Here is a 72089-nt window from a genome sequence, read left to right on the forward strand (position 1 = left end):
AAGTTCTACAATTCAGCGCTTGTTGATAACCCTTTTTAAGGCATAAAACAGGTTACCTTAGATTTTTGAGATTCAGTGCATGCCTTCCACTCTGATTGCCACTTAGAAACAAATGCAAACTCCCTGTAACTCAATTACCAACTCTCAGGATCTGGAGTCAGAATATCCAAGAATTCATGGATGTTGGATGTTTCTAGAAAATTAAAAGACTTTCTGTGTTTTAAAAAATGTAGATTAATTGCAGAATTTTATTAGGAAGATGAATAAAATGTGTAGCTATGTGAACTTTTCAGATAGGTTTATAAATTTCAAGTTTGTTTACAGATCTCTCTATTAAAGTTTCTTTTTACAATCACTCAGCCAGAGCCCAAGTATGAAAATCTAACCACGTCATCATGACATATGGACGAAATTCACCAGTATTGACTCTCTTATTCACAAAATCAGGTATGTATTCACCTGTAACCTAATAAATCTGTCCTGAGAAATGCAATACACTTCAGTATTGTTCTAATTAGCTATGCAGTCTCTTGTATCATTTTTAAGTCTCATTCTCATTTATATTAGACAGAATGTAATTGTGCTGGAGACGATGTTCCTTATTAAGATTAAAATTGAAATAATTTATATTTTCACATCTATGATCCCAGTATTGCAATTATCTGCTTAAAGTCACATTAAATATTAATTTCAAATTACCGTTTAAAAGAAATTCTATAAAAATTCAATGATAAGATGAAAGTTTGAACACAAAGGTAAAGATAATTATGTTTTTCAAAAGCAGTATTAAGTTAGAAGTGCGTATATTTGAGCAAATATTAATCCCAGGTATTATTTGGGTTGTAGCCAGTTCCTAACATTTTGCCTCTGCTGCTCCTTCCTCCTCACACTCTTCCACCATGTGACCTCTCCTAAATGAAACAGTCCTCCATGAACTTCTCCAACATGGATCTGTTCAGCATGAGTCTTTTCTATGCAGTGCAATTTTTCAGGAACAAACTGCTCCAGCATGAATCCCCAATGGGCCATATTTCCTGCCAGAAATCCTGCTCCTCCATGTGCTCCTGCCTACTAGGTGCAACTCCTGCCAGAAGCCTGTAGTCTCTATAGGCCCCAGCTTCATTCAGGGCACATTCACCAGCTATGGTGTAATGCCCTGGATGGGCTGCAGAGTGAAAATCTGCTCCAACATGGTCCTCCATGGGCTGCAGGAAGACAATCTTCTTCACTGTGGTCTTCTCCATGGGCTGCAGGGGATCTGCACGGGGAACATCGTCCCCTTCCTTCTTCTTTGATCTTGGTGTGTGCAGGGCTGTTTCACATTTTCTCACAACAACTACAGATATATCTAGATACATGATAACTCTAAAGAAAACACAGACATTCCTGTAATTTAACTTAGAAAAGTGGTCTGCAACTCACACCATATTTTATGGTATTAAATTTTATTCCAGTCATATATCTTTTACTGTCTAAATCAAGACTGAAAATAAACATATGTGGAAGTTCAATAAAGACTATATTCAAGAAACAGAAAAGAGTTTTGTATATGCATGTAAAAAAATCTTTATTTTAGCAAATACCCTAAGACAGAGAGGAATGCAGTACTGATGGTTAATGACAGACACAAGTAGAAGTCAGTCACAAAAACCAAGAATATCAGTTAGAAAAATGTGAGTTAATTAAAACAATGAATATCAAGAACTAAAATTATTTTGAGGCGGTCATATTCTGAATGGTTCAACTTCGAGTGGATGCTTCAAAGCTTTTTTTAAAAATATGATTCTTAAAAAAATAGTATTTTTAATTGAAGCTTGGAATGAGTCAGCAGGATTTATAAATTAAAAGTCTGTAGAAAAGCAAAAATTTCTACAAAATTTTGAAACTATAAAAATACATGAAAGTGTCTGTTCATTTTGCCATTCAGTATTTTATTTATTTCAACATTTTTTAATCTTTGAATTGCCTTCTAAATAGGTGGCATATGGTCTTAATTTGACAAAACCCATTCTCAAACCTAGCAGTCAAGTATTTCTTGCATTCAAAGTTTCCTAGGGTTAAACAGACAGTTCTCAGGTAACTGATTTCACAACAGACACTGAGGCTGTGACTCTTCTGACATGGATGAGCAGGGACCCTCTAGAAAGTAGACAGGCGCAAAGGAAATAAAATAGTGGCAAAAAGCTGGAACACCTCCAATTGTTTTCAAGAGCATAAAGATGTTTTATTCAAATGCGTTTCTTCTAACATAACAGGAAAATGTCTAAATAAACTTCATAAATTTTCACTGACTTTCTGTCTCTTCCTGTACCTGTATATCTGGGAACTGTTCCTTTCCTAGCTGAATTATAAAACTGTAATCTAGCATTCTCTGAGGCCAGGGCATTAACATATATTCAAATCATGTACAACTGAGCAGTGGTAATGAAGAAAGAAAAGAAAATTAAAGCCTTAAAGCCTCTCCATATGTATGCATTTGATCTCCTGAGATAGTTTCTTAGCTGGAATATCGGAGCCCTGAACAGATTTCCCCACACTCTCCTCTCCCGCACTTATTTTTCTTTTTCTTTTTTTTTCCTCATGTTGGTTTAATATACTGTAACAATGCTAGGGAAGAATACATGTTTAGATGCACAAATAAAGTGTGCTAAAGTCAGCATAGGCATACATTTCATTCACAGCAAAAAATGAATTAATATAAGTTCCAGGAAATCTATGCAGGAAATTTTATTCAAATATTAGATATCTTTACTGTTAGGAACAAAGCTGATGTTCTAGATACATATTCTAGATACATAAACTGAGTGGTTTAGCCCCACTCAGCCAAACTTGGCAGCTAAAGCCCCGTAGTTGAGCCTCCAAAATCCCTTTCCCCCATGCCCTGCAGGGAAAGAGGAGAGGGAAATGAGAGGAAAAAGACTTACAGGTGGGAAACTAGAACTACAGCTTTGAAACTAGAACTACAGCTTTAATGAAATGAGAATGATGTGAATGATAACAATGGAAACTATTGGAAAGTAATAAAATAGAAACAAGTATATGAGATTGCACCCCCAGCCCACCCCTTGATGACTGTACATTACCACAAATACTGCAGAGCAGACACAAGGGAATAGGTCCATGGCTAGGAGGGAGCTAGATTCAGGAATGCATGGTTCCAGGATCAAGAGTAACCAGACAGACGAGGTCTTCACTGGGCATCGGCCATCACAGAAGAGAGAGAGAGAACATTGTGATCTCTCAAACTTATAGTAAGTATGACATATATAGGAATGGAATAATGTGTTGGTCAGTTTAGTGTCACCTACTTTATTCACCCCTTCTCCCAGGTCCGGCTTCTTTTCTAGCAGCTTCAGGATGGCTGTGGTTAAGTATAAACATTGGTCTTTTTGCATACCAATGCCCTGTTCTATCACTTTAGAGAAGAATAGCATCTCAAAAACATGCAGTTAGCTTTCAGAAAACGAAGTTACTTAGAGCTGCTGAGTTAAGAGTCAGAAGCTGATCCTACTTTAAATCAAACCACAACACGTTCTTAAGAAAATATATACATATTGCTAGAAGAGTGGCAGCCTAATCATAAGAGCTATAAATATACCAGAATTAGAATATTTCAGTTTTACAAAGAGACTTTCAAGATTTATATTAGAAAATTGCAGATTTGTTCACTGAATCTAGTTCTTGTAAAATACCAGAACAGAGTAAAGTAATAAGCAGGGAAAGATCATATACCACACAGCACAAAGTAATAACGACATGGCTATATTCACATCAAAGCTATCAAGGAAATGCAAAAATATATCTGATTTAGATGGAAAGAAATCTTTCCTCAAAATGGACCTACTAGTCCAGTGGTGAACCACCTTTCTCCCCAAGGTATAGCTCAGCAATATTTCCCAAAAGTAAAAAGTAATTTCATTTATATTTCTAAAACATAGCAAAAGAAAAGCCAGTCAATGTACTTACTTTTCATATGCTTCATCTAAAAGGCATTTTTAATGTTAATTGACGTGTGATTTTTTTTCTGTAGTCATGATGCTGATCAGATAATCAAATTCCTCTGTAAGATTGTTGTATTTGTAGATACCAAATCCCTGTTGCAAAGATTTTTAGTTTTCCTAAACAACAAATTCTATCCTTTTACATATGTATAAATGCCTTGTATTTAAATCATTGTTATGTATAGATACAATGCCAGCAGTGTAGTCATAATTTAAATTGCAATGAATATTCCTCTCACCCAAAAGAAAGTTCTTTGTATACAGTTCACATAGATTTTGAATCTGCTTTGGACTTGGTCTTAATGAGGGAGGTGAAAGCCTTGACCTCCAGTGATCCTTTCCAGTCTAAATTCTTCTATGTTTCTGTCATTTTATTTTATATATATATATACACACACACACAAACAGAGAAATCATATGTTAACACAGGCTTCTCTCTCAAGTGACAGGGGACAGGATGAGAGGAAATGGCCTCAAGCTCCACTAGGGGAGGATTAGGCTGAATGTTGGGAAAAGATTTTTCACGGAAAGGGTCATTGGGCACTGGAACAGGCTGCCCAGGGAGGTGGTTGAGTCACCTTCCCTGGAGGTTTCTAAGGCACGGGTGGATGAGGTGCTGAGGGACATGGTTTAGTGATTGATAGGAATGGTTGGACTCGATGATCCGGTGGGTCTCTTCCAACCTGATGATTCTATGATTCTATGAAATACAAGAAGATCCCATACCAGTTAATGTCACAGGCAAAACAGACTTAATTTGGGGAAGATTAATCTAATTTACTGCCAATTAAGAGAGTTGAATACTATGAAACAAAACCAAACATATTAAAAAACATTTTTCTCCCACTCTTTCCTGGTCACAACCTCATTCCTTTATTACTGACTCATCCGTCTCCCCCTTTCATCAGCAGCACAGGGGGGATGGGGGAATGGAGGCTGAGGCAAGTCCATTACCACTCCTTTTACTTCTATCTCCTCACTCTTCTTCCCTGCTCCCGCATAGATCCTTTCCACATTGCAGTTCCTTCAGGAAATATCCAGCTGCTCAGGAGTTCAGTCTTTCATGGTTGCAGTGTGGTTATCAGTTCTGCTGTGATCCTCTCCACAGACTGCAGGGAATCCCTGCCTCAGTGCCCAGAGCACCTCCTTTTCTCCTTCTCTGATTTCAGTGTTTGCAGTGTTTTCTCACACCATCACATGGGTTCCCCCTTATTCTTTTTGCCACACATTGTTTTGTCCTTTGGTGAAACATGTTTTGAGTGCTATGTCCTGTAGTAAGTCCATTGTGGAACCAGCCTGAACTGGATGTGTTTGATGCTGTCCCTGCCATCTTCTCACAGAAGCCACCATACACCCTCCTTATCCCAAAATCTGTCCACACAAACCTGGTAAAGGAAGTAACATCAGTCTTACAATATGTGTAAATAAACTAGCAGGATAATATAACTTCTCTGTAGAAAGCCACAAAAAAATATTAATATTTATTAATGCCACTGACTTCTGGCCTTCGAGCTGAGTCTTTTCTCAGTCTCTGCCTGTGCTGCAAGAGAAATTGCAGCAAAACCTGGTATAGCTTTTTATATCCTCTCTTTCCACATCATGCATATGTTTTACCCAACTTGGCCTCTCTGAGAAACTGTCTCACAGTGACTGATTCAAGGACAAAATGAAACTATGCAATGCTGGGCATGCGCTAAAGATCTGCTGGTTGACAGAAAAACACAATTTTATTGGTGTAAAGTTAGGTGTCAGATTCATACCTTTACAGACGAGAACAAGAAAGCTATCAAAAGCACGGTGACATTCCCACTGTTTCTTTGTTTAGAAGACAGTAAATAAAGTTGCATTTATGTTCACATGCAATTTGAAAGATGAATTCAAAGTAGAGCCTACTACAAAGCCTGACATTTCTGTAATTTCACTGTAGGAGTAACTGGAATTGTTTAAGAATTGTAGATAAAATTGTTGATAACCCAAATGTTTCTTAAAATAGACTCACAGAAATTCAATGTTTTCCAGAAAGCAATTATAAATTAAAAAAAAATAGGAATTTAAGAGGGAGCTTATATTAGTTTTTTATTAATATAGTGACATAAAAATGTGCTCAGGTTAAAACTTGGATTTTAACTTCTAATTCAGTCAGTTTTTAAGTTCCTAAAGCCTGAGGTGTAAACCCTATCTTTCCTGACCTTATGTTTCAAAACATAGAAGTTTACAAATGGGTGCAGAAAATCCAGTTTGTGCTGTGATCTTTGTGCCATTTATGTGGACTAGTATACTAATACTCTATCTCACGGTCTATTGGTGTTAGGTTACTTCTTTTGCCAATTCTGCTGTAGCTGACCTAGGAACACAGTTCTTAGCTCCTGTAGTACTGGTTGACTAGTTCATAAACTCTAAATTCACCAATCAAGCACAAAAAGTAATCCTCTCAAGGGCTTTAAGTTATGTGTTATTTCAAAGCTAAAAATTAGTAATAATTTGCTTATCTATGGATATGCAAAGAACCAATAATTAGTGATTTCTCAGAAAAGCTATCCAAAAGCTTCTTTAGATGCCCATTCTGCCCTGCTGCTCCTCTGCTCCTTCATCTTGTTGGCTTAAAAATTGCTGACTCTTTGAACCTAGCATTTCACTGGCACAACATCAGATGAAAGACTGGAAGTATAGTCCATGCAAATATTGTTTTCTTTGTAACAGACACCAAGAGTATTTGCTTCCAGCATATGGCATTGCTGTGCCAAATTTCCTTGTTCACAAACAGATATCCAAGCTAAAATTGTACATAGAAAGTATGTTTCAGCTCAGCCAGGCGTTTAAAAGTTAAGTGCTGCTCAGAGCTATATATGTAGCATCTGTATACAATTACTCAGGAGAAAGAAACAACTCCCAGAAGGTAATTTGTCCCATCTTGATTGTGTGTCTGAGATTGGGGATGCATTATCTGTACCAGTACCTATTTCTGTCCATTGATTAAAATGGTGGGGAGAAGAGACCTAGGCAAATTGCTTTGCCTAGATGTCAATTTTTCAAGTAGCTGTAGTTGGGTGAGGTGCACTTTGCACAGTTTGCCCATCTCTCCTATGTCTCTAAGTCAGTGTTCCTCTCTCAGTTGCATAGGCAGGAATAAAAATATTCCTTTGATCACACAGAAATGCAAAAAACCCCAGCTTCACACCATACTAATATCCACAAAGGTTTTTAGCAGCTTGTCAGAAAGTAATTCTCAACCTCCAAGGCCCTTAAACATCTCTGTGATTCAAATCCATTGCCCAGAAGTATATGCTTGGCTGTCTACATCTCTTCAAACAAATTTAACACAGGAGGAGAGCTTCATATCCGCTCTTTCTGTCTCTTCAGCTTAAAATTGGAACGCATTAATGAGAAAAAAAGTCTTATCTCTTAGATAGAACATTTATTAAGAAGGCTATGTACAAATTTTTAATTATAAGATGGAAAAAGGGGACAAGAAAAGAACAGGCTGGGAAATTTGGTATACATGCTTATCAGCGATAAACAAATAACTTTTAAATATTATGCAAGTTTTCTTGCAGCTTTAAAATTAAAGCAAATATGACTTAGCTTTTGTGCAATGTGCTGCCAAATACATGCATATAGGTAAAAAGATTGTACGTATTGCCAAAAAAAAATGTGGAACTGCTTGTATCAATATTTATTTCAGGCTACCCACTAACCCACGAGTGTCCATAATTCAGCACATTTTGCATTACATAAAATGCATTTATTTTTTAGTTTATAAGCCTGTCAGAGTTCAGAGAAGTGTCTGTACAACACTCTTAGTGATGTGGTTCAATTTTAGGTAATCTTGTGTGAAGCAAGGAGTTGGACTTGATGATCCTTATGGGTCCATTCAGACTTCCAATGACTGACAAATCTATAATTCGATTTCTCAGAGATTAAATGAGGTCTTTCCACTTTCCAGTAGAAAACCAAGAATTACTTCAAATTAGTCTGTAGGAGGACTAATAATGTGAGAATCTAGAAACAGGCTCTCCTTACATTTGAAAGAAAGACAAGGACAAGGAACATTCCTGGTATTGGGTGTTTTGCAGACAATAAACTACTTGTGTGATATAACACAGGACTCCTTGCCAAGTTTTTAAAGATCCTATCCAAGCCTCCCTTAAAGACAAATGGTAAGCTTTATACGTTATGAAAACATGTGAATATGCTTTGCAAAAACATCGAGAGACACTTGCAAGCTTTGGGGGTAGCTGTGAAATATTTGACAATGTGAACGTACTTACGGAGCTGGTCAGTATTCTCACAGTGGAGAAAAAAAACCAATATAAACAATATTAAGTCCTTTGAACAAAATGGTATAGAAAGTAGAGAAACAGAGTTTATCCCAACAATGTTTTAAGGTTTTGATGAAGCAGTGAATCTTGCAAATGCATTGTTCTGACTGCATCTCAGTGCAAGTAAAAGTTGTAACATGACATAAAGTGGAAGATATTTTTAAAGTCCTAAGTCTTAGCTTAGATAGCTTGAGCTTACCTTACCATACGAGGTATACTTTGCCTCAGCAGAAATATTGTGCCTAAATTAATGCTTATCGTAAAAGTCAAACCACAGAAAGTGGCTGCAACAGGTCAAATGATCCCAGTCTTGCATCACAGGCATGTGACACAAACACTACAAATCAGGGCAGCTACCATCACTTTTCCTCATGTTGTTTTGATGATTACAGGATGCTGCTCAGAGAACAGCAATAAACTATTTATCAATTTCCGTTAAAGCCTGTAGTATGTACTGCCAGCAATTTTGAGAGTAAAACATTGACTATATCTATATAGTCAGCTAAAGGCAGAAGAATATGTGGTATTCATGAAAAGGTAATTCCAGATTCTGTCACTTTGGAGACCTCTGTTGAACATTCCTAACTTCTACAGCAAAAGCGAGCAGAGCATGCACTGCAGTAGGGCACACAATGTGCTGAATCTTGTTTTCTCTCAGACAGCTGAGGAACACTCCAAGAGGAAATCCAGTTGTGCAGTTTGTAGTGCAAAAATATGACTTCATACATATGACCAGGCAATGGGCAATAAAGGGAATAGTGGCAGGAAAAAAATGACTGTCCATACAGAGTGAATTCCTTTGGTCAAATGACAATCGACCTATTTTTTTTCTTGGATATTATAGATACAATGAAATAATCCCCCACAGCTCTTCTTCAGCTATGGGGATTTAACAAAATTAAGTATTCAAGGTGTTTGTGGGTGTATAAAAACAAAAGACCACATTATCCTGAAACATTTGAATTTTTCTGCTCAGCTTTCTAGCCCCAAATATTCTTTACCTTGTTCCTTATGCACTGGATGCAGAGTTCTACCTGCTTCTTTCCTTAACCAGCTCACTCCTAGAGTTACAGTCTCAATGAACCAATACATTAAACCCTGATACACTGCAGTTCATTAGTTGAAAACCTGAAAGTAATGAAGTGAGAGATGCCCTAAGATTCTCCTCTGATTCCAGAAAGACTTTCTTTCTGGACATATTTTTACAACAGATGTTTAGGGAGCAAGGAAAAACCTAATCTTAGTTTCCTCTGGAATTCTTTTCCATGTTAATTATTCTGTTACATCTTGTAGGATTACATTCAGACACACTAATACTCTCCTCAGAAAGCAGAAACAGAAGTAAAGGTTTAAAAGGTTTATAAAACCAGTTATTTTATTCCATGGAGAGCTTGAAAAATCAATTGTTACAGAGGATAAATGACTGAAATTTATTGTTTATTCTTTATTCTATTTGCTGACATGACATAGAAAAGTTGAATATTTGTAAGTATTTTTTCAGATCATAGAATGGACTCTGGAACGTCTCTAGGCAAGCCCCTCCTGCTGTAACAGGACCACCTCACAAGTTAGACCAGACTACTCATGTCTTGGTCCAGTTGCGGAATGAAAGGATGGAGATGGTACAGCCTCTCAGGGCAACATGCTCCACTGTTGATAGTCCTCAAAAAACCAGGAAATAAAGAGGTTTTGGTTTCTTTCCCTAACATCTTATAAAACAAGGATAACAATTTGAGAAAACTTTAAAACTGTAGAGCTTTTCAACAATTATATGGTCATTAACTGTTTCAGATAAACTTGCATGTGCTAAGCCTGGGATAGGAACAGAAATAACATCAGGATCTAAGGCATTTGAGTTCAGTTACAGAAGAGAAAAAAAATTTGAAATGACGGAAACAAAAAGGAATCTGTCTTCTATAGGTATCATTAGTTGTCACAATGGATGACTTCATTTATGTTCTTCTGGTTTAAAACAAATGGCATGAAGGACATTGAAATATTACTAGCTTCTGCTAGAAGTTAATACCTGGTAGGTGCCCCAGTCCTGTATGCTACCTTAAAGTCTTTCCCAAGTTGATAACTAATGTAAAATAAATACTAAAATACTGCTAATATGAGTTGAAAATTAGACATTTACTTTAATTTTCAAAACCAATGAAGTGTTCACACTTTTCAGAACGGTATTTGAAGATGATTAGCTAACATTAGCACCAGTATTTAAAACGTCTTTATGTACAAATATGTATACGTATATGATGAATCTAAGCATCTATTTAACTTATACAGATATGAATTAATTTCTCAACAATGTAATACTTATTCATATGCAGATTTGATGCTATCTTTTGTGTTTATATATAAAAATTCAGTTGAGACATACTAATTTATCATGATTAGTATAATTCCCCTTACATTATCAGTGAGAAACAAATATATCAGTGTTGTATTTTCATTGTAATGTTATGTCTGTGCAGCTGTAGTTATAGTAAAAATGTACTTTAATTATCTGCTTTTGTCCTCAGACCAGTAAATTTCATTACATGTGTATTATTTAATTTTTCTAAATTATTATTCTTGAACTCAGACTTTTGCTTCATTTTGCTTTTAATTTTAATGGAATCAGGTTTGACTGACATTGAAACTCAATTAAAGAAAAGGAAAATATGAATATAGCATTTTTTCCCAGAGCTGTTTTACCTAATGTTTAAATGTAATTAAAAGCTACTCTAAACCAAGTATTATTTGTGGTTTTCTTTCCAAGAGTCACAAAGAGTCCTTTACCAAATCCATTTTCTTTAAAAATAGCAGAAGTATGTTGAAGTCGATTCTGTTTAATATCTTTATGAATTATTTGGACAAGGGGATCGAGTGTATTCTCAGGAGTCATCACTGATGTATTAGTACATATGAGTTAAAATAGAAATCTTGTGTCAGAAAACACTATGCAGCTGAAAACTGCTGAGTAATTCCTGATGTGCTGCTGATCTTGTTGCTGACCCACCCGAATTCCACCTTGGCAAACAGAACTGCATAAGAGACAGATATTTTCTCAGACAAAGCTCTTAACAGCGAGAATTTAACAATATACACCATACTCTCACGAATGGTGAACACAGGATTTTTTTGTAAGATGTAATCTAGACACTTAAAAGAAGTAAGACTGTTATAGTATTAGACAGAAGGCTATAAAATCTGGTTCTGATTGAAACAGTAATTGGACCATACTGATTTAATTATTGGTCCTGTGGTTGGAGTTATGGATACACTAATTAAAACTGTATTTTCCTGCTTACAGCACACCATTCCTCCTTGAAGTGGCAACTATTCTTAATCTCTTGGAAAGCAGCCAGCTTAGCACATCTAAGCAATTACACTTTTAAAAAGGAGGCAAACATTTTATTGCCTACATGATAAATATATCCATAAGCCTTTCCAAAAACTAACTAGAACATAATAACAAGCGTTGAATTAAAAGCTGAACAGGGTTAACATAGCATACAAAGAATGGATATTATTCAAAGAAGTAGAAATATGTGGGAAATGCTTTTGTTCAACAGCAACATCTAGCATGTGATCTCAGGAGTTTTCAAGGTCCACTCTCAAAGTAGAACTAGAGTGCAGCCCATAAGATCATCTGCAAATATTTTGTTGTAGATACTACAGGAGAATTGAAAAGCATAAAAGTCAGAGCATGGATGCACTGCATACAAAGCAAAGTTGACTTAATTAGACATGGGTGGATTCCTATGTCTTACCATGTTCTAGGAATACCTATTTTCCTAAACAAGATTTCAAAGCACTGTAGTTTTTAATTCCTTTTTTTTTAATTATTACTATATTAAGAATAGTGAAAAATAGAGTGGATATCTTGTATTCCTTCTGAGAGATAATATTATAATAGGTATGAAGACTGAAGAAACTGAATGCAGTTTGATAGCATGATAGGTGAAAGGATAGAATATCTTTTCAACACTGAATACATTTTAAAGGCATTCTTCTGAAGTACCTCCAGACAAACTTTTACTGGTATGCCTGCTTTTCAAGAAACTACCTTTATATTTAAGTAAAAAATAATTAAAGAAGAAATGTTGTTTAGGGAAATGCAATTATTTTTTGGTCTTTTATCTGATCTTCAAGGTCTGATTTACATATTTGTATGTTTATTTAGAGAAGAGAGAAAAAACAAGATTTATCTCTGTCCAGTGAGTTAAAACAAGCTATTTGCATACAAACTGTTTTCATCTTTTTGAGACTCATCAGTCAATGAAAACATGGTGTACCAAATACACCAAATATTTTCAATTATCTGAAAGGGCATCAAGGCCTCAAATGGTACAACACCCAAACGTTTAACTTAAAAGAGAGAATAGATGAAGCTGAGATAATTTAGCCAATATCCTTTCTGCTTTTCTTGGGAAACAATCTATTGAAAAAGAAACCACATCACATAGCATGTGTTCTGCTGAACTAGTGAGTTAGGAATTTGCATAGAATAGAGAGGCAATATCGGGTGTGAGCTAGCTGTATAGCTAAGAAAACTGTGTTGAAAGGTTAAGAGACAAACAACCTTTCAGAGGGACACCATTAATAATAATTCTGATAAAGACATGCTGCTGAAATACAGAGATGGAAGCAGGCCATTTTCAGCTTTCCTGTTTCTGATGTGCTTAATCACACGTTCTCTTCATGACTAAATATATGAAAGCATCACTTGCACTGCTTTCAAGTGTCTCAATGATTGTGACATTGATCATAAACATTGCTAATGGTGCAACTCAGCACAACATTGTACATCTATGATTTCAGAACTATGCCAAGTTAAAAAAAAAACAACCCATACAGCAGCACCTATTTTTCAGCCAAAAGAGCTAAGTTAGGTAAAAATATTTTTATCTATTTGAAATATATTCTTATAAATCTACACCATACTATGACATTTGAAAATCTTAATTTCAGAGTCATCCAGTTTTGCACCATGAAATTCTTAGTAGAACCACGTTTCTGATCTGCTCTGTAGAGTTCTCATCCTAAAATACAAAACTGAAATTATACTGTCACTTTCATTTGATAATGCAGTACGACAGTCTGACAAAAATACCGAAAAAGGAATTATGTGTATTTGGCTCTTGAGACTGTCATAACCAGCAGTAAAGCAGATATTTTCAAACTTTTCTAAATGGCAAATGCATTCCCAAGTAATATACTTTAGGCTTGTGCCCTTCAAAGTCACTGAAACCTCTTGTACTGACTTCCCAGGCCTACACATCAAGACCAGAGAGGTAGCTGTAGATAGATTTATGCTGCATGTGTATCCGTACCAAGAATAAGGCTGAGGATATTACACATATTTTCAGCTGTGTTAAAAATGACTGCTCTCCCATTTCCTAAAGGAAAACTAGTGCATTAATCCACTACTACAACTGTCCTTTATCCATTACCAGGGCTTCTTTTCAGCCTTATCTTAATCTTACATATAGGACTTCTTCTGTAACAACGTCACTCAATATACAGATGTTTATTTAAATATGTTACAGTCAAGTATATAATCTCTTTGAAAAAGTGACAATGAAAACTTTAAAACAATTAGGTCATTATATGCTCATTGTCAGTGTTGTTTTATGAAAAAAGTAAATTAAAACTTCCATGGCAATTTTCACTTACACTAATGGAGATTTAAGACATACTCAGCAACAGCTAAAATATCCAGTGTTTTGATAAGCGATTTAAACAGTACCATACAAGCTGCTGTGAAGAAATTCAACTTCATCCCAATCAAACTCAGTACACATTCATACAGGAAGGAAAGAAACAAATCAAAACTAATGCTCTCACACTCCACCCCCTCCCTCTAAAAATAGAAGAAGTGCTGCTCAAAAACGGAGTTGTAATTTAGTAGAGTCAAAATTCATTTTGTCCTCCCACAGCTTATCCTGAAGAGGTAGGACCACAGCTAACAAAGAAGGGAATTATTATGAATATATACTGAAAGCATATCTATTCTGAAGACCTATCAATGCACTAAGATATGCATATAGAAATATACACTTGGGCACATGCCATGGTCATTATTTGGAGTCCAAATCAACATATCCGTACCTGAAATCAGATATAAATGGAAAATATAAATAAATAAAAAGAACTTCTTTACATTTATTACTGAGTATTTCTGTAAGACATCTTGGACCCTAAATTGTAAGTTTTGTGTAGATTTAGCAGCTGCAGAAAAACTTCAGAAACCTCATTCTAGTTTCCCAGATATCTTTGACTGTCTTTGATTATTTTGTAAGCATCTTGACTAAGCTGTAGCAGGCAAGTACATAAAATTCAGTTATCTGATCCTTCCTTCTCTTAATAAAATGATAATTCTGATTTTCTTTGTCCCACAATTTTATTTTTCTTGCATTTTATTTCTGAGTTCTCAAACAAAAATCTGCACTAACTATGAAGCCAAGATATTTCTCTTTTGTTTTCATATAAAATTTGTGAGTTTGTACTTGGTAATTTTTTACACAGTTATAAGTGTAGATTTTGTTGTTGTAATATTTTTTGTCTATGTAAAACCAACATATTTAAATAGAGATCTTTTAGGTGGTCCATTATAAATTTTCCAACCTGGTCTTCATTAGAATTTGCTTAACATGTTTTTTGATCTGGAAATACAATTAGAAAAGGTACAGTGAGTGAGACAACAGTATTTTTAAAAAATAGTAAGTAACACCATAAAAATATCAAAGAAATGCTCATACTAATACTCAATTTGTATTTTCTTAGAGACATTTTCTAAGTTGGAGCTTCTGGACAAAAATAATTTGAACATTTGAATGACCTGGTTTTCATACGTAAATGACATAAGACATGAAAAGATCAAAAACCAGAATGCAGACTATTGGGTGCAAAATTAAGGTAACAATCTGAACGAAAGAAAAGAAGCAATGCAACTGAAAAAAAAATTCAGAGGAGTTTGCACATAAACTTCAAAGGTTAACAGAAAGATTTTACTCAAATGCAAGAGTATTCCAAGGGCTAATATAAAAATGATATTTACAATGAAAATAAATCCTTACTTCTTTTCTTTTTATGAATATATATGTCTAGTTTTATTACAGCAGATTCTGGTTATCTAAAATTTGGGGAAAAAAATATTCTTATTGAATTACTTTTATACGTAATTTTTGTTTAAAAATATAGTATGAAATATAAATACGTTTTTAAAAATTCTGTATTTTTATAAAGATGTTTCATGTAATATATTGGTAAAAATATTTTTTTTAAGAATAAAGACATTAATTGAACAAAATCAAGATATTTGTAGGGATCAGAGAAAATAATGACTAAAAATGTTGACTTGACCATGCACAAAAATTTCTAGTTATAATTTGTGCTTAGTTTCTTACTCAGAGTCTCTCAGAAGTTTTAGGAAGGAGGATGTGAAGTGGGTAACTTATTTCAGTCTTTCTCAAGTTTCACGTCAAGAGAGACTACAAAGACTCAGTAATCATGGAACAGCTGTTGTAATATGTCCTGTTCCTAATTTGACATGTATTTTCTGTCAAAAGCACCAGCTTTCTTCTAGGAAGTCTGTGACTTTTGCTCAATTTTGAACCCCTAAAGATATTATTTTGTACTCAGGAAAGGGCAATGTTTCAAAAATATTTTATTTGGAGGAGCATTTATATATAAAATACTGTTTTATTGAATATAAATGGTTTCAAGGTACAAATGAAAAATATTTTTGGCAGGTGGATAAAAGCAAATAGATTCAAAAATTAAATTTAACATGAAGTCCTATAAGTTCTCAATTTCAGTGTATACTAGAAGCATATAAACTGTGTGAGTAGCATCTGAGGTTTACACAATATTTACAGGCATAGAACATTTCATAACTTTTCTGAAAGACTGGTTTTATGCTTTACTATATTGCCACCTCTTAAATAGTAAAAAAATGTTTGAGTTGTCTCATTCCTGATACACAGAGAGCTATATTTTAGAGCATTTGCTGTATAGTTTTTTAACTCACCTTGTTTCCTTGTTTTCTTGCATCAAAATAGTTCCACATGGACTAGCCAGTTGATTTTTGTATACTCAGTGAATAATTTTCATAGAAGATACGGTGTCAGAAAACATGAAGTTATACATGAGAAACATCAGTGAAATTTTAACAAAATAGTGAATTTCTTTGAACACGTGGCAGATATCTGCTAGATTTTCCAGCAGAAGTATGTGTTCCTTTTCTTGGAGGAGAGGAGAGGAGAGGAGAGGAGAGGAGAGGAGAGGAGAGGAGAGGAGAGGAGAGGAGAGGAGAGGAGAGGAGAGGAGAGGAGAGGAGAGGAGAGGAGAGGAGAGGAGAGGAGAGGAGAGGAGAGGAGAGGAGAGGAGAGGAGAGGAGAGGAGAGGAGAGGAGAGGAGAGGAGAGGAGAGGAGAGGAGAGGAGAGGAGAGGAGAGGAGAGGAGAGGAGAGGAGAGGAGAGGAGAGGAGAGGAGAGGAGAGGAGAGGAGAGGAGAGGAGAGGAGAGGAGAGGAGAGGAGAGGAGAGGAGAGGAGAGGAGAGGAGAGGAGAGGAGAGGAGAGGAGAGGAGAGGAGAGGAGAGGAGAGGAGAGGAGAGGAGAGGAGAGGAGAGGAGAGGAGAGGAGAGGAGAGGAGAGGAGAGGAGAGGAGAGGAGAGGAGAGGAGAGGAGAGGAGAGGAGAGGAGAGGAGAGGAGAGGAGAGGAGAGGAGAGGAGAGGAGAGGAGAGGAGAGGAGAGGAGAGGAGAGGAGAGGAGAGGAGAGGAGAGGAGAGGAGAGGAGAGGAGAGGAGAGGAGAGGAGAGGAGAGGAGAGGAGAGGAGAGGAGAGGAGAGGAGAGGAGAGGAGAGGAGAGGAGAGGAGAGGAGAGGAGAGGAGAGGAGAGGAGAGGAGAGGAGAGGAGAGGAGAGGAGAGGAGAGGAGAGGAGAGGAGAGGAGAGGAGAGGAGAGGAGAGGAGAGGAGAGGAGAGGAGAGGAGAGGAGAGGAGAGGAGAGGAGAGGAGAGGAGAGGAGAGGAGAGGAGAGGAGAGGAGAGGAGAGGAGAGGAGAGGAGAGGAGAGGAGAGGAGAGGAGAGGAGAGGAGAGGAGAGGAGAGGAGAGGAGAGGAGAGGAGAGGAGAGGAGAGGAGAGGAGAGGAGAGGAGAGGAGAGGAGAGGAGAGGAGAGGAGAGGAGAGGAGAGGAGAGGAGAGGAGAGGAGAGGAGAGGAGAGGAGAGGAGAGGAGAGGAGAGGAGAGGAGAGGAGAGGAGAGGAGAGGAGAGGAGAGGAGAGGAGGCAAATTTAGACTAGACATAAGGAGGAATTTCTTCACTATGAGAGTGTTGAGGCACTGGAACAGGTTGCCCAGGGAAGCTGTGGATGCCCCATCCTTGGAGGTGTTCAAAGCCCGTTTGGATGGGGCCTTGACCAGCCAACTCTAGTGGGAGGTGTCCCTACACATGGTAAGGGGGCTTGGAACTAGATGATCTTTAAAGTCCTTTCCAACCCAAACTATTCTATAATTCTATGAAACACAATTTTTAAGTAACTGAGTAATTATTTTAAACATCTGAAAGATACCACAAAATAGTATTTAAACCAAAAGAATGTATTAGTACATCAATAAATTTCTAACTGGCAAGGAATATTAAACTAACACAGAATAGTTGTGGATTAATATGTTAATAAACACAGCTAAATTTCTAAGTTTGAAACAGATTATACTAAGTGTTGTATAGCTACAAATTTTAAATAGTTTTGAGAGTATATGCAGAATTTTGTAACATGGTCATATGACACATCAGAATGTTTTTCTTATTGTTCTGCAAAGACCTTTATTGTATATACTCATGAAACAGTATTTTCAGAAGTTTTATGATTTTTTTAAAAAAAAATTTATTCTGTATTCCCTAGAGGGGATTTAATGAAAAGTACTGGAAAATAACTCCTCAATGTCTATTCTCTCTTTAAGAAGCCAGTGAGGGAAAAATGTTGAGTTGATAAAGCCTGATTTACTTAAAGCTGATGTGTCTTTGTCAGGAACATATTAACCCTCTTTAACATTCACAGGATGCCGAAGCAGTCTTGAGTCATATCTATTAATTCATAAATCTGTTATTATAAAGGTAAAACTGCCACAATAAATGAGAATCATTTATGAGAATCTTCTCTCTGGGCATATACATAAACGAGAGAAGAAAATTGAGAAAAATATATCCATTCAACATGATATTGATATTTTTACATAAGGCATTTCAAGGAGACAACTGTTCAGCCCTCATTATAATGTATTTCTCTTTTTTTTGCAGCCTTCCAGGTCTACATGGAATCATCATTTATATTTCTGGGATTAGTAGAAAATGTTTTTCATGGTAAAAATATAATTCAGATCTCACAAGGAAACTTTATAGGCTCTAGGAATTACATCAAAATATTACCAAGAGAAAATGTGGAAAATTAGGAACAAGATAACTGTGCAACATCTTCTTTTTCTACCAAGATACCAAGGTATTAATGCTGGATCTGGGCATGGGTATCAAGGGAAAAGAAAGATGATTTAATGATTAAATATTCTGATTTCTCCAACAAAACTGTGTTTGATATTTCTTCATAATTTATCCTAATGTTTTCTTTAGCCTTCCTGGAATCACATTAAGTCCTGATCTTGGTTGATTTTTCCCTGAACAAGTACATAATTATTAACGGTGTGTCACAAGACATAATTTCACCATTCTGTTTTATACATCATAAAATAAAAATGTTGACAGGGATAGCAACTAAAGACAAGGTAATAAATCTGATGACCAGCACAGAGGAAACACCTCTTATCAGGGACAGGAAGAATAAGTAAGTAGATACTGCTAATATTAAAGAAGTCATAGAATCATAGACTAATAGAATCATAGAATGGTTTGGGTTGGAAGGGACCTTAAAGATCATCAAGTTCCAATCCCCTTCCACGCTCAAGGACACTTTCCTCTTGGTCAGGTTGCTCAAAGCCTCAACCAGCCTGTCCTTGAATTCCTTCAGGGATGGGTGACATTGAGTAAAACTACAAGAGCTTCTTGTAAAATCTAATGTTGAATCCTCTACTTAGTCCTTCTTGGATTAAATAACAAACTCAAAACTGAATCAAAACTTTATTAACTTTAATTGGCCTTAATATGGGTGAATTTTGAAAATGAGACCAAGTAAAATTCAAACCATTCAAAAAAGGTTATGTAGACATATACAAAAAAAAAATCAATCAAACAGTGAACTAGATTTAATGTCTTGTTATTTAAGTAATGGAAAATTAGGTGGTGATGATGATAAGATGTGAGTTCTGTCTAAGGCTGATAATCGATTTATGGAAAAAGTAGCAGGGAAGGTGGCTAATTATTTTCTTTTTTTGTTTTTCATTTTTTCCATATTTTTACCTGATTTCACTGATGTGTTCTTAACAGAGTAATTAATCACTAATTCCCAGCATAATATGTGAATGCAAATTAAAGTGGTCAGTAGGGCAGTTTCCAATTTGCTTTTAAAGACTATACTATTGAATTTGCTCCTTAGAGGAGAGATTATCTTTGATAAAAAATTGACCATCCATGCCTTGAAAAAGAAAAAAACAAAAAGACAAAAATCTCGATAGTCCCCTTGAAAACTGTACCATAATTTACTATCATCAGTTGATGGAGGTTTTTTTCCCTTATTTGTTTTTCTTTGGTTTTTTTGGGTTTTTTTTTCAGAGTGGTTTAAAGAACTGTTTCTATTATTTTATATTCTGTATGTTCTTGCACTTACTATGAGCTCATTTCTCTGGTACGATAACTGCACAGAGTTTTCAGGGTTCAAAGGACCATATATGATGTCACTAATAGCATGACTAAGAAAAAATCATGATATCAAAAACCAGAGCAGAATTGTTCCCCTGGTTAAGACAAATATGTGATCTGTTATGCTATAGGAAATCTAAGGTAAATCTGCAAGCTCACATACTGGTTATCAACATCTGTTGATTTAACCTTCTGAGTCTTTGTATCTGGACTTGACTTCTACCAGCCTCTTCAACTCTGCTAAAAGAAAAATAATTATTATAGTCATTATATTTTTAAGAAAACACAGAAGAGCAGCTATCCAAGTCATTGTGACATTCAGTTCTGAAATTCCTAGCATTCATATTCTGAATTTCATATTTCTGTCCTTTCCATGCTGATTATACCAAAGGAAATAAGGCTTCACAGTGCTCAGCATAATGAAGCTTGTTACAATGAAAGAAAAAAAATCCTGTTTCTGAAACTGCTTTCACCATGTACTTAGGTATTTGAGATTTTCCTTGTTGGTATTAGGATTCACAAAAGAGTAGGGCTTTGATATAGTATAGTGGAGCAGATGTGCGCCCATAGACTATTAAAGGTGAAAGAGGGTTTGAAGTCATAGATAAAGGTGTGATTTTCAATTTTTATTTGTCACAGTATACACTTGAACTATAATGGCTTAAGTCTGTGGCTGGTGTCACTGCTGCAGTTTGGGAAGGCTTCACAACACCAGGCTTGCTAGTTTCAGATGGGATTAACCTGTCTCTAAAGGAGAAGAGCATCTTTGCACAAGGACTTGTGGGGCTTATAAACAGAACTTTAAAATAGATCGTAAGGGGGAAGAGGATCATATCAGGCTTGTCCACAACAAGATGTGGGAGAAAAAGTCAAGGCCAGAGGGATGAGGTGCTAAAGATGGCTCTAAGCCTGTTGCTCAGAAATGTACTGAAGGCACTGCAGAACGCTCAAAATGAGGGAATGCTGAGGTTGCAGTAGCTAACAGGGAAACAATGGGGAAACACCACTAAGGAACAAAGAATTGCTCATCTAAGATAGCCACACAGCTGACAGCCCAGCTGAAGTCCCTCTGCACCAATGTACACAGCCTGGGAAACAAACAAGAGGAACTAAAACCCACAGTGCTGCTGGAAAGCTAAGACGTCATTGTCATAACTGAAACTTGGTGGGAGGACTCCCATGACTGGGGTGTGGCCATTGATGGCTACACGCTGTTCAGAAGAGATGGGCAAGGAAGGAGGGGCAGAGATGTTGCCCTCTACATCAAGAAATGGATAGAGTATGAAGATCTCTCTTCAAAGAATAGCCATAAGCAGGTTGAAAGCCTGTGGCTAGAACTTAGAGACCAAGGCAATAAAGGGAACCCAGCGGTTGGAATCTACTACAGGCTGCCTGATCAAGAGGAGACAATTGATGAAGACTTCTTACTTCAGCTTCAGGAGACGTTGCACTCACAGACTCTCAATATCAATACAGTCTGGGGAATGATACGATTGAGAGCAGCCCTATGGAGAAGGACCTGGGAGTCCTGGTGAAGAAAAGCTGGCAATGCATACTTGCAGCCCAGAAAGCCAACTATAGCTTGGGCTGCATCAAAAGAAGTGTTGCCATCAGGTCAAAAGAGATGATTCTACCCCTCTGCTTTGGTGAGACCATGCCTGGAATACTGCATCCTGCTCTGGAGCCCTCAGCATAAAAAAGACATAGACCTGTTGGGAAGGTTTGGGAGGAGGGCCATAAAAATGATCAAATGCGTGGAACCCTTTCTTTGTGAAGAGCAGCTGAGAAAATTAGGGTTGTTTAGCTTGTAGAACAGCAGATTCTGAGGAGACCTTATTGAGGCATTTCAATACTTAGAAGAGGCTTTAAAAAAATTAAGGAGAAAGGTTTTTTTGCAGAGAATGTAGCAAAAGGACAAAGGGTAACGGTTTTAAACTGAAAAAGAAGTTTACACTAGATATTAGGAAGAATTTGTTTTCACTGAGGGTGGTGAAACTCTGGAGCGAGTTGCCCAGAGAGGTGGTAGATGCCGCTCCCTGGAAATGTTCAAGACCAGGTTGGATGGGAGCAACCCGATCTAGTTGAAGATGTCACTGCTCACTGCACGGGGTTGGACTAGATGACCTGTAAAGGTCCCTTACAATCCAAACCACTCTGTGATTCTATGATTCTATTCTGTGAAGTCCTCATCAGTAGGGCTTAACAGAAAATATTTTCTGGTGCTCTTGAATTCTATGTGAGCTTTTCAGCTACTGCTGAAGTAAGACTTATTTAACGATGCACCAGAACAGACTAGGATCTTTCACATTGTCAGCTACAAAATCTGAGACAGCAAGATGTAATTAATAGCTGGAGGCAAGCAAGAAATGACCTCCTAACATCTCCCTGCAAAACTGACTCACCTCTACTAAGTGATTATGCAATCAAGGGTGAAAAGTTCTAGTAGAAGAGAGAAGATAGATAAATGTTTCCCAGGCCAACAGAAACAAATGATTAACATAGTTGTGTCACAAACATAGTTGCAAGAATGGCAGGATAGGTGGTGCCAGGCCTGAGACAAGGATCAGGGAAAAGGAGGAAGACAAGGCAAGGCAAACAAGATACTGTTGCAGACTTATTCACAGGAAAGGTCTTATCTTAACTGGAAGATAAATGAAATCAAATTTGGAATTTATAAAGCAATTAAAAAACCCATGCTTTTAATAACCATAATAACTGTATCCAAAGGTAGATAAAGGCTGAAAAATTTCATTCTAACATGGGTTTGCAAATTAACCAAGCACATACATTGCAGTGCTACAGACTGGGAGAAGTCTGTCTAGAAAGCTGCCTGGAGGAGAGGGACCTGGGGGTGTTGGTTGACAGCCGACTGAACATGAGCCAGCAGTGTGCCCAGGTGGCCAAGAAGGCCAATGGCATCTTGGCTTGTATCAGAAACGGCGTGACCAGCAGGTCCAGGGAGGTTATCCTCCCTCTGTACTCGGCACTGGTGAGACCGCTCCTCGAATCCTGTGTTCAGTTCTGGGCCCCTCACCATAAGAAGGATGTTGAGGCTCTGGAGAGAGTCCAGAGAAGAGCAACAAAGCTGGTGAAAGGGCTGGAGAACAGGCCTTATGAGGAGCGGCTGAGAGAGCTGGGGTTGTTTAGCCTGGAGAAGAGGAGGCTGAGGGGTGACCTCATTGCTCTCTACAACTACCTGAAAGGAGCTTGTAGAGAGGAGGGTGCTGGCCTCTTCTCCCAAGTGACAGGGGACAGGACAAGAGGGAATGGCCTCGAGCTCCGCCAGGGGAGGTTTAGGCTAGACGTTAGGAAAAATTTCTTTACAGAAAGGGTCATTGGGCACTGGAACAGGCTGCCCAGGGAGGTGGTTGAGTCACCTTCCCTGGAGGTGTTTAAGGCACGGGTGGACGAGGTGCTGAGGGATATGGTTTAGTGTTTGGTAGGAACGGTTGGACTCGGTGATCCGGTGGGTCTCTTCCAACCTGGTTATTCTGTGATTCTCTGATTCTGTGATATGAACCTGATTGCAGACTGACTCTGGATGTAGTGGTATTCTGGTTGAGATGCTAGTTTCTTGATAGGCAAAATTTGAGAGGTTAGCTTCCTAATGGAGGTTATTTTTATGTGCCAATAAACTTAAACCTAAAAAGTAGACAAGAAAAAACATCTAGTTGATTTATTCAATGCTATTATTGGCCACTGTACTATATAGTTTCCACCCTCGTTTGAAAATATCTGCTGGAAGCATTTAAGCCAAGAAATATCTAGGGACTTCTGAACAAAGATGGTTTTCCTGAGACACGAGATGCAAATATTCATTTTGTATTTACAGTGTGAACAGCATTCATCAGATTGGCAGCCTCATAGAAATTCTGTACTTGTCTTTGGCTTGTTTTTATGTTGCTGTTGTAATTTTGATTTGTTTGTTTTTCTTTTTTTTGGTTTACACTGTTTTTTTTTATTTTCTTAGAACAATGATGAAGCATATATTATGTACATCATTGTACACAAAAAATATAGTTGGAAGCTCTAACAAAATTTATCACATTTTCAATAAATTATTTGAGACATATGAGAAGGTAATTTGGTTTTGCAGTTTAATGCATGAGAAAGGGGAGACAAATCTGAGTAAGACGTATGTCTCAAAGGAAGCAATTATATAAAGCAGACATAGTGTTCTTTTAATCCTGTAAGGGACAATATGTGTCCTTATCCAAGTCCATGCCGACTGCCAATGACTGTAACACACAGCTCCCTGCAGCAGCAAAACAAGTTTGCCATTTCTTGGTAACTTGCTCCAAGAACAGATTTTCTAAGGTTGTTATTTTTCATTATTTATTGAATTATATATAACATTTTAGTTATCTCTGTATTAATTTTTCAAAGACCAACACTGTAAATGAAATAAAAGCATATCTAAAAACTCAGTACAAAAAAGTTCTTAATGGAAATTTCAGTGATACAGCACACAAACACAGTGAAATTATTTTACAAAGGATACGAAGATTTTTTCTACCATTTGTAAGTTCAGGATTAATCCCAGATGTATTCTCAAAACTGTGAGATTTTTTCAGGTCCTCCTAAATGGGAAGTCTCCTGTATCATGGAAACAGGAGCATTTATAAACACAGGACACTTAACGCCTATTACAAAAAAATCACTTAACCTTACTGTTTGACAATTACCCAAGAAAGGAATTACAAAAAACCAAACCAAACCCAACCAACCAAAAACAAGAAAAAGAAAGCATTTATGCTCCATTCTCTATTCATATCCAGAAAAAAAATAAATGAGGGGGAGGATATGCATAGGCATATAGATTATAAGCACACATAATATATACAAAATGCACAGACTTGGTTTTGTTTGTTTCATTTGAGATTTCATCTAAGGATTTCTGAGAGTTTCAGAAAATGCCATTTGGATATCAGGTTAGTATTGGTAGGAATTATGCAATTGTTATTGAAAACCCCTTGACACATTTTACAGCCCCATACCAGATTTTTTAAAAGTTCTTATTTTATTATATTTTGTAATAATAAAGCAAAAATTAACTATTTATCATGCTCATTTGCTCTAATATAAATGTCAGTAAATGATCTCCGTTGATGATTGTTACTGACAAACAATATTTGGAGATAGTTTTTCAAAATAACTTAAACATTTACCAACATTGAAAGTTCATTAGAGTTCCAAAGTTTCCAAATTAAGAGAATGAATTAAAACAAATAACTTAGAATGGAAAAATATTATATGAAAAGTCATTGAAACAAACATGAACAAAACCCCTAATGAGATGCATAATTATCTTCATGAACTACACACAAATATGGTTCAGAGTTTTAGCTTTTATTCATGACCTGGTATTTTGAACTGGAAATCAGAAGAGCCTAAGAATCTCTATTCTTGTCCATTTTCTCTCTTTAATCATGTGCATTTGTTTGCATAATATAGAAGAGCAGCAGGGCAGAGTAATTACAGCAATCAGTCTTTGAACACATTAATCTGCTCTAAACTGCAGGGAGTAAATGATGCAGAAAGAAATCCAGCAGAGAAATATTTTTTTTGTTTGTGATAAGTCTCATACTCAGTTTAAATCATGCAAGGGCAACTTGTAATTTATTTCATGGTTGCCTACCTATCAGCAATTAAAATAGAGGGTAAAAGTGTTTGATTTGAAGTGGCTTATAAAGCATTTAGTTTATTTTAGTTAACGAAAGTGAAATTTTGAAGCATAACAAACACTCCTCTTTGTTTACTCATATAGAGAATAATTCTTGTTAATCATTATGCTCTTACAAAAGACTGTAACTAAAGGTTTCCAAAAGCAAATAAAATTTTAATTTGTCCTTTCCATTGATTCTTTTCATTGTTATTTTGATTCTTACTTTGATTCTTACTCTCGTTTCTTCCAGGTATTTTCCATTAAAATTTCAAGTTACCAAGAGTAAAGATAAATTATCTTGGGAAAAACATAATCTAAATCCACCTACATGCAGATGAAACAATATACCACTTTCAGATGCTGAATTTCATTGGATTTTCAGTGAAAAAAGCATGAGTGTGTGGGGTTTTAAAATTCCCTTTTCTTCTTTTAAGATGATTTATTTAATTGGTTTTCATTAAACCTGTAAAAAACAGATCCCAAAAGGAAGGAAAATGTTTTATCAGAGTTAAAGATATAGAAAGTGTCATGAAATTTTTAATTTCATGTCAAGCCAAATAACTTTTAAATCTCCCTATTTCTTTTATTCAATAAGAAAGAAACAGTAAAATTCTGTGCAATTTTCAGCTCCCTGCACTCTTAAAATATCTTCCCTTTCTTTCGATTTGCTGTGAAAATGTTGTCTTGTTACTATGAGGGATTTGAGTTTGTACAGTTTTCTAGAATATGAACAGTATATTCTCTTTAGCTATAGAAGTCATAATCCAACAGAGCCTTGGGTAGAGAATTTTTAGTGAGTCAGTATTGAGAACATGGATGAAAAAAAGACATACAGTCTGTCTGATTTATGATAGGGCAACACTCTCCTATCATTACTAAAGCCAAACAATCATGTTTCTAATGAAGGGGCAGACCTTATACCAAATAGAGTAAAAGAACATTTGTATGGATGTTGTTGCATAAGCCTTTGAATACTGGAATATAAGGAAAAAGAGAAATTTGTATGATTGTATTGAAGATTCATCACACAAACCAAAATACTTTTAATGGATTATGAAAGAAAATATTGTTAAATCCAGGAATTCTTGATTTAGAAACAAATTGGAGAAATTAGTAAGTATATTTGTTAATATTACACATATTATTTATAACTAATGTGATTCTTCTGCAGCCAAGAAAATAATAGATATCAGGCATTATACTTCCAATAGTGAGTGCAAGACAGTATGCTCAGCAATATTTTCTACATTTCTATGCCTCATATTTGATAAAACTTCAAGAAAGAGGTTGCAGTCTATGACAACTGGGGGTAGTCTCAAGATCACTATCTCTTGTCCTTGTGGGAGACTTCAGTCTTCCGGATGTCTGCTGGAAGTATAATACAGCACAAAAGGAAGCAGTCTAGGAGGTTCCTGGACTGCGCGGAAGAAAACTTCCTTGCACAGCTGGTGAGTGAGCCGACAAAGGAAGGCTCCCTCCTGGACCTGCTGTTTGTCAGCAGAGAAAGCCTTGTGGGGGATGTGGCAGTTGGAGGATGCCTGGGACAAAGTGATCATAACATATGAGGTTTTTCAGTTCTAGGTGAGGTGAGGAGGGGGATTAGCAGAACAGTCACATTAAACTTCCAGAGGGCAGACTTTGGACTGTTCAGGAGGCTGGTTGATAAAGTCCCATGAGAGACAGTCCTTAAGGGCAAGGGAGCCCAGAAGGGCTGGGTGCTCTTCAAAAAGGAAATCCTAGCAGCTCAGGAGCAAGCTATCTCCATGTTCTGGAAAAGGAGCCAGTGGGGAAAAAAAACAGCTTGGTTGAGTAGGGAGATCTTGAGGGACATCAAAAAGAATGTCTATGAGGTTTGGAAGAAGGAACAGGCTTCTTGGGTGGACTATAGGGAGGAAGTGAGATTGTGCAGAAAGAAAATCAGGAGGGCTAAGGCCCAACTAGAAATCACATTGGCCAAGTCTGAAAGATAACAAAAAATCTTTCTATAAATAAATTAACAGTAAAAGGAGGACCAGGGATAATATTCAGTCCCTATTGGATGCAGATGGAACAACTGTGACAGAGGATGAGGACAAGGTTGAGGTACATAATGCCTTCTTTAATAGTAAGGAAAATTGTTCTCTCTGTGTACACACCCAGGAGTTAGAGGAGCAGAACAAAGCTTCCATGATCCAAGAGGAGGTGGTTAGAGACTTGCTTGGCCAATTAGACACTCACAAGTCTGTGGGGCCTTGAATGGGATCCAACTGAGAGTATTCCCTGTTCAACGTCTTTATCAATGACCTGAATAAAGGCATTGAGTGCAGCCTTAGCAAGTTTGCGGATGACACTAAACTGGATGGAAGTGTCGATCTTCTGGAGGGTAGGGAGACTTTCCAAAGGGATCTGAACAGGTTGGACCACTGGGCTGAGACCAATGGAATGAGGTTTAACAAGGCCAAATGCCACGTCCTGCACTTGGGGCACAACAACCCTATGCAGCGCTACAGACTAGGAGAAGTCTGTCGAGAAAGCTGCCTGCAGGAGACGAACCTGGGGGTGTTGGTTGACAGTGACTGAACATGAGCCAGCAGTGTGCCCAGGCAGCCAAGAAGGCCAATGGCATCTTGGCTTGTATCAGAAATGGCGTGACCAGCAGGTCGAGGGAGATTATTCTCCGTCTGTACTCAGCACTGGTGAGACCGGACCTCGAATCCTGTGTTCCGTTCTGGGCCCCTCACCACAAGAAGGATGTTGAGGCTCTGGAGCATGTCCAGAGAAGAGTGACAAAGCTGGTGAAAGGGCTGGAGAACAAGTCTTATGAGGAGCACCTGAGAGGCTGAGGGGAGACCTTATTGCTCTCTACAACTACCTGAAAGGAGGTTGTAGAGAGGAGGGAGCTGGCCTCTTCTCTCAAGTGACAGGGGACAGGACAAGAGGGAATCGCCTCAAGCTGTGCCAGGGGAGGTTCAGGCTTGACATCAGAAAAAAATATCCACGGAAAGTGTCATTGGACACTGGCAGAGGCTGCCCAGGGAGGTGGTTGAGTCATCTTCCCTGCAGGTGTTTAAAGGATGGGTGGATGAGGTCCTGAGGGGTATGGTTTAGTGTTTGATAGGAATGGGTGGACTAGATGATCCTGTGGGTCATTTCCAACCTAGTGATTCTGTGATTCTGTGACTCTAAAATATCTGCTTTATCACATTACAAAGAAGAGACTCTACAGGGTTATGATTGCTGTGTATACAACCATACATCCAGTGGGGTTAGCGTGAAAGAAAGATTTGAACGCACAAAATGTATTTGTGTTAGAACTTAGAGAATGAAGCCTTTCTAACTGGAAGGACAGATCGGCATTGGAATACACTGCCTCAGATAATTGCATCTCCAGCTCTAGACGGTTTTAAGAAGACACTAGCAAAAATCTGTCAAGAATGAATTAAAGCACCTGAACTTGTCTTTGGGCAGGAAAGAGGAGAAGATGAATTGCCAAAAAAGAAAAAAAATTACTTCACCAAAATCTCCAACAATGGAGTAGGCAGATGACATGACTCCATAACAGCCTGTTTCATGATCTGCATCTTTTCTTTACTGTAGATCATTATACTATGATACAATACAATAGGTCTAAGGCCACTTAAACCTTGTACATCCTCATGTTCAAACTGTGTCATTTCTTTACCATGATCATGCCTCAATTATGCTCTTTGTTTAATCTAATATCTGCTGAAATATGAGTGCAGTTATATGGACAGTTGGCGTAACTGTCTGGAGTTACTTGACTCCGAAAAGTACACAAAACTTGAAAAAATCCCTGTTGTTGTGGGTAGAATTAAAAGTGACCGTACTGAAGAGATATGACTGAAAGAAGATTTTTTTTCTATTGACAAGTGAGTGAAGAAGTGTTAAAATAATCAAATAAAATCATGAACCCTATTATTTGTTTAGTCTTGGAATATAAATAACTTATTAATAATATTAAGAATAAAATTCTATATTTTTTAATTCTGTACACCTGTTCCTATAATGTTGTGTTATATGAGAAGAAACACAAAAATTCTCATCTAAATGAAACTTCATAGAATCAATAAGGTGGCTTGTAAGTGACAAAATTATGGGATGACAAAATTTCCTTATGTTTTTGGCAAAGAAAATTCAAACACACTAGAAATATGTTGTTATTGACTTTATAGGACTAGAAACCTCTGGTTACTATTAAAATCATTGTTCAAATAAGCTGTCAGACTCAAAACCCTGCATATTTCCCTAATACAAACTCTTGCATACTATTTTCTATGTCACCAACGCTTTCCATATCAACAAGCGTCACATGAGCTGCTACTTCAATCAGCTGTCCGGATGTCACTCAACCCTGTGAACAAGACAGGCGACAGAGAACTCAGCAGAACTTAGTCCTCCAACCTTCTGGTAATGCAGTGAGTGGGAGAAAAAGCATCAGACCAATGCTTCAGGTGTAAGACCAAACTCACAGTGGAAGGGAAATACCATAGCAGATGCCAGACAAAATGCTCAAGGAAAGTCTTCAGCCCTGTCAAGAAAGGAGCAGTCTGATAAAAGATTTGGTTTATCAAGTTGCATTAATGAAAGCATCATCCAAAGGCATTAAGATGAAAATTTCAGCAACCGTAACTGTTTAACTTTTAGTTAAAGAAGAAAACCAAAAAAGATAGCGCTACAGTAAAGAGGCACTGGGCAGGAAAATGGGAAACCTTAAATAGTGGGGAAAAAAAAAAGGAATCTTAAGCAAGCTGTGTAACAATGTTTATAAGACAGCCTGAAATAGTATCAGGGATGCTACATCACTTTATACTGAAAGCAGTAATAGTTTGGTAACCAAACAAAAATAATTAGAACTCAAGCACAGACTTTTTAAGAGCATATTAAACCATCTGTTTGCCATCTTTGAGGAAGGTTTAAATAAAAATCTATGTTTTCCACACAGACCATCTGGTAGCAACAACCAGATATACTACAATGTTTTACATCTCCCGTGAGGGTGTTTTGGGACATGGCATTATGAACTTAAAGCATACTTGCCAAAATATTGAGAGATGTATGTGCTGTGGAAACTGGCCTTTTACAGTTTGCCTGATCTACTGGAAGGTGTCCCTCCTCATGGCAGGGAGTTTGGAACTAGATGATCTTTAAAGGTCCTTTGCAACCAAATCATTCTATGATTTTATGTTTCTCAGTAACAGAGAAATAGAATGTCTATAGAGATCTAGAGATATTTTATCATGGAATTAATATAGTAATAATAAAAACGATGATCATTGATTCATATTTACATTATATAATACATAGTTACACTCCTGCACATAAGCACATAGTAGCTTCTGATATCCTAGTACCTCTCAGAAGAAATATTTCTGTAACCATGAAAAATTTACAGTAACCATGACAGAACATGATAAACTGAAAAAAGTCAAATGAAAGCAGCAGCTGAACAAACCTGAAAACAAAGGCATTTTCTGTTTATAGTTATAATTTTTCTGCATAGCCGGGAGAAAACATGGAGCATTTTAATTTCTAGTTCTGTTCAGCAAGCATAGTTTGCTGTGGCTGAACACAGTTATTTATCTATGCACAACAGAACAGAAATCAGGTTTAGAGGGAAATGGCCTAACAGTTTCACAGAGATGGGAAAAAATGTGAAGTTCAGCCTCAGACTAGATTTCTGTTATGTATTTCTTTTTCTCATCATTCAAATGTCCTGGAGTTTGTGGATTAAAGATAAAAGACTCTTCTAGGAGTAGTCATGCTTCAGCTCTACCATATGTGATTTTCTTATTTAAATTTCTCTTATTTAGAGAACTGCCAAAATAATAAAAAGTTATAAAATTGTTTTAGATATTGGCCAAAGGACATATGGGCAATTTGTTTTTTCACTTAGTCTGAATTAACAACTTTATCAAGAGGCAACCTTTCAAACCAGTTGTGGGTAGTGAGGGCAAGAAAGAAGACAATTTGCCTTCATGTAAAAGAACCTTCCTCTTTACAGTGATTATAAAGCATTTATCATACTTGGCCCAGTTGTACATGCTTCCTATAAGAAGTACTGTTTATCATGAAATGCAAATACCACCTCTAACAAAATTATCACTATTTGCTCCTTTTCGGGGAACCATGGCAAATAGCAGTAATGATGATCATTTCACTTCATGCCTTTTAGTAAATTCAAGACAGAGTGCAGAATTGCTTCCTGGAAGCATTCTGGCTGGGGGTAGGGTCAACGAGAGACATGAGAGGTGCAAAATATGGCCTATATTTAAAGACTGGAGTAAATTAATTAGCTACACTGCTGAATTCCTTAGATCTACTTCATGAATTACTGCTTTAGTAGGAAACAGAAATGCATATCCCCTAAGTTATACCAAGCTTGATGAGGGAGTGTGGAAGCATAGCAAGCATAATAATCTGTAATTTATAGATTTGATATGACACATGATGGAGACTCATCATCTTCTCATAATCAAGTGTTAACCAATGCATGTCTATATGAATTGTAATACTAAATAATTATTTCCTGTTAACTTATTTCTTTCTTAAGGGTAGAGTGTATACATATAAGTACTGTCTCAGCATTGACATGCAATCATATTATTTCTAATGTTTGTTACAGTAATGGTGAGGATAACTAATGAAATTTACTTCCATCTTACTGTAAAGAGATTGCAATCCATGGACTTTTGAGCATAGAAATGGCTTTCTATTTGTTCAGGAAGTAAAAAAATTGAACTGTATATATTCTCTGAATGTTTTAAAATTTTCTTTCTGGCATTCTTAAGTCTTCAAAGCAAGTCTGTTTGACAGTACTGCAATCTGTTCCTTTCTTTAACAAGCAAGTTACTGCAGACAGCAATTCACCCTAAGACGATGCAGATATAACCTCTGACATTAAAAAAATAGTAACAATAATGTATACTAAATACCAGGATTCCTGGTGAGTATGCTCCTTACTTGGATACAAAATTAAATACTAGAAGAGCTTACTAATTAGAGGCAGTTATTTATGTCTAGTTGTCTGTACTGCTGTGTTCATGTTTGTGTTTCCTGTAGAGTTTAGTAGAAACCTTTGCAACATTTTAAAGAGATATAGCTCAGAATTTTTTTTACCTTATTTCATGACTGTAGTGTTCTTGTAAAAGAGGTGATTGCAGGCTAAGTGACATCTTTTGGTCATTTGGAAACCCAAGCTGGTAACTAAATCTGTTACATTTTCCTATTTCAGTTCAAAAATTAACTGGTAATTCATGTGGTTGAGAGAGGATTTTTTTTTAAATTGTGCATGGTACGATTAATGGAATTAAGGAGTGTTGCCCTTCTCCTCAAGTTATCTTCAGATTTGGACAAAGGAAAGAGTTCCTCTGGGCACCAGGCTGCGCTGACCAGCAGAACAGAGATGATTTCTTCTCCTACTGTACAGGAGGAAAAGCCACACCGGCTGCTGCCTAGGAAAAGCACTATGTGTGTGGAGTGATGGAAAATAGAAACAGCAAATCTTGCTTTCCAGGATTCCTCTCGCAGTGATCTCTTTTGTTATTTATACTGCTGAGAAATTTGAACCAGCTAGGAAAGTTTTGAGTCCTACCTGCAAAATCAGCACCTAAAAGTGATGTTCTGGGGAAGGCAAAGGCCAAAATATTGCTTTATTTCTGCTACATTAGTTTCTGAATGTCACACATCATTTTAATGACATGTATTTATTTTAGATTTACAGGGTACATAGCTGTTGTTAAATAAGGAATTTTTTAGTTCCTTGTGGCTATCACAATAATCAGTTACGATCCTCATGTAAGTTCATATAGCAAATGAAAATAAGGGAAAAGCCTGCAATCCAGCTAACTGAAGTGGTTAATCTCAGAAATAAAATTTATTAGATTTAGTGAACGGAACTCATATTTGGCCAGGAATCACAAAGGCTCAGTGCCAGTTCATTATTCCTATCATTCAATCATAAAAACTCATATATGCTATTAATATGCTATTCAGAGATAATAAATGCCAGAAATAATCCTGGTGTTAAATCAGACTTCTTGCATTATTCAGTATGTCCTCTGTAATGTTATTTTTTGTGACTTAAAGGAAAACAAGCTGTATTACTATTTTGGGAAATAAGTCATATGCAATAGTATTTGCATCTTAGGGTCATCTGATGATATTTCTAGGCTTTGATATAATTCAAGGCAAAGACCTATGTTACTGCAATGTTAAGGCCTCACTATTAGTGCTATCAAAATCAATTAACATACGTCACTATCTGTATATGCAAAAGAAGGCTGTTGTTTACAGTCTAGTTATTTTTTAACTCAAAGTATCAAGGAAATTTCATCTTCTAAAGACTTTTTATCTGTTTCTTTTTTTCTTCCAGAAAGTTTGTATTCATTAAGCAGAAAAAAATGATATCTGAAAGGCATTGGTGAAGAAAACTAAAAAAAAAAAAGATTTCTTTAAAATAGCTTTCATGATCTGAATAAACTCTCTGTTTCAATTTGTTTTTCTTCCCTCCTCCTCATTTTCAAATAATTTGAAAGATAAGATTATTTGTGGCTTTATTGAATGTCTTCTGCAATACTGACAGTGATGGATTTCCTAACCTTTACTCTGGCTTTGACTGGGTTATCCCAGCTACTGAATCAAGGGAACGACTCTTCTGCAGCAAAATTAAATTGCATCATACCCAGTTGTTTGGTTCCACATTGTGATAAACTTATCAAAAAGTTTACGAATATTTAATCGAAGTCATGAAACAGTAAAATTTAATGATTCAAAGGAAATTTAAAATACAAAAAAGAACAGTGATCATTTGCCAATATGTTGGGGTTTTTTAACTCTTGATACAATTTTAATAGCTGCTTATTCTTTTTCTTATAATTACACTACAATTGTCATTGTGGAATGCAATTTAGAATATTTTTCCAGCATTATTCTTTAATCTAGATATCTGGATATCAAACGACAATTTGACAGCTTTAATTTTTTCTTTACATTGAATGAACTTAACGAAAAAATGTATGTCAAATATAAATTCTTCATGAGCTCTAATTCTCATGAATTACTTAAAATTTACACCTAAACCACAAGAATAAAACCTTTTACTTTCTGAAATTATTAGTAAATCTCTGTTGGATCTATCAATATTAACTTTGAATAATAAGAATCCAAATAAGAATTATATTAGGGAAAACACTCTTACTTTGTAGTGGGGTGCAGTATCCCATTCAGACCCCACAAAGGATTAATTAGGAGAAAAAAAATGAGATTTATCTTTCTAAGTAAATACTCAGAAGTACTCACTTAACATTCATAGCTGCAGAATAGCCTTACCCTTACAAAAACTTCCACAAGTAAGGAATTAATCAATGATATAGTAGCCTTCTATATCCAGTGAAGTCTTTTGGACTTTTCTAACTGAATTCATCTTGACACTATTCTGCTTTATTTTTTTTTTTTGTTCTTCTAGGAGTATATCCAGTTTTTGATTTATCAACATTACATGGCTCTTCACTATCACCCCTTTCATTTCCTACCAGTATCCTATCAACAACCTCACTCAGACTTGAGGATTTCCAGTGTACAAGTAAATCCCTTTCTTCCCATGGATTTAGGAGGAATTACTACTCTATCGAAAATAAGGATTAGGAATTGCCAGTTAATCTGATCAACACCTTTGACATTTAAATGTAAAATTATTTTACTTCACCTGCAGTTGATATTTGTGTACTTGCTAAAAATTAACTGCCTGAAACTCAGTATTTTAGTTGAGTATGTAAATTAAGTGAATTGGACTACAGCCTAACAGTTGGCTTTCATTGGTGTTTTTCACAATTCTGACACACCTTAATCAGCTAAATTTGGAAAAATGTCTTTCCATTTTGAGCTTTCTCAGAACAAGGTGATCAGATGGTAACATTGTATAACTTGTAAATTTTTTAGTAGCAGTAGCAGCAGTAGTAGTATATAAGAGTTTTGTTAAGCATAGGAATCCAGTCTTGTCATGTTACTTAACAGCCTGCTAAAAGGCACTTTGAGCCTATGCAGTTGAAGGTAAGAACTAAATGGGTTAGAATATTGTGTCAATAGTCAAGACAAATTATCTTCTAATAAAGTACTTAAAAGGAATTCTCTTATAAGAAGACAGAAAAAAACCACAAAAACAATGGAACAAAACACTGGGTGCCATATCCATAAAAACATCAAAAATGGGATTGAGAATGAAACGGATACTTAAATTCCAGAGCATAATCTAAAAATCCTAGCAGTGTTGCTACAAAAGTAAAGGATCAAATGAAATGAAGGCAATGTTTGGGTTTTTTTATCCCAGCTTTTCAGCATCAAGGAATGTCATAACTTCTGATGAGGAGCAGCATGCATAAACAAAAAAAGAGTTGCAAAGTAAATTCCAGGGAGTATATATTGTTAGTGAATCATTTGAGTTCCTTTTAACTAAGGAATAAATTCCAGAATGTTTTCAGGGCCTTTGGCTTTTGTTTTTGTTTGATTTCTTTATTCTGGAATATTGCTGATGTTAAGCGTTTGGGAGTTAATAACTCTGTTCAGCATTGTGGGTCTGCTGTGTCTGTGTTCATTTCAGATTGTAGGTAGTTGTTTTATTTATGGAGTTTGAAGCAGATTTTTTTCACTCTGAAAAGAGTTCATTGTTAAACATTAGATGATTCATTGAAGATTCTCAGTCAATATTTCCTAAAATAGCCATAAAAGACTGCATTATTTGCAGTCTTCTTTGGATGAAAAAATTTTACTGTATTTGGTATAAAATGCTCCAAAAAGTAAAGGTGTATCTTCAATGATCATATTTAAAATATATTCTTGGATGCTTGCCACTGATGCCAATTTTAAGAAAATACATACATTGATTAGTTCTTACAATAGTAGCATCCATAAATTGATTTAAATGATGATGAGTGACAGACTAGCTTTTACTTATTTCCAAATCATTACTTTAACAAAACCTGTCACTAGAAAGCCAATGGCAAATGTTATTTTTTAAGTACAACAAGCAAAGCTTCACTTCTTTCTGCAGAACTTCTTAAATCCCCTTTAAGATTCCAGCAGAGCTCTGATAAGTTTTGTCAAATCTGCATCTTTTAAAAAATTGACTCATCCACATGGTAAAAATTGCTATTTAATCCTCTAACTCCTTTCAAAAGGATAACTGAAAGTTTCCTTCTGTGCTTTTAGATTCACATTTTTTACTTCTCATCACAAATGGGATTTTTTTGAACAAAAGATAATGATAAAAAAAATCTTTCTTTTTATAACAGTAATGCATGAATTTACATAATTTTAGAATAACAATACATGTGCTATTTCATTGCTTGCATCAATAATTACATTTTCCCAAACCCAATTGTAGTTCCAGCAACATATAAGCAGTTCCAAAAGACAAGGAATCTATTTCCATCTATACATTTACATTCCATTTCTGATATTGTGTTGCTGTAAAACTACAAGAGATACATGCCTAACATTTTCAATCATTTAACATAGAGCATTATTTTTTTGTTAATCCAACTTCAACATTATGCCTTCTTACCAATAGATTGGTCATAAAATTTATTTCACTGTTTGAGTTTTTTTTAGCTGGAGTCTTTTGCAACATAAGAAATACAATACAGAAACATTAGAGAGTAGAGATACCGAAACTAATGAATTTGTAATATTGTCAGACATTAGAGCTAATGTATCTTTATTAGCTGTTGTTCCATCAGAGCTAATATAGTTTGTTTTGCTCTGGTATATGAGGTAGTTCAGTCACTATTTCATGCACTGCAAAATACCACTGTTGTTCTACTACACATATTAAATAATATCACAGGTATATCCCATTAAATACGGAGATGAATACAGTCTTTTAAAGCTTTCATAAAAATCAAATATTCAGAAATTACTTGCAGCCAAGTATATGGACACTAAATAAAGTGTAGGACTACATTGGAGCACCTTCTTTGAGCAGGAGGTTGGGCTAGAGACTTCTTAAAGTCCCTTCAAAACTAGACTAGTCTTTGATGTTGTGATATGAAAAAAAGTGAGATCCTTCCAGGTCTTGAGAAGAACATTTGAAGATTAGAGGTATTCTTATTGGAGAACTTTCACTTGCATCGAGAAACCTGAAGCCATTGCTTATTCTAGCCAAATGTTTATCATCATTAAAACTAAATGTGTCCTTTGTGTCACAGAATCACAGGATCACTAGGTTGGAAAAGACCAACTGGATCATCGAGTCCAAGATGTTACAAAGGAAAAGAATTTGATGACAGAAAAGTAAACTTTTTTGCAGAGAGATGCACAGTCTGACACATTTAACTAGTAGAAGACAGTATATCTTTCAAACATGGAGCACAGTAATTGTATTTCACATAGACACATAGGGTAACAATACATAGAGGCATAAAGTATCCCTATGTAGTGTGTAGGAGCAACATTTAACTACCCATCTGAATAACAGTGATAACATTCCAGCGGACTTATCAGCATGTGCTGGCACTTTTTTTTTTCTCCTACCATCTCTAGCATATGCAAACACATTGCAAGAAAAAAACAAATCACTCACTGAGGTAATTTTTCTTCATGTCTTCTGACTGCTTAAGGTACATAACCTATCACCAGGTAGCATAATAAAAGCTTTCTACTTCTTTATAAAGTTGGCTTTTGTTTTGGACAACTGGCACCAAATCAAAGAGAAGGTTCAAGTACTAAATATTAACCAGGTCAATGAAGACTCCAATGTTGTAAACAGGTTTATTGCCTAACAGACACAGTTGTATGAAACACAACAGACAAAATTACCCTTTTTTTCTGCAGAGGGATTAAATATAATTTTGATATTTTTTTTTACTTTGTTTTTAGCCTGATGAATATCGATGTATTTTTTACACAAAGTGACACAATCTTTCAACATTAATGGCAAGTTCTATATCCATAACATATTCAGTAAATGAGTAAAATTCATCCCTTGTGCATAAAGTTTAGTCTGACTCTACATTGTAGTGCTTTTGACTCCATGAAGCTTCATTATGTTCTTTATGGATGCGAAAATCGGCAAGAGTAGTCTATGGATTTTTGAATGCTTAGTACAGGAATAGTAGCATGAACCCAAAAGGTACTTTTGAAGTTTCTTAGCCAGTAGTTATTAGTGCAAAATCAGTCCTGTATTTAAATGCTGACAATATTTAGCATGAATAATTCTTGTTTATACATTTATACTGTCTTTAGTGCCGAAACCATGTGGGTACTGAAAGTCAGCTGCAATACTTGCTTCTGTTGACAGAAGAACTCTCAGTGAATACAGGAAGGATCTTACCAGCTGACACCCTTTGCATCTGTCTTCTCAGTATCATCTAGACCTTCCCAGTATGCAAAGGATTCTATTCTACCCTTGCACTGACTAGACATTGCACTCGCATTGCAGGTAGTTGACTATATCTTGGGCTGCATAAAAAGAAGCATAGTCAGTAAGTCAAGAGAGGTGTTTCTGTCCCTCTACTCAACCATCATGAGACCCCTGCTGGAATCCTATGTCCAGCTCTGGAGTCCACATCACCGGAAAGTCATAGACTGGTTGGGGTGGGTCAAGAGGAAGGCCACAAAAATGATCAGAGGAATGGAACACCTTTCCTATGAAGACAGAGTGAGAGAATTGTGATTGTTCAGCCTGGAAAAGAGAAGGCTCCATGGAGATCTTATTACATTCTTTCAGTACTTAAGTGGGGGTTATTAGAAAGATGGGCCACTTTTATTAGGGCCTGTTACAAGAAGACAAGGGTGAATGATTTTAAACTAAAAGAGAGAAGGTCTAGACTAGATGGCGTTGTTCAGCCTGGAGAAGAAAAGGCTCCAAGAAGACCTGATATTTACCTTCCAGTGCCTGAAAGGGTTGTACATGAAAGCTGGGTAGGGACTTTTTACATAGGCTTGTAGTGATAGGACCAGGGGGAACGGCTATAAATTGGAGAGGGGAAGATTTAGACTAGACATTAGGAGGAAATTCTTCACAATGGGGATTGTGAGGCACTGGAACAGGTTGCCCAGAGAAGTTGTGGATGTCCCATCCCTTGAAGTATTCTATGCCATGTTGGATGGGCCCATAAGCAGCCTGCTATAGTGGGAGGTGTCCCTGCACAGGGAAATGGGGCTTGGAACTAGATGATCTTTAAGGTGCCTTCCAACTCAAACCATTCTATGATTCTATTTAAGGAAGACACTTTTACAGTGAATGTGGTGAAACACTGGAACAGGTTGTCCAGAGGAGTAGTAAAAGCCCTGTCCCTGGGAACATTAAAGGTTAGATCCTGATCTTGTCGAAGATTTTCCTGCTCATTGAACAGAGGTTGGACTAGATGACCTTTAAAGGTCCCTTCCATCTTGAATTATCCTATGAATCTATCATTCTATGATTCTAAAACTGCTACCTCTTGGTTAGATTTTTCATTCTTTAAATACAGTGTTCTCAGAAAACAGGGACAGCCCTTATTGCCCTCTAATTTCCTACCACATCTTCTGGAGTGGTAGCACTGACTGTATCCTAAGGTGTAAGAGTCTGAAACACGGCTAATCTGTCTGTTATGTGCAAACTCCTCGTAGGAGTAATTGAAACCAAGAAGCCACTTAAACATTCTTATAAATGCAGTCTTGATATTTTCTTTCTATAGCACTCATACGTTCTGTTTGCACTTTAAAATAAGGCAGGCCATAAATGTAAATGGGTCTAATGGCAACAGCATCCCTGCAGTTGCCAGGAACAGTTTGTACCAAGGAAACACTGAGCATATGTTGATTTGACAGCCATTGGCATGACTTGGTTGCATATGCTGCAATGTCAAAATACCTTTTTAACCACCTCAGAGGGATTGCACTATTTTCTTTCTCATTTTGAGATTGAAAGATATTAGTGTCGATGAAGTTTCAGACAGGTGTTTTTATCCAAGAATCATAGTGAATTGTTTTTCTTTCCTTCTAATCATTAGTATCCTATTCTTCTGAGATAAGACCATGATATCAGAATAGATTTCTTTCTTGTTAATATATATTATGTCATAAATACATAATAATTTTATCACAAGATATCACGAGCAAAATATTTTTTCATTCATTCTTCAAGCAAACCAAACCAAAACAAACCAAACCATAAAATGTTTGGCTGGAGCCAAAGCAGAGTTGTTTTTCTAACTTCAGCTAAGCCTTGTGTAAGTACCTTCCTTTTCTGAAAGATAATTGCATGTTTTCCAGACTGTGTTTCTCTCTAGAAGTGATAACATGGGACATTAGTAAGAAGAAAGACACCGTTTATACTTATTCCTATCAAAACCAAGGCCGTCCTTGATGTGATGGAATGCTGTAAGTGAAAGGGTCAAAAAAGTGTCACATCTGCAGGGAGGAGTAGACAGGACAAGTGACCCAAATATGACTGACAGAGTATTACATCCCATGTACATCATACGCAGTATAAAACTGAGGGATCATAAGGGTCAATCAAAGGCTGACATCCAGTGAGTACCTCACTTGCTTTTTTGCTCCCAACCCTGGAACAGTGTGTTCCTCAATCCAGTTCCTTAGTCCAGCCCCCTCCTGCCACTAAGTCCCGCCCTGGACCTCTTACTTGTGCCTATGCTGCAGCATCTGTGGTGATGTAGTCATCAAGAGGGGAGGCAGTTTCATATACTTGTATATATTTTATTAGTAGTAGTATTTTCATTGTTATAATTATTGTTTCATTAAAGCTGTTTTTGTTTTGACTTCCAACCTACAACTTATTTTCTCTCATTTCTGTTTCCCTGGGCAAGGGGTGGAATGGGTTTTAGTTTAAAGATGAGTTTAACTACTTACCCAAAATGACAAAGAGATGGATCCAAGTCCCATTAGAGCCAGAGAGATTGTGTCCATTAACTAAAATAGGTTTTGGATGAGGCCCATGGCACACATGTTTTTAATGATTTGTACTAAAATTTGAAAGAATTGACAGCAACATATTAAAATGACATACTGAAAATGTGCTTTTGTGCCACCCTAAAAATAGCTACTAGATCATCTTTTAAGAGAGAGCTCATCAGGGCTGTTGAATAACCAGGGTAATAGCTGTCCAGATACCATAATGAGATTTATGTAAAATATTGCATGATAGAAATTATTATTGCTTTTTTTGTTGTTGTTGTCACACAAGAGAAGTTTTCCTTTTTCAATTTCCAGAATTGTGAAGTTCAGTTAACAGGCAGAGATTACAGTTCAACTCCAATTTATCATTATCTATATAGTAAACACATACATAATAAATGTATGCACATCTGATGGCAGAATTTCCAAGCCTTTACCTATCAGATGATACAAATATATCCGTGATATGCATTGTGAAATTCTGAGGCTATGAGCATGACACAGTTTCTGTTTTAAACTTTATGTTTGAGACACAGTATACTCTCTATCAATATTATTCAAAAAAAAAAACTGAAAAAAAATTTTCATTAAAATGAATGTTCTTGATAAGAGTTTCAAGAGAATTATCTGACTTTGCCAAACTGATACTGAGATGATTCCCAATATGAAAAAAAAACCCAAAAACTAACACAGGCACAGGTACCATCTGTGTTCCTCCTAAAAGAAACTAAAGAACTCTGGTAGAAAAGTGATACATACAAAATACGTCTAGATGGCCTTTCAGATTGGTTTCTCTACTATCTTTTCACACACACACACACCCCCACACACATACACCCCTTGTTTATCATGGAGATGCCACAACTTCAGCTCAGCCTCACTACTACCTCTATGATTTGTACTTGAAAACTGCAAATGGCTTTACTTCATAGTTCAGAGGGCTAAAACACCTCTCCTTTGAAAAAAGGTTGAGAGAGCTGGAGTTGTTCAGCCTGGAGAAGAGAAGGCTCCAGAGATACATTGTTGTGGCCTTTCAATAATTAAAGGATGTTTATAAGAAAGATGGAGAGAGACTTCTTTTCAGTGTCTTTAGTGACAGGGCAAAACGCAACAGTTTTAAACTGAAAGAGGGGTAGTTTATACTGGACATAAGGAAGACATTTTTATGAGAGTGTTGAACACTGGAACAGGTTTCCTAGAGGACAGAAGGGCAGAAGGAAAGAAGAGAAGAAGACAAAGGAGAGTCTTTTTAAATGTCTTCTCTGGATGGAATTGTGTGGAGGACAGTTAAGAAAAGAATTTGCCCGAGTCTTTTCCTTAATGGTGGCAAGTTTTCTGATGCAATTGTAACATTTGCAGTGGATGAAGCATCAGGTCACTAGGATGGGAGAAAGGGTGATAGGGAGAGAAAATATTATTACAGACCATTGAAAGTCTTTGTAATGGTTAGATTTCTGAGTTCTGATAAATGGCAATGAGGTGAAGCCATAATGCCATTACAATCATGACCAAAAAAACCTGTTGCTGAAACCTTCATACATTAGCTTAAATGTATTTGCCTATAATGCTATGTATTATAACATTATATACATATATATTCGCATAATATTACATACGTTATAATATATATAGTACATATTAGCACATTTTGTATATATATTTTATGTATTTATTTAGCCTAAAGAAGAAAAGTCTGAAGGGAGATCATATCACTCTCTTCAACTACCTGAAAGGAGGTTGTAGTGAAGTGAGTGTTGGTCTCCCAAGTGACTTGCAATAGTATGAGAGCAAATGGCCTCAAGTTGCATCATGGGAGGTTTAGATTGAATATTAGGAAAAATTTTTTCACAGAAAGACTGGTAAAGCATTGGAACAGACTGCCTACGGCAGTGGTGGAGTCATCAGCCCCGGAGATGTTCAAAAAACATGTAAATGTGGTACTCTGGGGCATGGTTTAGTAGGCATGGTTTAATAGGCCTGGTGGTGTTGGGCTGATGGCTGGACTTGATCTTCAAGTTTTTTTCCAACCTTAACTAGTCTATGATTCTATGTGTTACAAACACATTTTTCAACAATCAAAACTTACAAAAAGCAGTGAAGATGTCAACATTATTCTTATTTTGATACCTATATTGTAGCAGTCCTTCACAATGTAAATTTTTTTGCAGCCCATTTAGGGAAGTTTAATATTAAAGTCCTTGCTTCACTGTTTTCATGACAGGTTTTACTCTGTTCACAGTGTTACTATATCTGGGTACAGACAAGCTTTGTCTTGTGTCCAACTAAGTGATATGAGATAAAGAGAAAATAAATATTATTCTAACAAATTAATACAATTATTAATAAAATTTGATCTCTGGAAAATATTATTAAATTAGATTGTAGTTCTTCAGAAAATCTGCCCAAAATCAAAGTGATAAATGTCTCTTTTCTTTTTGCAGTACCTTAAGCTTCCTTTTTACCACTCCCTACCATGTACTGCACATTTCTTTGGAAGAAATATCTATATTCAGGGCACATGTAGTGTGTTCTAGCACAAATCTTCCCATTTATTGAATGAAAGTCCACATACAATGGTTAATTGAGGTACTTCTTTTTTATCTTAATTTAGTAAGGAAAAAATTCTTCACAGAAAGGGTCATTGGGCACTGGAACAGGCTGCCCAGGGAGGTGGTTGAGTCACCTTCCCTGGAGGTGTTTAAGGCACGGGTGGATGAGGTGCTAAGGGGAATGGTTTAGTGTTTGATAGGAATGGTTGGACTTGATGAGCCGGTGGGTCTCTTCCAACCTGGTTATTCTGTGATTCTATGATTCTATGATTCTAAATAAATTCCAGGACACATTGAAGCTCACATTCTCATAAATGTGCTTCAGAAATTAACCAGTGGGGAACCCCTAAACTGAATCTAACAAACATATTTAAAATTACATTTCCAGACTCCTCAGCAGCACATCCTTTTTAATTGTTTATATTGATCTTGTTTTTCCAATAAAAAATCCTCTTAACATATGCAATGTTTCCCTGAATAGAAAAGACTTAATTAAGTTTAATTTGCACAATCAGGAATCCTAAACAGATCATAATTTGCATTGCAAAAGTGTGGAGCATCATTAAAGCTGCAATTTGTATGATAGTCATAAGAAATTGTTTGAATAAATTTCTGTAGCCTAAGGTCAAACAGCATAATGAAAATATAAATCCTTATCTGAAAACATAATTTGGTTTGGGTTTTTTCTGGATATTACTGTCCACTGTAGAAAAGCTGCAGAAATGGACTTAGCTTCATGTATGTATGACAGATACTTTACCCTGTCATTACATAAACATTCTGAAGAAATATATGATGGAAATTATACAGAACTATTAGAAGATCTCTCCATCAGTCACTTTCAGTGGGAGAAAGGCTTAAGGAAGAAAAAAAATCATTTATTGCAAGTCAAAGCAAACATTAAATCCATTTCTCCATTAGCAGTTGTCACAAGTTGTTCTTGTTTTGTATTTTTTATTACTGACAAATAAAAATCTTTTAAGCAGCATGAAAGTATTTTATAAAAGTTATACTTAGAAAATATCCTCTTTCTAATGAAATTAAGACTATTGTATTTAAAATAGTATTCCTATGTATTTGCTAATGGGAAACAGAATTTACAGACAAGCTACTTTGTTGTACTTCTTTGGTTGTCAGCTTTTTAAGTTCTGCAGGAGAGAGGGAAAGGGAAAACATGTAGCATTGTCAAATATTTCTTCAAACATTAATGCTGTACTAACAAAAATGACTGATATGTGAAGAAGCACTTGTGTATGAAAAATACGTATTTTTCTCATTTTCAAATCTGAATAACAAAAAATATTTTGGTGGTACACAGAATGATGATCATCAGTGAAGGAATCAGGAGAGAATATTAACAGAAGTGCTGATTCATGAAGGCAGGTACAGCAAGATCCCTTACATCCTCACATCCTCATGTCCTCGTGTTTACTTTGAAGGACCTCTTTTGAATCCAGGTACTAAAAAAATAAAAAAATCTGAGTTACTGCTGGCTAAAGATTCCCTCTAGTGATCCATAGTGTAATTGGAAATAATTGACATCACTATTCATACTTTCTAGATCTGTAACCAGAACAACCACTTTTTCAAATACAGGCTAACACACTCAGTGAGTAAGTAAGAGAAAGAGATTGTAATGAGATTTTGAGGAGTCAGTCTCTGAAATCTTTTGTCCTTCACCTGTCAGTCCTAAGAATTGGAGACTACAGGAAAGACAAATTGCTTGGCTTATGAGAACTGGTTTTCCCATCACTACTGAAAGCATTTTAGTTTCACTTGGAAAATTCCTGAAAATATATTCAACTAGATCAAAGTTTTGTCCAGTAAAATGCTATCTATTCAACATTTAGAGGAGTATGCATTCAGCAGAAACTGAAAAAATAAATGACAAAATCCTGGTTACAGTTAGGCTATGCTGATTTAATATAGTGTGATGGCTTCAGATATGTTGTTTTCAATAATATACATTCAATTTCACAGAAATGAGTTATATTTATTCATAGCAAAATAGTAGATGCTGCTGTATTGTGTTAGCATGGATGGATATATGGTGTGTGGAAATATGCATTGGATGGGCAAGTACGTCTGACTGGAAAAAGCTGGATTTGGGAAATAAATGCACTGATGTAAATGAATACATACTGACTTTGACAAAAACTTATCGAGTTCTATAAATATATTTTGAAAGAAAACCTATTTATATATAAAAACATAATTCTACCTGTTGGAAGGTACTGTTATTAATCTCAGAAGCAACTGATAATGTATTAGATTCAGCAAAATGACGTTTAATTCAGTGTGTATTGCACATATTTCCATAAAATTGTACTATGTTGAAAAATAAAACAAACACAAATCCATGCCAAATGTTTCTAGGCTCAAAAGCTTTGTGGTAATCCTGTACAGGTGAACCATTTCAGTCTTTTTTAAATCATGAGGATTTATTTTGTATTCTTCAATTTTATTTGTCTTCATTTACATTTCTGAGACTGCCATTTCAGTAATTGATCAGCTGCGGCTTATTTAAGTCTTTTTTATTTCTAACTGATGCACAGCATTCACAGCTATGACTTTGCTTGAATGAATTCCATAAGCCATATTTTAGAGACTTATGCTTCCAAGCGTTGTTTCAGAGAACACTTGAAAGGTGAACTTCTTTCCCTGCCATTAATTTCTTTATTGTTATGTGTGGATGAGAGGGTATCATTCTTTTTTTTTTTTTTGTCTGAGAAGTAAAGAATAGCTTTCACATGGACCGATCTTCTTTTCTGCTTCAACAGAACCTGAATAAATTTCCTTTTCCTTGGAATTAAGAAGAATTCATCTAGAATTATTACTGTCCTCTGTTTCAAACTTTGTTTCTAATTTATTTTTGTGAGGTATAGAGTTTTTTTCCTTTTACCTAGTGTGAATTTAATCTCTGAATGTTGAATTATCCACTAGAAAAATATGTTAAGAGAAATAAATAATATCTTACTCTTTTCTAAGCCAGTGATATTCATAATTGCATGGCATTGCTACGACTATTCTATGAGTTCTAAGTGTAAAAAATGATATTGTAAGGGATTATATCTTATGTAAATGTTTTCATTAAAATTTTTAATTTTTAAAAAAATTTAAAATATCTTTATAAAATAGTTTTAGGATTTTTGAAATGCAAGCACATTCTTTATCTACATCATGTCCTAGTGGAAACCGAGTTCCTATGATCTCCAGTTTCTAAGGTCGCTAGCTTTCATCTCCCAAAATATATTGCATGATATCTTACCTCCTTATTCCTATAGTTGTGTTAAAATAATCTTAGCAATGATAAAATATATAAATTGTATCACCATATGCACACAGGTACAAATATTAAATGGCTGATCAAAGAATCAGCTAGTTGCATATTGTTTGTTCAGTTAACTGTAAGTATGTAAACAAGAAAAAGATGTTACGTACAAGAGGGCAAGAGAAGAAGATGGGAAATTATTTCCAGTTACCATCAAATGAGGTTATGTTATAAATAATTTCAAGGTCTTCTGGAACCTTTGAAATAGCTGTGCTGGTTTTTTTTTTAAAGAGAACAAGAAAAAAACACTTTGGTGGCCATAACTAGTAACGCACTGGTGACATAACTCAGATAAGGATGATGGAGTCAAGTTCTTCTGAGTGCAGTGAGGGACTTCAAAGTGTGGCTGTTTCTGTCAGTTTCACGTAAGAGTTTTTGACCTGTAGAAACACCTTTTTTTCCCCATCTCCCAAAGACTATTTATACAAAGTAGAGCAGTTCCTATGGGAAAGACTGAAAGTTCATAACTTCCTCTTCAGAAAAGTAATAGGTGTCACTACAAGCAGAAAGGCTAAGTTCAGGTACTACTTCTGACTAAGGTAGGTATTCGATTCTGGATTCAACCATTTTATTTAATTTAATTCAATTTATTGAGCACTGGGCTATTACTTTTGCTGAAAAATTGCTGGAACTGAGATCCTTTCACCAATTAAAATTGTGTGTAACCTAATATGTTCCCACAAAAAAGAGTATTTTGGGGAAGCTATCATTTTTCACCAGTGTAAAAGCATTATTTTAAAAATATATCTGATTAAGATAAAAATTCTGTAATTATATCCTTTTGGTTAATTCCTACAGAATCAATTTTATAAATGTGCCTTCAGAGCTACTATTGCCCATCACACTGGGTTACATTTCTTGCCTTTGTTAGGATCCTTTTTTTTGTGGGAACTTGAAAAAATAGTTTGGAATTCATGTTTTTAGTGGTTTTAGGAGAGCTTATGAAATATAGGGCACAATGTTGGAAAAACTGAATAGACTACAAAAATAAAGAGAAATATTGAAGAAAATTTAGCTTAAAACTTACTCTTTAAATTATAGCTTTAACCTTGATCATAGGTTTTCCATCTAAATTCTTGTCTTGGTTCACAAAGAATTTAAAAAGAAAAAAAGCTTAACATGGCAAAATAAGAACAACTACTTGTAAGGACCTATAGACCTTGATTTATTTAAAAAGGAAGATATAAAATACATATGAAGAAAACATGGGGGTCTTGTAATAAATAGTGCACAAGTCATACAATTTCTATTCCTCTTCTAACAGCATATTCTTTTATACATACATTCTGTATTACTAAATACACATAGCAAGCCAAATTCTATCACTAGCTGTTCATAAATTTCTAAGAGTATTTTTTGTGTGTGTGTCTGTTTTTAAGAGTCCAGTAAAGGTCTACATAGGTACAAAGGAGTAATATAGTAATAATTAATGAATGCAAATAAAATAATAGCAACAGAACCACAAAGAAAGCAATGAAACAACAGCATTTGAGTATTAAAGCAATAAGTCACAGCATAAATTTCAGTTTCCTGAAATCGGAAGAGAAATGTGAAGACTTCATAATGTTACAGTCTCATAATGTACCCTGTAATCATACCTGATGAAGATTCAAAATTGCCCTCCTGGGAGAAATAAGCCAGTGGTTTTTACGTGTTCAGTGTACCAAGTACCACAACCACTACTATCCCCACCCCTCCTGTCCACCACAACGCACATGGTGCCTTAAAGGATATGTAAAAGACTAGATGACTGAGCCATGAGCAGGGTCTGCTAACACGGAAATACTTGTCATTGCACAGCCATTCTGTGTTCTAATTATTTTTGAGGTTGTGTGTTGCTAACAAGCCTTGCTTATTCTGAGACTCAGGTGATGTGTGGCACATTTTCTTCACTGTGAATATCCAATCAGGTGACTTCTGAACAATATGGGGAATGTAAATAAAAGAAGCATTTCACTATGGGGAAAGTTTGCATTAGTTATATAGGAATTTCACAACTATTAATGGAGTCAGAAGATTTCAAGAGAATGAAATTTGCTGTCTTAAATCTGTTTCAGGAGATGAGTGAATGGGGGTGAAAGGGAGTATAACAGAATACAAAATGCAAATACATTTTTTTAATGAAAAGACCAATATTTGTATACATCTTTATGGGGTATTGTTTTGATTTCTTCAATTCTTACTCTTTTCATAGCGTGTATTGCCAATAAAACCTGTTCCTACATGCAAAGAGGTTATACTTATATCTTTAAACAGTCAAAAACTATCCCCATAAGTATGCAGTACTGTAAGAAGTTGTCTTAAAAATCATATAATCTGAATTTTCTGAAGTACTTTGTACATAAAAACTGAAGACAACTACAAACACAGAAACAAATCATAATAAAATATCTATAGAAAACAACATGGAGGAATAAAATCAGGCAGGTAATGACATTTTCAGAAAGGCAGAACAACTAAGGTTCACACTGAAAATAAGCGTCATCTCTGGTTTCGGTAAAAGCAGGTAGGGAGTTCACCATCTGCTTTGTATTATTCTAATAGCCAGGCTTCATTCCATTGTATTTTGGATGGAGTGGGTAATGACCTATATTCTTCATATTCTTCTATATTCTTCATTTCTTTCTCTCCACATTCCTCTTCCCTCTCTGCACTATTTCCCATTATAAAACTGAAAGCTAAAAGGTACATATATATAGTTGTGTGCGTATATATAGATATATAGAGAGAGGGATCTATGAGCCAGTATTTTCGGTAACCTAACACTGAGCAGACTGAAATATTCATAATGCAGCTGCCCTGGATGCTTGTTCCTGCTGCATTCTTTCCCTGGAAGACACCTGTTCAGTAATTATATGGCCGGCAGTACATTAGTCACATTGCCTGCTGGATTGCAGGTGTTTGAATCTACAGGGAGAAGGTCATTACATTACCATTTCTTTCCATCTGGCCCTAAGAAAGCAAAGTATATATGGGTCATTGAGTTTTCTGACTTTAGAGGATATCTCTCTGTCTGTTTATCATCGAACAACACATACCACACGTTCCTGTATTTCTAAGATGCCAGTCATTATTTACTTCTACTTATGAGGCTTATTAAAAATAGTGCTGCTCAGGGTACCTTGTTTTATTCCCCAGTGTACATACACGTTAATAAAAAAATCCTGTGTGGGCATTCCATTAGTTTTCCTGCTTTTATTGCAATTTAAATAAAAAAGTTCTCTGGAAAGAGGGAGGTTGGACCTGGGGTTTTATATCCCATGTTGATGTCAGTCCAGCAGTAGAAAGGCTGGTAGCGTATACAACCATGAGGCACAAGATGGATATTCCTAGATACAGCCCTATTAAATGTGCATGAGCATGGGGGATTTCTGTATATCTATCTTTGTTGAACTTGCTTGTTTGTGATAAATACTGACTAGAAGGGAAAAATCAGAGGAGATGTCTTTTAACTTTGTCAAACCATGTTTCTATCAGTTCCCTGAGAGGTAATCATTAAGGAGGAAGTAAGACTACTCAAGCCACAGCTTTCTTACTGGAAATCTACTGGCAAGTTGCTACTGGGCAATCCATCAGTGAGTGTGAAAGCTTTTTATTATGCTTACAACTGCCCAAACATGTCCCACTGTTTCTATACAAATCCAGATATGCAGCTAAGCAGACTGCTACAACTATGTTTTGTGTGTACATAATGGAGAAAAACATCCACAGGGAGAAGTTGAACAGTCCAAATTTATAAATAAATAATGTGTTGTAATGAATTATGTTGACCGAAAATCAGGTTAATATTGTTTACTCTATGGATAGAAAGATATTGGAGCAATTTGTAAAGATGTAGGGGAAAATAGATATTGTTCTATGATGTATTTAGTTAGAGCATACACAGACTCAAATCCAATGACCCAGAACATCCTCTACAGTCTTGTCTTCTTACAGAGTCAATAAACAAAAAAGAATCATTTCACTGTGTTGCTGTTCTCAAAGGGAAAGTTTTGGACCACTGATCCCAGTTTGCTGTTCTCTCTAATTTCACAGAACCACAGAATGGCTGAGGTTGGAAGGAACCTCTTGAAGTCATTGTATCAAACCCTACTGCTTAAGCAGAGCCATGTAGAGCAGAATGTCTAGGTCTATTTCCAGACAGCTTTGAATTAGTTCTGAGGATGGAGTCTCTACAGCCTCACTGAGCAACCTGTCAGCGTCACAGTAAAAATGTGGTTCTGTAAGTTCAAACATAACCTTTCATGTTTCCCTTTGTTCCCATTGCCTCTTATATTGCCAAGGATGCTAGTGAGTGCTGAAACACAAAAAATAAGTCACAGAAATTAATCAAGGGAACTTATGTTATTACCCTGTGTAAATTGACTTGTAAAACATTTCTCTTTCTTTTCCTTATTTCTAGGGAAATGATTTTACCATTATATACATAAAACCAGACGTTCTTTTCTTGGATATCGATATTAAAATACAAATTTAACTATGAAAAAAAGTTTTGCTCTTGGTATATGTCATGGTTTGACACCAGTAGACACATAAGCATCACTCAACTGCTTGCTCATTCTTCCCTGGTGGAATAATCATTTCAAATGTCTCTTCTTCTTCCTTCTTCCCCCAGCTTTCATTGCTGAGCAGGACATCATATGGAATGAAATACCATACTCATACTAGCCTTAAGAAGAGGAGGCTGAAAGGAGGTTGTAGAGAGGAGGATGATGGCTTCTTCTCCCAAGTGACAGGGTACAGGACAAGGGGGAATGGCCTCAAGCTGCTGCAAGGTAGGTTCAGACTAGATATCAAACAGAAATTTTTCACAGAAAGGGTCATTGAACACTGGAACAGGCTGCCCAGGGAGGTGGTTGAGTCACCATCACTGGAGGTGTTTAAAAGACAGGTAGACAAGGTGCTCAGGGACATGGTTTGGAGGCAGATAGGAATGATTGGGCTTGATGACCCTGGAGGTCTTTTCCAACCTGGTGTTTTGATGTTTCTATGATTCTATGAATGTCCCTTTGGTCAGTTGAAGTCAGCTGTCTCAACTGTATCCCCTCCCAGCTTCTTATACACCCCGAGTCTATGCACTGGTGGGGTGTAAAGTAGAAAAAGGCTTAACCCTGCATAAGTCCTGTTCAGCAATAACTGAAATATCTCTCTGTTGTCAATATTGTTTTGATCACAAATCCAAAACATAACACCGTACAACTTTCCGTGAAGACAATTACGTCAACCAAAACCAGAAACCAGTATAATATGTTTTAACAGACCAAAACTTTCAATTGTGGAAGGAAACCCAGAAATCTCTTACCAAGTACTTTTCTTTAGCCTTCTTTTTCCAGTAGAAAAACCTCAGTTTTTTTCTTTTTAACTTTTTTCACTTTTTAAATTTCTTTTTCTTTTCCATGATTTTTTCTTTTCTCCTTTCTTTTTTTCTTGAGTTCTATTTTATTTCTTTTCCTTTTTAGCCATTTAGCATTGTATCTCTGATAGAGTAGTATTAAGGACCTATGAATATCAACAGAGGGTTTTCAATATCCATTGTGCTGTAAAATTGCAAGATTAGTTTCTACAAGACATATAACAATGGAATAAAAGGTAAAAAGTAAAGGAGGTAAAAAGACTTATTTAGTCCTTAAAACATGGTGGAATGAATCTAGATATTTTATGACTCTGACATCAATCTAATAAGATTTTGATGCATGCTGAGGTCATAATTCTAATCATGTGAAGTTTATGTGAAATAAGTAATTGATTTTTATTTCATATCTTTTAACAAAAAACGTTCTTCCTCTAAGAAGTTAATAATAATATATATTAACAGGGTAAAAATTAACCTGTTAAACATTTACTTCTAGGATTAACCACTTTACAAAAAATTAGTTTTGAAAAGCAGATGGGGAGTACGAAATAAAACCAGAGTCCAACACTTTATGTGCTGAAGTATCTATTATCTATCAACAAAATATGATCATTACCATCAGAGAAAATCCTGAACTGTAATGGAATTAAATAATTAATAAAAATGCTCTAAGTTTATTATTTTGCTTTTTCTTGAGATTAGGTTTATATTGAACTGCTTTTACTGCTGTACACTCTAGCTATATATTGGCATGATGTATGTAGACATGAAAAAGAATGTGACTTATTCAAATTAAAAAAAAATGCAAGGACAAAGTGAAAGAATAATAAAGGGAAATAGAAGACATCTGATGTGATACGAATTAATTTAAATCAGATTGGTATTTGTGGAGCATGATTTAATAATTTGGGAAGTATTGCAACAGTAACCAAAAAAAATACGAACGTAATTTGCTTTACACAACAAAGCATCCAGATTAAAAAAGACAGAGACTTAAAGTTTATAGGGTTTTAACCCTATAAATTATATATATTACTGACGATGATAAAAAAGAGTTTTTCCTTCTTTTACTGAATGTTCATATCCTTTTATTCTTATTTTGTGATTGAATTTGAAAGACATAAATAGGAGGAATTTTAGCAAAACTGTTTGCCTGATGTTACATGACACTCATGAGATTCAGTTGCTGGAAGATTATTGAATTAGGGTAATTTTGCACCTGTTTAATTTTATATAGAAGTAAGGAAAGGACTTTGACACTACTTAGCTGTTAGTATTTTGCCAGTTGAACTGTTTAAATTTATAATGACTATTTCTTGTGATTTTTTCTATGTCAGAACAAATGATGGAATAATAAATGCATATGATATAATAGAAAAATTAATTCAACAATAATATTTTGAATTATTTATAATTTTTTTTTATTTCAGTATCTTGGTTTGTGTTGCCAATTATAACATAACCCAAACACTGAAGTCTTAAAATAATTTTCAAATTAGATATTACTGATCCTAAAAAAATCATACAGATAAAAAAATGTTTCTCATTTAAACTCTCTCAGCTGACTTTAAGCCTGTGAACTATAAAGGTGTTCAGGTCTTATTTAAAAAATATATGCATGTGATTATGATTTAATGTAGCAATAACTTCTGAGGTTTTATTAATAATTACAAATGATTATGTAAATCCATAAAATCTTTTCTATTTGTTAGTGCAGTGATTCCAGATGATTTCAGTAAGTATAGAATACATGGGAATTTTGAAGTAGTTATGATCAGGTAAAATGAGGTCTGTTGCATAGGAATAAGACCAACAGACTATGATTTACTCAAAAATATACCAGTCTTTTAGGAATATTTAAATGCATCAATGAAGAGTAACTGAAGCTGAATCAATTGACATATTTTACATAGGTTTTGAATACATTTCATGTAAAGTATAATTAATGTAGGCAAAGCAATGAGAGGCAAAGGAAAACAGAAAGATCAGTGTGGACAATGTAAAAAAAAAAAGACAATTTTTTTTTTGTCTTTCAAGGAAACCACTGCTTTAGAAATAGTTATTCATTTAATTCTTTGCCAGAGACAGGTCATGAAACAATTTCAACCAATAACAGCCTTCCTCCAGAACTTTAAGGTCTAGGCAGGGGTGAAAGAGGCATCATTTGAGATTCAGTTGCAAAATTTGATAAAACACTGATTTTGTGAATATATTACATATTTTGCAAGTGTCTGGAAAGTTTCTAATATTCAGAACATAGCCAAAATACTGCAGGAATGAAAAAAATGCCAACTGTGTGTTAGAGCTTCATTTTCCTTTTATAACTTTTATGTTAGACTTCAGAGTATGAAATCTGTGAAGATGAGATTTCCATATAAAGATGTATTTCCTATTTTAGTATATTTTTATCAGCTTGTGGGTTCTACCTGTTCAGACCAAAGGAGCAATTCAGTCATGAGAAAGCTCTCAGCTGAATCTACACTTCAGTTCCTACTTGAGCCTCATGTGTTTGCCAAACAGTCAAGGCAGGCAGAAGGTAGGGCTGGAGGGTAGCAGAGTCAGAGTAGTCGAGATGGTGAAACAGGAGTACTAGGGGAATCAGGTTTTGTCTTTCAGACGCTGGCTGCTCAGACATACCTTGAGAGGGCTTGAAAAAGAGGAAGGATTATCTTTCAATCACCTTAAAATTAAAGTCTTCACGCTTATTTTAATAAGTAATGTGAAAGCATCTTAGTAAAATAAAACATGAGCTGTGATACACCAGTAGTTGCATCTTCACACATCAAAACATAAAAACCCCACAAATTCCTTAGCTTGTATATATAATCCCAAATCCCTTCTTCATTTAGTGCCCTTCAGTTTTATTTAATGCAAAAAGTTATCAAAATAATAAATATTTTTTTAGATTTTATTACATTTATAATCTTGTCCACATTTCTGCCTATTAGATTCCATACATGCTGCCCAATACTACCTTAAATCCAGAAGATCCTTGTGATTGATTACTTTAATCTTGCACTCACTGCTATATTTTTTGAAACTATTTTGAATTCTCCGAAATTTTATTTAGTTTTCAACATTTTTTTTCCAGAAAGATATCTCCTAAAAAACGACATTCTGGCACTAGAAACTTGGCACAAAAGCATACTCTATCATTAGCACCTTCTTAAATTTGATACTGTTTTCCCCAAAACTGCAGCTTTATATCAAACACATGACACTACTGTTCCAGCAAAGAGATTTGTTCTGTTTACACAAACAGAAAATCCAACAATGTGCATATGCTAATATATCTATGCACATTATTTCTACTACTTCATTTATTTCTTCTAACATAAAAGCAAAAGGACAGAAATATTTTTTTAATTACTTGTACATATCTCTAGAATGTGTGTGGGTAGCAACATTCTTTGCTATTTAGCCCTTCAAACATCATTCTTAACTTATAGTCCATGAAATCTCAAGTCCAGTTCTTCATACTCTTGTCATACTTGGTACAACTACAGATCATTAAAGATGTCCCCTTTGTCTTGCCAAGAGTTTTGGCCCCTCAATGGGCTTTGTACCCACCATACTGCAAGATAAACGTCTCCACAGTAATATTTATTAAACTCTCAAATAAGCTTTTCCTTTGCTTCTATAAATGTATTCCTGTTTATTATCATATTCTAGCATGCAACTAGACACTCACCAAAATCTTACCAAACAATATTTCCTAAAACTTGTTTTGACTTGTGAAGAATTCTCTCTTATGAGATCCTCAGCTCAAATATGCTGTGCAAAGCTCTTTTGAAAAGGTCAGAGTGAACAAAATAAACCACAAGATCTCCTGTGGTCACAACAGCAATATGAATTAATATTGCCTATAGGTTTCAATGGCTACATTAAGACATAAGCAGTATAACCTGTTGCTTAATGGTGAACATTCATTTGGGTGACAGAAAAGTGTGAACCTTGTCAGACTTAAAATAAAACTGAAACCTCCCATATGTTATGTGAATACTATAAGCATAGGCTGGTAACGAAAACAAGAATACCCTTTTCTTTGCCTTTAGCAGAAAGGCTATATTTAGAATTTATAACATGTACTCTGTCAGCTGATGGCCAGATACAGCCAGGCAACCTAAATCAAATGATCCTCTGAGATGAATCTCTGGTAACTTTACTGTGATCCTGGAGTAGTGCAAGGTCAATTCTTAGTAGTTAATTAAGGAACAATATCTTAGATTTGCAAGAATTTTGGATAGGTAAATACATTTTATTTGGTGGTCACCGTGTCAAGACCATGACCCTTAAAATAAGACAACAGTAAATAGATTTTAGAACAGTGAATGACAGTGCCTTAATTTTTAAAAAACTATTAAAAACTATGTGTTTTTTAATAATATACACCACAATAAAGAAGTGTTTGTGCAAGCTGAACTTTTACAAATAATTTTTATTAATTCCCTTACAAAAATAAAGTGCCAGCTAGCCTTTATGGTTTGCATAGAAAGTGCATTTTGCATAGAAAGTGCATTTGCTTAGAAAGAATATTTTGAATTTTACGCAAGCTTTTTAACAATTATTCCTCCATTTAAGGAAAATAATTAGCTGCTGAATTTAATGAATTTCTTAATGTATATATGATTACATTTTTCTGTAGGTATTGCATCTGAAGAAATTACAAAATACTATTCTATTTATTTCTATTTTGGCACAGACTAATGAATGATATTTTCATACTGAATAAAATAAAAAATGGTTAACTGAAAAAAACAGGTGAGAAAAGCAAAGTAAAATTGTGAATAATCATGTCTATACTTAATATTATGTCATTTTCTTATATGGCTTGGCCAGAACTATGTAAAAAAAATTAATTTTTTGGTTCACTGTTCAACTCAGAAAAAAAATTAAGGTCAAATCTGAAGAAATTTTTAATAAAACTATACATTTCATTTGTCACTTTCTCCCTGCTCATTCCTGTTTCCTCTGCACTTCTACCATGTTAAAGAAAGAAATCAAAATATTTTAAATAAAATGTACCAGAATTTTGGTTTACTTCATCCAGACACATTTCGAAATATGATTCACTTCAATACATTAAGTTTCCTGCTTGCCCTAGGATTTACTTGTGTTTGGAATAATTCAAGGTTTATGTGTGAATGATTCAGGTGACTAAACTATAGATTTTCTGAGTCAAACTTTCACTTAGTCTTAGTCATGAACTGATGCAGTTGATATGAACTCTGATGCTCTGATACAGTTTTAATGTAAGTGAGAGGTTATGTTACCAGTATTATGAGTAGTCTTAGTATTTTAATACTGGGTTCTATTTAACAGCTTGCTTTTAATAGTTTGGTTTCATTGCCACCATCTTGTTTATCATCTTTCTGTTTTCTGGCAAATGTAGAAGTTAGTCATTCCAGAGACAGGCAAACTTCCTAGGAAGTCAGACCCTTTACTAGTGTTGAGTAAAAAGAAATCATTTTTTCCATCAGGTCCTATGCCAAAGCAGGAACACAAAACAAGTTTCAGATGTAAAAAAGCAGAGTTTGCTCCATTTAAGCAGCTGCAGAGATTTGATGCTAATCATGTTTGAAGAAAGCTTTATAACCGTACTTGGAAGATCTGAGTTGTCAAGATTGGAGCGGAGACTAGAAGGAGGAATAAAGCTTTGTAAAAATATATTTTGTATGTGTAACATGAAAGGTGTGTGTACCTTATGCGACACTGGGCTATGAAGCTTTCTTATAATTTACTTGTCAATATAGAGGCCTTACACAGTTTCAGGCACTTTCTTCCCTCAGAGGAATTTCTCATTAATTAGATTAGAGTGGCTCCTCAAATAGTTGTTGTTTATACAAGTAGAAAAAAATGTCTTCAAACAACAAGTCATCTACCTGTAAGCTTGCCTAGGAGTACTATGCCTTCCTTTCTCTTCAAACACCTGGATAACCGAGTTAATCAGAGCCTCAAAAATGTTGAGGTAGTCATTATACAGCTAAGTAAATAAGATTCTGAGGCATATGAGGTCACATCTGCCGACTCACTCACTTCAGCTCTCTGATATTTTTAACCACTGAATTGAGGGAGAAGTCAACGTATCCTAAGTGAGTTCTCTGGGGACACACTGAGGGAACTATCAGCACTGATCAGTTTAGCCTTCATTCCAGTAGAAAAGCAGGCCACTTACCAGTACATCTGAAAATAGCAGCGAGTCTGATTATAAAATAACAGAAACATACTAAACAGCACGGCACATGTTTATCAGCAGGTTGGCAAGAACAGCCAAATATATGCATAATTAAATAAAAACTCATTCACTTGATCCTGTGGAAAGTAATCTTGTATATAGGGCAATATGGCTAGAATGGTACTTATTAAAATTATATTTGCTTCTAAGAACATTGGAATATAAACTATTGCATTTTGATATGAAAGGATATATTGTCCTCAGCTCTGTTCATGAGATAGCACCTTAGGATCTGTTTCCAAAAGGGTCATTTTGGCAGACTTTGAACTCTTCAGAAGGCTGGTTAGCAAAGTCTCATGGGAGACAGTCCTTAAGGGCAAGGTAGCCCAGGAGGGCTGGGAGCTCTTTAAAAAGGAAATCCTAGCAGCTCAGGGAAAAACCATCCCCACGTTCCGGAAAAAAAGCCGGCAGGGGAGAAAACCAGCTTGGTTGAACAGAGAGATCTTGAGTGATATCAAGAAGAAGAGAAATGTTTATGGGCTCTGGAAGAGGGGAAAGGCCTCTTGGGTGGACTACAGGAGGGAAGTGAGATTGTGTAGAGAAAAAATCAGAAGGGCTAAGGCTCAACTAGAGACCAGATTGGCAAAGTCTGTGAAAGATAACAAAAAATCCTTCTACAAATATATAAATAATAAAAGGAGGACTAGGGAGACCATACAGTCCCTATTGGACGCAGAAGGAACGACAGTGACAGGGGATGAGGAAAAGGCTGAGGTACTTAATGCCTTCTTTGCCTCAGTCTTTAGTTGTAAAGAAAGTTGTTCCATCTCTGTACAAACGCAGGAGCTAGAGGAGCAAAATGAGACTCCCATGATCCAAGAGGAGGTGGTCAGAGCCTTGCTAGACCAACTAGACACCCACAAGTCTATGGGGCCGAATGGGATTCATCCAAGGGTATTGAAGGGGCTGGCAGATGTGCTGGCCAAACCCCTTTCCATCATCTTCCAACAGTCCTGGAAGACTGGGGAAGTCCCACTGGACTGGAGGCTGGCTGATGTTGTGCCCATCTACAAGAAGAGTCGCAGGGAGGACCCAGGAGACTATAGACCTGTCAGTCTGACCTCATTGCCAGGGAAAGTCATGGAGCAGGTGATCTTGAGTGCTATCATGAAGGACATGCAAGAGAACCAGGTGATCAGGCCCAGTCAACACGGGTTCACAAAAGGCAGGTCTTGCCAAACTAACCTGATCGCCTTCTATGGCAAAGTGACTCGGCTGCTGGATGAAGGAAAGGCTGTGGATGTGGTCTTCCTGGACTTCAGTAAAGCCTTTGACACAGTTTCTCACAGAGTTCTGCTTGAGAAACTGTCAGCCTCTGGCCTGGACAGGCGCACGCTCTCCTGGGTGGAATACTGGTTGGATGGCCGGGCCCAGAGAGTGGTGGGAAATGGTGTGAAATCCAGCTGGAGGCCAGTGCCAAGTGGGGTTCCCCAGGGCTCAGTGCTGGGTCCAGCCCTGTTCAATGTCTTTATCAATGACCTGGATGAAGGCATCGAGTGCACCCTTAGCAAGTTTGCAGACTACACTAAGCTGGGTGGAAGTGTTGATCTGCTGGAGGGTAGGGAGGCTCTGCAAAGGGATCTGAACAGGCTGGACTGCTGGGCAGAGTCCAATGGCATGAGATTTAAGACCAAATGCCAGGTCCTGCACTTGGGGCACAACAACCCTATGCAGTGCTACAGGCTAGGAGAAGTCTGTTGAGAAAGCTGCCTGGAGGAGAGGGACCTGGGTGTGTTGGTTGACAGCCGACTGAATATGAGCCAGTAGTGCTCCCAGGTGGCCAAGAAGGCCAATGGCATCTTGGCCTGTATCAGAAATGGCGTGACCAGCAGGTCCAGGGAGGTTATTCTGCCCCTGTACTCTGCACTGGTGAGACCGCTCCTCGAACACTGTGTTCAGTTCTGGGCCCCTCACCACAAGAAGGATGTTGAGGCTCTGGAGCGAGTCCAGAGAAGAGCAACAAAGCTGGTGAGGGGGCTGGAGAACAGGTCTTATGAGGAGCGGCTGAGAGACCTGGGGTTGTTTAGCCTGGAGAAGAGGAGGCTGAGGGGAGACCTCATTGCTCTCTACAACTACCTGAAAGGAAGTTGTAGAGAGGAGGGTGCTGGCCTCTTCTCCCAAGTGGCAGGGGACAGGACAAGAGGGAATGGCCTCAAGCTCCACCAGGGGAGGTTTAGGCTGGACATTAGGAAAAAATTCTTCACAGAAAGGGTCATTGATCACTGGAACAGGCTGCCCAGGGAGGTGGTTGATTCACCTTCCCTGGAGGTGTTTAAGGCACGGGTGGAGGAGGTGCTAAGGGGCATGGTTTAGTGTTTGATAGGAATGTTTGGACTCGATGATCCGGTGGGTCTCTTCCAACCTGGTTATTCTATGATTCTATGATTAAAGTTTTCAAGAAACTCAAATTTATTTGCTAAGATAACAGGAGGCAATTTTCTACTTTCTATGCAGTTAGACAAGCTATTTCAGTACATACTGTCATGCCACACTTAATGATTTCACGACTAATGATATAAGACTTAAACAAAAAAGTCACATTTTAAAAGTGGAGCTTCCGTAGAGATATGAACAACATAGATTATGCAAACAAACATGCTTGGGATGACATTTTCTCGAAAAATTCTCTTATATATGACTTATTTTCATTTTTATACAGACCCCAAAATAACAGTAATCATCTTCTACAAGTGCTCCTAAGAAACAATGGAAGGTAATAGACCTAAAAACCAAAGTAGAAATGGTTAAGTAACATAAGGAAAGAAAAATTATTACTAAAATTGGCCATGGTCTGGATTTGGCACATTCAACAAGAAAAGAAATTTTGCAGTGAAATACTGTACAGTAAATTGTAAATTACTGTATTAAATTCATGTAAATTATTTTAAAGACATTCTCTATTGTGATGGCAATGTGTTGTCTTAAACAACCCCTCTGCCTCACTTCATAAGACAAGAAAATGTAGAAAATTTCAGCTCTGTGGTGCAGTTAATAAGTCCACTACATTACAGTATTGTTATTATTGTAGTATTGAAGTATTGATATTGTATTTATGTATTAACTATTCCAATATTTACTGTTAATTTATGTGATGTTCATATTATGCTGATGTTACGATAGTTTACTTAAGGTTAGCTTAGCTTAGGGCAGGTAATATTATATCAGGTGCATATGTCAACTCATTTAATGATGACATCAACTAATGACAGCCTGGTGAGAACAATGTACAGCTGTTAATTGAGGCATGACAGTATTATGAGAATGTGTTCATACAGTAAGCGTACTTCATACCCAGTATATTTTTCGTCTAGAAGCAGAAAAGTTTAACACTGCTGTATGTGTCATTGTAATGAGATGTTAGAGAGGCTCAGACAAAGTTTTCTCAAGTTAGTACTGATTCAGTATACAATTCTGTAAATGAAATATAAGATTAGAAAAGTGTTAACTTTAAAACTGATGAAGGGATTGATCCCATTTTAAAGATTGTCACTGTTAGAATCTATCTCAATGTATCTGATTATAGGATCTCATAAATGTAACTTAATAATGTAAGGTGGAGGTGCAGTGCCCTTGGATTTCCCAGCCAGGGTATGCTGTCAAGTTTACATTACCTTCTATCCCAAAAAAAGTCACAAATATCTCAGAAAAAGATCTATCTTTGCAAAAAAAATTTAAAAATAAATTTTTAAATAAATTTAATCCAACTTTTCTCTTGCTAAGACGAATTTATACTTTCAATCAGACAGTGTTGCTACTATCCAGATAAGCAATCACAGATGAATTACACTTGCAAATTGTGTTACTAAAAGGACAAGCTCTCATCTGAAAATTTACTGGCATAGTTTTATTCTAGTTATTATAGCCTTCTCAGTTCTCCATGGCAGTTTGTTACATAAAATGTCAGAGTCTTCGACGCTTGACAGCCTCTATATTAAAGCTACCTAACACTTACCAGTACAGAGAAACACGAAGTGGCTTTATTGTTCTTTTTCCTCTGAATGAGTATTTACATCAAATATGACACCAGGACTTCAAACTTTATAGCTGCTCACACCAACATTTTATTTGAGTCAAACTCTGGACAAAACCAAGTCTCATCTAAGAGCAGAAGAAGAGAAGTGACCTGTGGATGGAGCTCTGACCCAAGGTCTTTGAACATTTCGAGATAAACATGGCAATCTCGCTGCATACACATTAAATCAAGAATTTTTACTCTTAGAACCTATAGTCCTTCGGCTTTAATGAGATATCACAATTATCATTGATATGTTCTGCATTTTATCATTATTTTTCCATCAGTTAATGGAAAGCTCAGTATAAATGTCAAATATTAATATTATTCTGGATACGTAGAAAGCGACCCACACTAGAAATCAAGCAAATTGACTTTTTCAACAGACAAATATTTCAAATATTTAAGTTCCAACTGGAAACTTCTGAAACACAGGGATCAAAAAAATGAATTTCAATGAAGAAAACTACCAGCTCTGATCACGACTTCTCAAAAAGATCTACTGTATCTTTGCCTTTACCAGATTTTAGCTACAGAGTTTCTCTTCAGGTTTAATATAAGTCATAAGCAATGTTTAAGCATGTAGTGTAGACCTTTCTAAAGGCAGAGTCAGAGCAGACAAAAAATAATAGACTGCTATGAAAATGTAGGGGTTCAGATGGTGATTTAAAGTTTTTAACAGGAGTAATAGTAATATAATCTCCTTACTTTTAACTGAACCTTAGAGATGATGTATTCCAGCAAATAATTATTAATTATGATGCTAAAATTACCCTATCTGTTATTGAGCCATGACAGAAAGAATACAGCTAGCACATTGGTCACATGTGTTACTAGTCAGGTAAAACTACATGGTCATTTTCTTTATTTGCATGTTCCCTGCCTCATTTACTGCACAGGATGAACTGCATTAAATGAGTAAATGAAGGTTTACTTGACTTAATGAAACTTCCAGTTACTGAAGATGGGCACCATAGCACTGGAAGCTGTGAAGTGTGAAGCCAGAGTAGAAAAATGGACAGAAGAAAAAGAATGGATAACTTAAACAAGTAAATATTATTTTATTCATATTTATTCTGAAGTTTGTTAAGAATTTCCTTTTTAATGCAAATTATTTAAATCCAGGTATTTGCAGATGAAAATTAACTAGCTTTTATTTTCAAAAACACTTATTAAAACTAAGTAAAAAACAGCATACATTTCGCAAGAGACCTCAAGGTTTTCAATTTTTTTTATTCAGATTAGTTGTGACACTTAAGCATACTATATTCCCCAAAGAAATATTAAAAAGTGGATTGGAGCTGAAGCAATATGTGATTTGCTAAACTTCTTTTTCCCTTATTTTTATTTTTTTTTACTGTATTGTATATGAAAAGAATTATACAGAGGTTTCCGTAACAGAAAAATAGCTTTCAGACACTTTCAATATTTGATCCAAAATAATAGCTGAATCCCTGGGGAGTAGTCACATCCAACTGTTTAGTGAAAGAAGCAATGTAGTCTAGAAAATGAGTATATTTTTAGGAAAAAAAAGTGTTAAACTGTATGAATAATAGCTTGATTTTAACTAGGAAATTAAAAAAAGTAACAATAGGTTGAAAAAACTTAGAGGGGTGTAGGGAGTGGTGGCTTAAATGGAAATTTGTTTGCCACTTCACCTGAGGTCAGAGGAGAGACTGAAAAGCAAAACATTCTGTTTTGTTTTCCAGTTGTATGATCTGAAAAAGATATTAATAGTTTCTTAACATGTATTCATGTTGCAAAGATAAAAATCTGTTATCTATATTGAACAAAGAAAGTGGTGTTGGTTTTGGATACCTTATTTTCCACTGTGGTGACTGGTGACATGTTTTGTTTTATGATGACATGCTTTGAAATATCCAAGAATGTATTGTATTGCGATAATGTGTATTTATAAATATCATTGTTTCAAAAAAATTTCCAAACACTGTTTATTTTTCTGATTTCCTGGACTGCATCAAAATAAGCATAGCCAGCAGGTCGGGGGAGATGATTCTGCCCCTCTATTCCTCTCTTATGAGAACTCATCTGGAGTATTGTGTATAGTTTTAGAATCCTCAACGTAAGAAGGATATGGAACTGTTAGAATGGGTCCAGAGGAGGGCTACAGAGATTATCAGTGGGCTGGAGCACCTCCTACATGAGGACAGGCTGAAAGACCTGAGGTTGTTGAGCCTGGAGAAGAGAAGGCTCCAGAAAGACCTTATAGCAACCTGAAGGAGGCCTACAAAAAAGCTGGGGAGTAGTGGCTTGTAGTGATACGACTAGGGGGAATGGGCATAAACCAGAGAGGGACAGATTTACACTAGACATAAGGAAGAATGTCTTCACTATGGAAGTGATGAGGCATTGGAAAATGTTGCCCAGGGAAGCTGTGGCTGCCACATGCCTGGAGGTGTTCAAGGCCAGGTTGGATGGGGCCGTGGGCAGCCTGATCCAGGGGGATGTCCCTGCCTATGGCAGGGGGGGTGGAACTAGATGGTCTTTAAGGTGCCTTCCAACCCTAACTATTCTATGATTCCATGATTTTATGTTTCTATGAATCTATGACTTTATGTTGTGTGAGCTTCTTGAACTATTCAGAACTTATCTTGCTGCAAAATGCCACGTATACATAGGGTTATCTGACATACTGGCAGTTCATATTCTACTTTTCTTCAAATTCCCATATTGCTAATCTGGGCCTCTTCTGAAAACTGGTGTAGCTGAAACATGAAGGAATCCTTAATTGTGTAGTGTCCTTACTGGCATGTAATGAGTAGCTTATTATATCCAACCTTTTTAATGTCATGAAATAAACATTATTCTACAATGTGGTTAAACAAATTACCAAAATCTGCCCACTCACTAAATAAATCAGGCTGCATAATTGAACGTAAATAGATTCCATTACCAAAGTAACCTGTTTAGAAAGCAAAAATATTCTTTTCATTTCTCTTGTTAAGTAGAGAGCTCTGGAAAGCCAGGAAAGGGTTCAGCGCTTTCTTACTGTTCTTTGGAAACTGATAACAATAAAATTCAACCCTGAACAAGTCTGCATCTGTATTGAGTTTAAAAATGCTATTTAGACTCCCACTAATTTATCTAAAAAAATTTTGCTGATGGTCATGAAAATTTAACATAAAGTTATCTTGAAGAGCTTGTCTCTTAACTGAAACTTTTTGTTAAAATATGTAGCTAGAGTACCAGAAATGTGCTGTATTTTTACACAGAAAGAAAGACTACAAGGGAGGTAAAGATGATGCTTGATTTTTTATTCTTCTAGGAATAAATACAGAGTAAGATTGAATGAAATATTTTGCATGATTCTGAGACTAAATTAAAGTATAAAGACTTAAAATCAAGACTGCATAGTATTACAATAGCTTCTTAAACTTGCCCAATTAATATATAAAAAAAGCTGTTCCTAATTCTGATTTCACAGTATTGTGTTGGAAGTTTAGTGTTATTTCTCTGAGGTCTGTAAAAATAACATAGACAAGAATCAGGCATAGAGAGCTTTGAAGTAACCCTTGGCACAAGTGAAAAAAAAATAAAGTAAGTTTTTAAAGGTTTTGTTCAACCATATGATGTTCAGTTCTTTCTTCCTTCAACCCCGTTCTCAGAAAATTACGGTACAATATACAACTGTTAAACATGGCTGCCATAATGCAATGGACTGAGAGACAATCCTAGATGGATAAAATTTAAAATATAATATTCTCCCATATCTCTGGTTTTAAAAGAGTGCTTAAAATATTTATGCAATTTTACACACTGATCTTTTCCATAAATGTACATGGCTGAGGCTTCTCCAAATATTCAAATAACATTTCTGAGCAGACTGTCCATATTTCCCTACATTTCAGGTGCACCATAATAATCTGGCATGTTTATATCATTAAGAACTTTTATTTTTATTTTTTGTCTTTCTACACACATGAGCTCCAGATAGGGTCTTAGAAAACTTGATGAAATATTTTCTTATAAAGCATAAATAAGTAATCTAAGACAGGAGGGATTTGATGTCTTTATTGTAGCGTAGGACAAAAATTTTCTCATCATTTTCTAGCAAATTTGTTCTAGTATGCCTAAGGGAATGCTATTGATCTGTCTTTGAATCTGTTCCCCTAAAGAATAGATGTCAATATCCTAGTCTTGTTGTGTGCTTCCTGGCAGTCCTTAACAAAGAATGATTCTTGGCTTTAACATAATCTATGTTTAAAAATGCCTCAAAACCATCAGATCTCTCTTTGATGTGTATTTTAATGACCTTTTGAACCTGGAACTTTACCAAGACACTGAATGAAAGAAACATGTCTAGTATTATCTTAGCTAAAGAATACCAAAAATTCTCCATCAGAAACAGGACTGAAAAGAGAGAATAAGCAAACAAAAATCCCCTCCAAAACTCACCTGGAAAAAAAGTCCTCTTGAAATATATTCCAGTCCTCATTTAAGAGTATATATATACACATACATCTTTTTGTGGAAGTCTGAAGCATTGTGTTTAAATCTCTACAAGATACTGGATTGCAGAGGCCAGAATTTGTTGGCCTAGCTTTTATTTTTTTTGACCCCAAAGGATAGAGCTGGAAGAGAGAAAATTAAGCACAGAAATTCATGCAGACCAACTGTTTAATGTTGTGTGCTGTTGTTATCATTCTTTCATCAGCAGGTAAGGTGGTAAGAGACAAAAGTGCATGCTTAATATCTCTGTGTACAGGTTAAATAATTTCATTACAGACAAAATGTCTGTGAGACACGTACAGTTTTGAGCAAAGGAGATAAATTAAGTTTAAGAAATAAAGTTAAGAAATAAAGTTAAGAAATAAAGTTAAGAAATAAAGTTAAGAAATAAAGTTAAGAAATAAAGTTAAGAAATAAAGAGGGAATCGGTGAGAAGAGCTGGCTTTCACACTATGAATCAAATGTCATTTTCTCACTAAGAATTACTACTTTATCTTTCTGCTCATCTTGATATTTGCTTAGTAATAGATGCATTTTTTAATAATAGTAAATTTGTATTGAAATACCCAGGCATTTTAAATATGCAAGAAACATTTCTCATACTTTTTGCTGTGAATCACCACTTTTCCCTAGGCAGTATCACCTACTGTCAATATCTCAGTATAACTGTAGTTCTGCCATAATATTGCTACAAGCCAATACCAGTCTTTGCTTTGTTAAAGCTGTCACTTTTGGCAGTTATACTTCTTCTATCATATTTCTTTTCCTCAACTATCTGACTAAAGCAACCAAAAAAATTGCCCTGTTATTCAGTGTAAGAAAGACATGGACATACTGAAGTGAATCCAATGAAGAACCACAAAGATGAATAAAGGACTGGAGCTTTTAACACTCGAGGAGAGGCTGAGAGAATTGGGATTCTCCAGCCTGGAGAAGTGAAGGCTCAAGTGGATCTTATACCCATGCATAAACACCTGGTGGTGGAAATAAAGATGACTGGACACAGTCTTAAGCAACTTGCCTCAGCCATCCCTGCTCTGAGTAGGAGGTTGGACTAGATGCTCTCCAGAGGTGCTTTACCATACTCACGCATTCTGTGATCCTACAATTTTCTGTGATTATCTAATTAAACTAATAACAGAAAAGTTATTGACATTACACATGAATGCAATAAAAGACCTAGTAATTCTAAAACTATTACAGAGGAAAATTTATTCTAATATTTATAATAAATTTTCATTTATCAAAGTGTTAACTTACTCATGTTTAGACTATACACTGGCAAATTGTAGGAAAAGCTAGTATTTATATTAACGAAATATAGACTGAATATATCTCTCTATTTAAAAAAATACCAATAAGGCTTCTGAGAAAAAGAATATAGTAAGTGTCTTCATACTTCTATAGATTAAAATATCTGTATACTTTTCAAATTTCTTTCAAATATGTTCCATGGAGAACTTCCTTCTCCCAAACAATGCGTGTGCATCTTCCCTTGTCTGTGCATAGGACACTTCCCTGTACATGATGCTGTGTCTACTCTTCTTAAAGTAAAAATTATTTTTCTACGTGAAATTGTTATCCAGTGTATTTCAAACAAACAAACAAATCCACACAAACACATACAAACTCCTTCTTCATTTCTATCAAAGCTTTCTATTCTACCTTTTCAAGTACCTTCCTTCTAGGTTTGTTACAGTCTTAATTCAGGGAAAAATACTTCTTCAGGAACAATGACTCCAGTTGCTCCAGTTTCCATCTATCTGCAGGCAATATTTATTTCTCAAAATTTTCAACATGGCAAATGACTATTCAGGTCCAATCACTACCCCCTGCTGAGGTCTCTAGGGAGTTTGAAATTAGATGACTCCAAGTTGCTAAGAAATAGAGATAATGTGCCTTCTCAGACCTACGTATAAATCAATAACACTAAATTTAGTTACCACCCGAGCAAAAGGTACTGAAAGAACTCCAAGTCTTAGTTATGACTGAATCCTTGGATTGAACTAGAAATTTGTTAATACAATGAAGTCTCACATTGCACAGCTAGTGAAGGGATTTTCCTTTATGACAACACAATTTTTCATTCATTTGTAAATGATTTGTGATATCTAAAATATAGTCCCTTCAAACAACAATTGAAACTTTGATGCATCATGTCTGTGGCCCCCTGGTTTGATGGGTCAATATGCAGTACTTCTGCTTTTGCCCACATTTATTTTCTGTTTGTCTTTCAATCTTAAAACACATTATGTAAAAAAGCCTGATGTATTAGATGAGAATAAATTCAGTGTAAAATCACCTTGATGAGACTTCTATGGGTTCATCAAATTTGATATCATCTTTAAAATAAAAGTCTTCACAAAATTATTTTTTGATGCTGAATCATGACATTTCTGTGCAACTGTATCAGTCTCCTCTTTTACAAACTTTTTCCCAGATTCACACAAATATTCATTTCTCAAAGAGTAACTGGGCTTTCTGAAGTTCTCTAAGAACTTTATTATGTTACTGTCTCAGTTTTAAAATTACTCTAGGCGTATCTTTGTCCATACTTATAATTTAGCATTTATTAAGGAGAAACAGAACACCTTTAAACATTCCTGATGACTGATGATATAAATATATGAGAAGACTCAAGCTCAATAATAGCTGAGACAATTGCTCAAAAAAAGATTAAATGAGGGAATGAAGAACAAAAGTTCATTTTAATACTGTGGCTCACATATAACACAAAAACTAATTAACAGTCATAGAAGTCAGAGACACAGCCAATGAGCACCGCAGTAAGTTATAGAGCAAATTTAATGTTGTGATCCTGTACTGTCACTAAAAAATCTGCAAACTTTACTAATAGCCAAAAAAAAACAACAAAAGAACTTTCAGTATGGATAAGAAAATATTATCTTGCTTACAATGCATTCCTAATTGAGATTTGCTGTGTCAGTTTTCAAAAGATGGTCACCATTGACTTACCATATTGTTTAATAAAATTTTCTCACATACAGTAAAATCGTTTAAGTGTATTTGAATTTCCATTAAAATGTTTTGTTAGGTCTTATCTCAACATTTAGGACATGAAAAGCCAGGATGTCTGAAATAACTCATTAGTATAGTCATTAATACTTCCTTTCATATGAAATTTGCTGTACAACCTAAAGTCCCACAAAAATGGATATACCAAACACAGATGAGCAGATAAGTGAAGCAGAAGAGAGTGAAGGGCTGTGGAGATTTCACTGTTGCTGCACAGCTGGATCCTGTTCTAGTTCAACAGTAAAGAAATTGTGCATGACCCTTCCATTCTACTGACTGGTGCCTGAGGAATGGAGAAAAGCTAATATCACTCTAGTCTTCAAAAAAGGGAAGAAGGACACCCTAGAAAACAACAGGCCAGTAAGCCTCATCTTCATACCCTAAAAGGCGATGGAGCTGCTCAACCTGTATGTCATCTCTAAGCATCCGTAAGAGAAGAAAGTTATTGAGAAGAGTTAACATAGGTTCACCAACAGGAAATCATGCTGGACCAATCTGATGGCCTTCTATGAAGTCATGACTGACTGGGTAGATGAGGGGAGAACAGCAGATTTTATCTATCTTGAATTTAGCAAGGTTTTTGACACTGCCTCCCACAACATATTCATAAGTAAGCTTAGGAAACGTTGGGTAGATGACTGCACAGTGACAACTGGCTGGATGGCAGAGCTGTCATCAGCAATGCAGAGTCTAGTTAGAAGCCTATGACCAGCGATGTTCCCCAGCGGTTAGTGCTGGGCTTAGTCTTGTTCAACATACTTATCAATGATCTGGATGATGGGAAAAAGCATGTCCGCAGCAAGTTTGCTAATGATACAGAACTGGGAGGAGTAGCTGATACACAGGAAGGTTGTGATGGCACTCAGAGAGACCTGGACAGGCTGGAAAGTTAGGCAGAGAGAAACTTAATGAGTTCAACTAAGGCAAGCATAAGGTTCTGCGTCTTGTGAGGAATAACCCTGTGCACCATTTCAGATTAGAGGTTGACTGACCGGAAAGCAGCTCTGTGGAGAAGGACCTGGGAATCCCGGTAGACATCATGTTGAAAATGAGCCAGCAACGTGCCTTTGTGGCCAAGAAAGCCAATGGTGTCCTGGGGTACACCAAGAACAGTGTAGCAAGCAGGTCAAGGAAGGTTATCCTCCCTCTCTGTTTTCTCCTAATGAGGACGCATCTGGAGTATTTTGTCCAGTTCTGAGGTCCCTGGTTCAAGAAAGGAAAGGAACCACTGGAGGACTTCCAGCAGAAAACCACAAAGACAGTTAGGGGACTGAAGCATCTCTCTTGTGAGGAGAGGCTGAGTGAACTATGTCTGTTTAGCTGGGAAAAGAGAAGATTGAGAGAGGATCTTATAAATGCATATAAATATCTAAGAGGCCGGTGTTATATTCTCCACAATAGACAGCTCTAGCTGTCAAGGACCAATTGA

The sequence above is a fragment of the Phaenicophaeus curvirostris genome, chromosome 1, assembly GCF_032191515.1.
Source record: "Phaenicophaeus curvirostris isolate KB17595 chromosome 1, BPBGC_Pcur_1.0, whole genome shotgun sequence".
Lineage (NCBI taxonomy): Eukaryota > Metazoa > Chordata > Aves > Cuculiformes > Cuculidae > Phaenicophaeus > Phaenicophaeus curvirostris.